We start from the raw sequence: 72089 nt of genomic DNA, 5'->3' as shown, positions 1-72089 counted from the left end.
AAGCAGCTCTTAACTACCTATAGTTCCAGCACCAGGAAATCGAGGACCATCTTCTCAGTTCTGCACCTTCAAGTACCTGCACATACCCACACCTTTATATTTAATCCACATAAATATATATGGATTAAAAATAATAAACACAATAATAAAATGACAATGTGACCAGCTACCTCGATGTCCATTCCCAGTGATTTTCCTGCTATGATGAACTGTTAATTTCAAACTGAGCCAAAATAAACCATTCCTGCCTTGAGTTTGCTTCTGTTCAAGGGTTTTAACACAGCAACAGGAAAAGCAACTAAGACACCTTGGTATCATGTACAGGACAAACTATTTGGCTCCTAAATGTTAATATTGTTCTGTTCATTAATCACAGACATATCAAAATTTCACAGCAACCGCACATAAAATGTTGTTCATTTTCTGGAATTAAATTAATGTAATAAAAATATCTGCAACAGAACAAAAGCTTCATTAAGTTGGCACATGCCAACAAATCTTAAAATATGTCAGCATAGATTGACAATAGGCTTAGAGAAGTTTGGAAAACAGACCAAAGAAAACCCAGCATGGCTTACTCAGTGGATTCTGCATATCACATCTACGGAGATGTAGGACTAGTTACTGTTCTCACTGCAGAGACAACCCTGGAAAGAAGCAACTTAAGAGGAAAGAAGGCTCTTGGTTCTAATTTTAGTCTATTATGGCAGAAAACCCACAGCACAGCTTATGGTGGCAGAAAAGCCCAGTGCAGGCTTCTTATGGGGCAAATCATCTGGTTTATAGATATAGTTTTGAGAGGATTTAATCCATTTCATCTAAGCTGTTTTATTTTATATATAGTTTCTTTCATGTGATCATTAAAATGACTGAAGAATCTCTACAAGTTTGTCTGTATTATTATTATTATTATTATCATTATTATTATTATTACTGATGGTTGTTTTGTTCCGTCTTACTTTCCTTATCTTCCTTCTCTTCCCCATTTGTCTTTTTGCTGTTCTGGCAATTATACCTAAAGCCTCACACATGCTGGACAAGTGTTCTACCACTGAGCTGTATCCCTGATCTTTCTTCTAAAGTTAACATTTTTTATTACAAGTTTGTCAATTTTACTTATCTTTTCAATAAATACACGTTTGTCTTCATACAGTTTCTATTTTTATTTTCACTTATACCTCTCTGACCTACATTATTTTATCCTTCGTTTTGTGCCTATTTTTGTAATTTTTCCCAGTTCCTTCAGTTGGACAATGAGACAACTAATTTGATAATTCTGTCCCTTCCTAATGAAAGCATTGAGAGTTTAAATGCACTTTATAGCACTGCTTTCATGGTTTTGCACAAATTTCCATTTGTTGTTTTGCACTTAAGCCACTTCTCCTTAATTTTTTATTAAACTATTCTATTTATTTATATTCCAAATGTTGCCCCCTTCCAGGTGCTCCCACCCTTTGCCTCTGAGAGGGTTGTCCCCCCTACTGCCTCACAATCCAACCCCCAGCATCCCCCTTCCCTGTGGCATCCAGTCTCTACAGGATTAGGCACATCCTCTCCCACTGAGGCCAGACAAGGCAGTCCTCTCCTACAGACCACCCCATATATGCTTTGATTGGTAGTTCAGTCTCTGGGACCTCTGAGCGGTCTGGGGTAGTTGATACTGTTGGTCTTCCTATGGGGTTGCAATCTCCTTTAGCTCCTTCAGTCCTGCCCCTAACTCTTCCATTTTGGCCCCTGAACTCAGTCAAATGGTTGGCTGTATCTGCATCTGTCTCAGTCAGCTGCTGGTAGAGACTCTCAGAGGACAGCCATGATAAGCTCCTATCTGCAAGTACAAAATTGTTTTGCATATCTGCTTTTTTGCTAGGTTGGCAATGTCAGTTATTTTTTAAATTTTGATCATTTGATGCATACATGCATGCAGTGCCCTATGATTATGTTTTCCCATCCCTGTGCCTTTACCTTACTCACTGCCTCCTGATTGACCATTTGCCTTCCTTCTGTTTTCCTGTCTTATGTGTACTTGCAGGAAATCATAGCTGCCAGGTGACTGTGACCAAAATGATCACGACATAGATAGAAGACAGCATTTTATAGTAATCCTTTCTCCAACCATGTGCTCTCTATTCCACAATGTTCCCTTGGACTTGAAAGACATGATATTGATGTTTTATTTAGGGCAGTGAACTCAACAGTTACTTAATTCTCTGCATTTGGAAAAATTATGACTCATTGCTTCAACTGTCTCTCAAAGGTGTTGTCTCTGGCCATGACTGAGAGGAGCATTATTCTATGGTAGAAACAAACATTTGGAGAGCAGTTTAAATACATGTTCATTTAGTAATGCATGAGTACTATATCCCCATAGGGTCTGTGGTAAGGGTTTTTTTCAAATAGAGTTTACAATACCATGCATGTATTTTCTCTTGCGGAACAGGACTCAAGTTCAATCAGAACCTTGTGGGTTGCCTCTAGAACATTCATGTCAGTGTTGTGCCTAGTGGACATATATTACCCGGTAAGTAGTAAGTAGGCCTTATAGGCTCGTGGTCCACAGCTGGGTAAAACCCATATTGAACATTCATTCGATATAGTTTCAATTACTTCAAATTTGTTGAATCTATTTTTATGGCTTTTTTCCAAATTAGTTGACCTGGAAAGAACATCCAGTAAAATACTGAACAGGAATTGTAAAAATGAATATCCTTTTCCATTTTGAAGATTTATTTTATTCTTAATTTTGTGGATTGGGGTGGGTATATTTGCTTTTCTCAGAAGAGGGGTTGGGATTGCCTGGGTCTGAAGTCAAAAGAGGTTGTAAACTCCCCTGTATGGGTACTAGAAACTGAACCCAGATCTAAGAGCAGTTCACTGAGCAATCTTGTCAGTCCCATCTGGCCTTATTTCTTATTGAAGGGGGAAGAATCCAGTCTTAATTAACAAGTGTGATATTAGCTAAAAGATTCTTTTGGTTACAAAAGAGTATTCCATTTGCTCATACTTGGGTGATTTTTACCATGGAATAGAGTTGGATTTTGCAAGATGCGTTTCTATATCTATTCGGATAACAAAACAACCTTGCCATAATATTCCACATGTAGGCAAGATATGAAACCATTTTTACAGTTGTGTACTTTAGTTTTCTAACATTTTGTTGAGAATTTGGGATGTATATTCACAAAGTAGATATGGACTACTTTCTTCTGATGTCTTTGCATTGTGGAAGGTAACATTTGTTGCATAGAGTAAATGTATTTTCATAGAGACAAGTATTTTTTCTTCCTATTTTTTCAAGAGTTATGAAGGCTTACTATGAAGTTTTAAAAATATTTAGTAAAGGCCAGAAGAAGACATTGGCCCCTCTGGGACTCAAGTTAAAGATGGTTATGAGGCAGGGGGCTAGGGACACAAAACCTCAGACACAAAACCCGCCTGCAGGGAGCTGGCCTGCCAGGAGCACTATCCCTCTTAACCCCAGAGGTATGACCCCACTTTGTCTCTACTGACTGTCCAAAAAGAGAACCACCAGGAGTGCACAGGGCTAGAGGGCCACAGGGTGGCCTGGGACTGAATTGTTCTGGTCTCCAACTGTGCTAAGAGCTGGGGCCGTCCCATAGTCCTTGGACACAAAACCTGCACACAGGGAGCTGGTCTGCCAGGAGTGCACTCACTTCTAGGATCACAGCCCCACAGCCCCACAGGTGGGACACACTCCAGTCAGAGACAGCAAAACCAACTAACATCAGAGATAACCAGATGGCAAGAGGCAAGCACAGGAACCTAAGCAACAGAAACCAAGACTACTTGACATCATCAGAGCCCAGTTCTCCCACCAAAGCAAGTACTGGATATTCCAACACAATGGAAAAAGCTTTCTTTGGATTTTTTTTTTATTACTAATTGTGTATTGAAAGCAGTAAAAGGTTCCACAACACTAAATAAACCAGTTCTGAGATTTCCCCAAGATAAATTTAACAGCTCCAGCTTCTTCAATGTTTATCAAAATACAAAAGAAAAAAGTAGAGGTCGTCTTTCGATGGCAAATCGGACCCTTGCAGGCTGAGGGAGGAAGCTACTTCACACATGGAGATGGGGGTGCTCCAGGATGTGGGTCTGTAATGGACCGACCCTCCCACCTTGCACGCACTCCTGCTGGTGAGACCCAGGCCTCCTGCCAGTGCGTCCAAGTGGGCCCAAGAGTAAGCTGGGTATGTAGGCTGCCATTGGGCCTGGCCACACACCAAGTACAAGCCAGGCCCTGCACCTCAGAATGGCTCCCAGCCCACCCGTAGGTGACCGTGTGAGCGCATGTACAAGCACAATGCTATGGAATGCAGGTGACCCAAAGACAGGCGAGTCACGGGGGCTCTACTGTGACCATGCAGAGGATGGTGGTTTGTTCGTCACCTTCTCTCCTGTTCCCACAGGGAAACAGGTGATCTGATAACTAGCATTCAGGCCATTAACTGCAAAACCTACACTAGGCATAGTCTCTGTTCTGTGTGTTCAAGTGTTCTTGTCCTGTATTTTAAACTATTTTTAAAAGATGAACTGAGTTTGGGTTAAAAACCAACCACCAAATGGATACCGACACCAGTCTACAGTCTAGTGGTTCCCGGAGGCCAGGTGCCCTTACACCCAAATCCCTTTCAGTACTGACAGTGAGCTGATTCTCTTTTTACAATAGAAAAGCTAAGTAATATTGCATAGGAGTACCAGAAACTGCCTCAGTGGGAACAGAAACTGTTTACATTAAATAAACACCTGGCTGCAGGCTGCGTCTGCACATGTACAGCACGGTGCGATGCACACTGTGACCAACCCATGGAGACAGCTTCTGGCACTCAGGACCACAGAGTCGCACATTTGCCACATGAGAGGAAAGCTGAGGGCAGAGAAGAGGAAGTGAGGGGGAAGAAGGGGTCTGGTTCACTTCTGGTTCCGGAGCTGATTAGACAACCGGTCTAGTCCTTCATAGAGCCCGTCTCCGCTGGTGGCACAGGTAGCCTGAATGTACCAGTTTCTGTGGCGTAGAGAGTGCAGCCCCAGCTTGTCTGTGATTTCGGCCGCATTCATGGCATTGGGGAGGTCCTGAAGGAAAGAAGTAATTAGTGGCAGGGACCACAAGCAGCCAGTCACTGTGGGCCCCCTTTTACCCCTCCTCTCTCTTCCCTGATACAGGTTTTCCTTCAGGGAAGGACCTTGCTGGTACCTACCTGCTTGTTGGCAAACACCAAGAGAACGGCATCTCGGAGCTCATCTTCAGCTAGCATCCTCATGAGCTCTTCACGGGCCTCGTTCACACGCTCTCTGTCATTGCTGTCCACTACGAAGATCAAGCCTTGGGTGTTCTGGAAGTAGTGGCGCCACAGCGGCTGAATCTTGTCCTAGCCACCCACATCCCACACGGTGAAGCTGATATTCTTGTATTCAACAGTCTCCATGTTGAAACCAATGGTGGGAATGGTGGTCACAATTTCGCCCAGCTTCAGTTTGTCTTCCCTGCAGCATCCAGGCCCACCAAGAGAATGCACGTTTCTTTTTTGCCAAAAAGTCCCTTGAAGAGGTTTGCAAAGATATTCCCCATGTTTGTGGACAGGTGGAAGCGATACTGGCCAGAGACCTCCAAGGCGGCTGCTCCCACAAGATGGCGGCGCTCTATCTTTCCATTTAAAATCACATCTTGTGATGATCCTAGAGGACTTTAAGAATAAATAACTCCCTTAAAGAAATACAGAAGAACACAGGTAAACAAATAGAAGCCCTAAAAGAAGAAACACAAAAATTCCTTAAAGAATTATAGGAAAACACAAGTAGACTGGTGAAGGAATTGAACAAAACCATTCAGGATCTAAAAATAGAAATAGAAACAATAAAGAAATCACAAAGGGACACAACCCTGGAGATAGAAAACCAATGTATCCTATCAGATCACCATGGTCTAAGGCTGGTCTTCAATAACAACAAAAATGAGAGAAAGCCCACATACACATGGAAGCTGCACAGGGCTCTACTCAGTGATAACTTGGTCAGGAGTCATAGATGCAAGCATCACCAACAGAATACAAGAGATAGAAGAGAGAATCTCATGGGCAGAAGATACCATAGAAAACATCGACACAACTGTTAAAGATAATGTAAAATGCAAAAGCTTCTATGCCAAAGCATTCAGGAAATCCAGGACACAGTGAGAAGATCAAACCTAAGGATAATAGGTATAAAAGAGAGTGAAGATTCTAACTTAAAGGGCCAGTAAATATATTCAACAAAATTATAGAAGAAAATTTCCCTAACCTAAAGAAAGAGATGCCCATAAACATACAAGAAGCCTACAGAATTCCAAATAGATTGGACCAGAAAAGAAATTCCTCCTATTACCTAATAGTCAAAATATCAAATGCACAAAACAAAGAATTTTAAAAGCAGTAAGGGAAAAAGGTCAAGTAACATATAAAGGCAGACCTAACAGAATTACACTAGACTTCTCACCAGAGACTATGAAAGCCAGAAGATCCTGGACAGATGTCATACAAACCCTAAGAGAACACAAATGCCAGACCAGGTTACTGTATCCAGCAAAACTCTCAATTAACATAGATGGAGAAACCAAGATATTCCATGACAAAACCAAATTTACACAATATCTTTCTACAAATCCAGCCCTACAAAGGATAATAAATGGCAAAGCCCAACACAAGGAGGCAAGCTACACCCTAGAAAAAAACAAGAAAAAAATTTTTTTGCAACAAAACCAAAAGAAAAGAAGCACACAAACATACGTCTACTTGTAACAACGAAAATAACAAGAAGCAACAATTACTACTCTTTAATATCTCTTAAAAATCAATGGACTCGGGGTTGGGGATTTAGCTCAGCGGTAGAGTGCTTGCCTAGCAAGCTCAAGGCCCTGGGTTCGATCCCCAGCTCCGAAAAAAAGAAAAGAAAAAAAAATCAATGGACTCAATTCCAAATAAAAAGACATAGACTAACAGACAGGATATGTAAAGAGGACCCAGCATTTTTCTACATACAGGAAACACACCTCAGAGACACAGACAGACACAACCTCAGAGTAGATGGCTGGGAAACAATTTTCCAAGCAATTGGTCCAAAGAAACAAGCTGGAGTAGCCATCCAAAAAAGACAAGAAAGAACACTTCATATTCATCAAAGTAAAAATCCACAAAGATGAAGTCTCAATGTTAAATATCTCTGCTCCAAATGCAAAGGCACCTACATCCATAAAGCTCAAAGCACACATTGCACCTTACATAATAATAGTAGTAGATTTCAAAACCCAACTCTCATCAATGGACAGTTCATGGAAACAGAAATTAAACTGACATAGAGAAACTGACAGAAGTTATGAACCAAATGGATTTAACTGATATTTATAGAATATTTTATCCTAAAAGAAAAAGATATACCTTCTTCACAGCACCTCATGGTACCTTCTCAAAAATTGACCATATACTTGATCACAAAAGAGGCCTCAACAGATACAAGAAGATTGCAAGTGTCCCATGTATCAGATCACCATGGATTAAGGCTGGTCTAAAATAACAACACAAACCACAGAAAGCCCACTTATACATAGAAGTTGACCAACGCTCTACTCAATAACTTGGTCAAGGATGAAATAAAGAAAGAAATTAAAAACTTCTTAGAATTTAATGAAAATGAAGGCACAACATACCCAAACTTTTGGGACACAATGGAAGCCATACTAAGAGAAAAAATCATAGCTCTGAATGCCTGCGAAAAGGAACAGGAGAGAGCATACATCAGTAGCTTGACAGCACACCTAAAAGCTCTAGAACAAAAGGAAACAAATATACAACCAAGAGAAATATAAGGAAGGAAATAATCAAACTCAGGGTTGAAATCAACCAAGTAGAAACAAAAAGGACTATACAAAGAATCAACAAAACCAGGAGGTTTTTTTTTTTTTTTTTTTTTTTTGAGAACATCAAGCAAGATAGATAAACCCTTACCCAGACTAACCAGAGGCCACAGACAGAGTATTCAAATTAACAAAATCAGAAATTAAAACAGAGACATAACAAGAGAATTTGAGGAAATAAAAAAATCATCAGATACTACTACAAAAACCTGTATTCAACAAAACTGGAAAATCTGAAGGAAATTTTCTGAACAATTTTCTAGACAGATACCAGGTACTAAAGTTAAATCAGGAATAGATAAACCATTTAAACAACCCCATAACTCCTAAAGAAATAGAAGCAGTTATTAAAAGTCTCCCAAGCAAAATGAGCCCAGGTCCAGATGTGTTCAGGAAAGAATTCTATCAGACCTTCATAGAAGACCTCATACCAATACTATCTAAACTATTCCGCAAAATAGAAACAGAAGGAGCACTACCAAATTCCTTCTATGAAGCCACAATTACTCTTATACCTAAACCACACAAAGACCCAACAAAGAAAGAGAACTTCAGACCAATTTCTTTTATGAATGTTGATGCAAAAATACTCAAAAAAAAAATTCTCGCAAACGAAATCTAAGAACACATCAAAATGATCATCCATCATGAACAAGGAGGCTTCATCCGAGGGATGCAGGGATGGTTCAATATATGGAAAAACATCAATGTAATCTAATTTATAAACAAACTCAATGAAAAAGGCCACATGATCATTTCATTAGATGCTGAGAAACATTTGCCAAAATTCAACACCCCTTCATGATAAAAATTCTAGAAAGACCAGGAATTCAAGGTTCATACCTAAACATAGTAAAAAACTGCAAACCAGTAGTTAATAATAAACTAAATGGAGAGAAAATTGAAGCAATCTTACTAAAATCAGGGAGTAGACAAGGCTGCCCACTCTTTCCCTACTTATTCAATATAGTACTCAAAGTCCTAGTCAGAGCAATCAGACAATGAAAGGAGATCAAAGGAATACAAACTGGAAATAAAGAAATCAAAATATCACTATTTGCAGATGATATGATAGTATATTTAAGTGACCCCAAAAGTTCCACCAGAGAACTACTAAGCCTGATAAACAACTTCTGCCAAGTGGCTGGGTATAAAATTAACTCAAACAAATCAGTAGCCTTCCTTTATTAAAAGGATATACAGGCTGAAAAAGAAATTAGAAAAATGACACTTTTCACAATAGTCCCAAATAATAAAATACCTCGGTGTGACTTTAACCAAAGAAGTGATAAATCTATATGACAAGAACTTCAAGTCTCTGAAGAAAGAAATTAAAGAAGATCTCAAAAGATGGAACGATCTTCCATTGTCATGGACTATCAGGATTAATATAGTAAAAGTGGCCAAAAGCATTCTATAGATTCAATGCATTCCCCCATCAAATTTCCAACTCAATTCTTCATAAAGTTAGAAAGAGCAATTGGCAAATTCATTTGGAACATCAAAAATCCCAGGGTAGCAGAAACTATCCTCAGCAATAAAAGAACTTATGGGGAATCACCATCCCTGACCTCAAGCAGTATTACAGAGCAATAGTGATAAAAGCTGTATGGTATTGGTACAGAGAAGGGCAGGTAGATGAGTGGAATAGAATTGAAGACCCAAGGGCTGGAGAGATGGCTCAGCCATTAAAGGCTAGGCTCACAACCAAATATATAAGAATTGAAGACCCAAAAATGAACCCACACACCTATGGTCACTCTATTTTTGACAAAGGAGCTAAAACCGTCCAATAGAAAAAAGGTAGCATTTTCAACAAATGGTGCTGGTTCAACTGGAGGTCAGCATGTAGAATGCAGATCTATCCATGCTTATCACCCTGTACAAAGCTTAAGTCCAAGTGGATCAAGGACCTCCACATCAAACCATATACACTCAAACTAATAGAAGAAAAAGGTGGCAGAGTCTCAAACACATGGGCACTGGAGGAAATTTTCCTGACTAAAACACCAATGGCTTATGCTGTAAGATCAAGAATTGACAAATGGGACCTCAAAAAACTGCCAAGCTTCTGTAAGGCAAAGGACACTGACTTTAGGACAAATCGGCAACCAACAGATTGGGGAAAGATCTTTATCAATCCTATATCTTATAGAGGGCTAATATCCAATATATACAAAGAACTTAAAAATTAGACTCCAGAGAATCAAATAACCCTATTAAAAATGGAGTACAGAGCTAAGCAAAGAATTCTCAACTGAGGAATGTTAAATGGCTGAGAAGTACCTAAAGAAATGTTCAACATCCTAAGTCATTAGGGAAATGTAAATCAAAACAATAGTGAGATCCCACCTCACACCAGTCAGAATGGCTAAGATCAAAAACTTAGGTGACAACAGATGCTGGTGAGGATGTGGAGAAAGAGGAACACTCCTCCACTGTAGGTGAGATTTCAAATTGGTACAATCACTCTGGAAATCAGTCTGGAGGTTCCTCAGAAAATTGGACATTGTACAATTGAGGACCCAGCTATACCTCTCCTGGGCATATACCCAAAAGAATGCTCTAACATACAACAAAGACACGTGCTCCACTATGTTCACAGCAGCCTTATTTATAATAGCCAGAAGCTGGAAAGAACCCAGATGCCCTTCAACAGAGGAATGGATATGGAAAATGTGGTACATCTACACAATGGAATATTACTCAGCTATCAAAAACAATGACTTTATGAAATTCATAGGCAAATGGATTGAACTAGAGAATCTCATCCTGTGTGAGGTAACCCAATCACAGAAAAACACACATGATATGCACTCGCTGATAAGTGGGCATTAGCCCAAAGCTTGAATTATCCAAAATACAATCCACAGACCACATGAAGCTCAAGAAGGATGACCAAAGTGCGTATGCTTCAGTCCTTCTTAAAAGGGGGAACAAAAATATTCATAGGAGGGAATATGGAGGCAAAGTTTGGAGCAGATACTGAAGGAACGGTCATTTAGAGCCTGACCCACATGTGGCACATATATACATACACACACACACACACACACACACACACACACACACACACACACACACACACAGCCACCAAAACTAGATAAGATTGATGAAACTAAGAAGTGCATGCTGACAGGAGATGGATATAGATTTCTCCTTAGAGACACAGCCACAGCATGTCAAATACAGATGCAAATGCTAGCAGCAAACCAAGACTGAGAACAGGACTCCTGTTGGAGGAATTAGAGAAAGGATTGAATGAGCTGCAGGGGTTCGCAAGCCCATAAAAACAACAATGCCAAGCAACCAGAGCTCTCAGGGACTAAACCACTATTCAAAGAGTACATATGGACAGACCCTTAGCTCCAGCTGCTTATGTAGCAGAGGATGGCTTTGTTGGGCACCAAAGGTAGGAAAAGCCCTTGGTCCTGCCAAGGTTGGACTCACAGTTAAAGGGAATGTTGGGGGGTGGGAATCGGGGGTGAATTGGGAGGTGAACAACCTTATAAAAGAAGGGGAGAGGGTGAGGGGACAGGATGTTTATGGACAGGAAACGGCGAAAGGGAATAACATTTGAAATGTAAATAAAAAAATCCAATAAAAACATATTCAAAAGACGAGAGAGAGAGAGAGAGAGAGAGAGAGAGAGAGAGAGAGAGAGAGACTGACTGAGAGAGAAAGAAAGAGAGAAAGAAAGAAAGAAGGAAAGAAAGAAAGAAAGAAAGAAAGAAAGAAAGAAAGAAAGAGAAAGTAATTGATGGTGGAAGGGCCCAGCCCACCATAGGTGGCAATATTCCTGGGCTATTGGCCTTGGCTTCTATAAGATAGCAAACTGAGCAATCTATGAAAAGCAAGAAAGTAAGCAACACCCCACCATGACTTCTGTATCAACTCCTGCTTCCACCTTCCTGGTTTGAGTTCCTGTCCTAAACAGTGATGTGGAAGTATAAGCTGAAACCCTTCCTCCCTGTTTGTTTGGTCATTGTGCTTTACCACAGCAACAGTAACCAAAACTGAGACAGAGTGCTTTCTCATTAAAATCAGCATATTAGGTTAGCCTGTCTTACAGCTAAAATGAGCATAGGTTCTAGCATTTTCCTCATAGCCTTTTATAAGTTATGACCACTGGGAAGAGACATCTGTGAATGGGGTGGGTGATAAGGGGTAAATATCTTTAATCCAACATACTTCACCACATTTATCAAACCATAAATTCATCTGTTTTTCTTCATAAACTTTTGATTTTCTAATGTCTTGAAAACAGAGGGAAATTGAGGAGATGAATAAACATACCTTGACAGCCAGAAACATTTTTTTCTGTTTCTTTTCTTTTCTTGAAACTGTCTTATCCAGGAGAATTCTGACTGGAGAGTTACTTCTTAGTAATTATACCACTTTTGACTCCCAAAGTAACTGGTTTGAGCAATAAAATATGTGTCACTTCTGTAAGATCTGTCTTAGTTAGGGTTTCCATTACTATGAAGAGACTCTATGACAAAGGCAACTATTGCAATGAACATTTAATTGGGGCTGGCTTACAGATTCAGAGATTCAGTCCATTATCATCAAGGCAGGAACATGGCAGCTTCCAGGCAGCCATGATGCAGGAGGAGCTGAAATTTCCACATCTTGTTCCAAAGGCAAACAGGACAAGACTGTCTCAAGGGCAGCTAAGGCGGAGGTTCTCGAAGCCCATCCCAACAGTGACACACTTACTCCAAGTCCAGACATCCTAATGCTGCCACTTGCTGGGCCAATCATATTCAAACCACCATAGCATTCAAAGGTCTCATGAGAATATCAGTAGATTAAGGGAAAGGAATCCTGCATGGTACACAGTCACCTTCTGGGGCCTGTGGGTCAAGATGTAGGATTCTCAGTTCCGTCTTCAGCACCGTGTCAGCCTGCAAGCTTCCATGCTTTCCACCATGATGACAACCCTAAAACCGTAAGTCGGCCCCAAGTAAATGTTTTCTTTTATAGGAATTGCTGTGGTCATGACATCTCTTCACAGCAATAAAATCCCAATCAACACACTGACTTTTGTAAACAATGCACTATCATCTGTCTTGTAGGCTTTCTCTCCTTGGTTGTTGCCTTCCGATGCATTAGACAAGCACTCCACAAATCAAGCTGCATCTGAACCCCCGTATATAATTATTTCCTTTCAAACAAGTGTTTTCAAATGAGTCAAGTGTCAGGCACATACCTGAAATCCAGCATACAGGAGACTGAGGCAGGAGGATCATGAATTTGAGCCTATCTTTAGAAACAGTGAAGCCCTCAAAGAAAACAACCAAATCACTATAGTTAGGAAAGTATCACAGGCAGATTGTGAATGCCCCATCCTCAGTATAGAAAGATTTCATATCTTAGTCATCCTCAGTTCACAAGTGGCTGAGAAATGATGGTAGTCAACTGGAACTGATCTATCCATCCTCCATGACCTTGGTGCCCACATCACTAGTGTCTATACAGAGCAGCCAGCTGGGAGATTAGTGCTTCCTGCCAAAACTTGAGAACAACAGGAAGGTGTGGGAACAAGAGCTCACCATTGGTAGGTGTGGGTTACACTGTTTATCTCTCCCCCTAGTTCTACAAAGGAGAATGAAACTTGCTCTTAAGAAAAAAAAAAGAACAGTTTTCATGATAAAACTAGGCTTTTACTGCTTCGCTTTCCAAACAAACAAGCAAATAAACAAAACATAATACACACTCATGACGATAAAATGAAAATACCAAACCATAATCCAAGACTTCCATGCACACTTTTTTTTCTTTAAAATTTTTTTATTTACTTAAAATTTTTATTGTTTTTATTTTATTTATTTATTTTATTAACTTGAGTATTTCTTATTTACATTTCGAGTGTTATTCCCTTTCCCGGTTTCCGGGCAAACATCCCCCTAATCCCTCCCCCTCCCCTTCTTTATGGGTGTTCCCCTCCCCACCCTCCCCCCATTGCCGCCCTCCCCCAACAATCACGTTCACTGGGGGTTCAGTCTTAGCAGGACCAAGGATCTTACTAGAATATTCATTTCTACCTATGAGGTCAGACTCCAGGGTCAGTCCATGTATAGTCTTTAGGTAGTGGCTTAGTCCCTGGAAGCTCTGGTTGCTTGGCATTGTTGTACATATGGGGTCTCGAGCCCCTTCAAGCTCTTCCAGTTCTTTCTCTGATTCCTTCAACGGGGGTCCTGTTCTCAGTTCAGTGGTTTGCTGCTGGCATTCGCCTCTGTATTTGCTGTATTCTGGCTGTGTCTCTCAGGAGCAATCTACATCCGGCTCCTGTCGATCTGCACTTCTTTGCTTCATCCATCTTGTCTAATTGGGTGGCTGTATATGTATGGGCCACATGTGGGGCAGGCTCTGAATGGGTGTTCCTTCAGTCTCTGTTTTAATCTTTGCCTCTCTCTTCCCTGCCAAGGGTATTCTTGTTCCCCTTTTAAAGAAGGAGTGAAGCATTCACATTTTGATCATCCGTCTTGAGTTTCATTTGTTCTAGGCATCTAGGGTAATTCAAGCATTTGGGCTAATAGCCACTTATCAATGAGTGCATACCATGTATGTCTTTCTGTGATTGGGTTAGCTCACTCAGGATGATATTTTCCAGTTCCAACCATTTGCCTACGAATTTCATAAAGTTATTGTTTTGATAGCTGAGTAATATTCCATTGTGTAGATGTACCACATTTTCTGTATCCATTCCTCTGTTGAAGGGCACCTGGGTTCTTTCCAGATTCTGGCTATTATAAATAAGGCTGCGATGAACATAGTGGAGCACGTGTCTTTTTATATGTTGGGGCATCTTTTGGGTATATGCCCAAGAGAGGTATAGCTGGATCCTCAGGCAGTTCAATGTCCAATTTTCTGAGGAACCTCCAGACTGATTTCCAGAATGGTTGTACCAGTCTGCAATCCCACCAACAATGGAGGAGTGTTCCTCTTTCTCCGATCCTTGCCAGCATTTGCTGTCACCTAAGTTTTTGATCTTAGCCATTCTCACTGGTGCCATGCACACTTTTTTACATACTTTATTTTTGCCTCAAAAAACTGGGATAACTGAACTGCTATTTTATATTTCTTGCTCATGTTGTTAAAATGGCTTTTCTAAACCCACTTTCCCAGGTCTACATCATACCTGAATGAAGCAGTAAAGTGAAGTGGTGACAGAACAAAGCTTCAGCATGGCAAGCCTCATGATAACAGTTATCCAGTAAGTTAACCACTAAATCTCCTCAGCCTGTCTTTGAACACAGGCTGTTCTGTACCTCATGGAGTTGTGGACTGGACTGATGATACCTGTGAAGTTCTTTTCAGACAATAGTAGCACAACTATTTACTGTACTGAAAGGGAAAATGTTGGACAGCCCTCACAGAGCAAGCCTAAAATCCCAGCTATTTAATGGCTTAGGCAAAAGGATGATTTAATGCTTACTTGGGTTACAAAGTGAGTTCAAGGCCAGGCTAAGTGACATAATTAGACCTCAACTCAACTCAAAACAAAACAAACAAAAAACCCCAAAAATCAAAAACCAAACCAAAACAAAAAGAACAAAAAAACCCAATAAACCAATAAAACAAAATAGGATTGTTACACAGAGGGAGAGTGTGTACCTAACATGTGTATGACCTTAGCTTCCATCTCCAGTAGTACATTAATAAAAACCCAAGGAAAATCATAGAGGGACTGTGGAAAGGTATTCAGGATAAGAAAATCTACTTCTCAATGCTGACTTAGGTAGAAAGACTGTGATCCTAAGAATTGCTTCCTTCAAATGCATCTTGGTTATATGATATAGAGAAAGTAAACAGGCCATTTTTTCATCTATAGGACTTAGGACGAGCAGAAATACTGGAGCAAATATTCCCAACGCATCATAAACATCACAGCAATAAACTTGTAAAATATGTATGAAAACTGTAGTTTACATATATGAAAACCACCAAATTTGACTAAATTTAATTTCTGTTGCATATTTGCATTTTTAGTTCATAAGTAGTTGATATAATAGTAAGAATCATAAATAAACATAACTAGTAAATTATAAATCAAAATATTTCTTTTCCATATTGTTATCTTTCATGTCTTTCCTTAAGTGCTATCACAGAGGTCACTATAAAAAAGTAAAAAACGAAGAAAGGAAAACATCTCACAAATAACATCTCTCTTGATTACATAGAATACATAGAATAACATCAGAAACAAAAAGGGAGACAGCAGACTGGAAATTAGGTCATAATTTAAAAAAACACTCTACAAAATTGAACAATAAAAATGAAATGGATTTTTTCTCAATAGATACTACTTACCAAAGTTAAATTGCGATAAGATAAATAATTTAAATATAATTCTTAAAAAAATAAAAGCAGTCATTAAAAATCTTCCAACCCAAAACAGCCCAGAGCTACATGGTCTTAACTCAGAATTCTATCAGGCTTTCAAAGAAGAGCTAATACTAATGCTCAAATTATTTCACAAAATACAATGAACATTGCCAAACTCATTTTACGAGGCCACATTCACCCTATACTGAAATCACACAAGTTTCAAAAAAGAAAGAACTACAGAATAATTTTCCTTATGAACATAGATGCAAATATTCAATAAAACACTAACAAACCAACCCAAGAACACATCAAAAAGATCATCTTCCATGACCACATAAGCTTCATGCCAAAGATGCAAGGATGGTTTAACACTCAAAAATCAGTCAGTGTAATCCACCACGTAAACAAACTTAAAGGAAAAAGAAAAATAACATATGATTATCTGCCGCCCCCAACCTCGACCAGCAAGGAAGACACGACCACAGGAGATCTTCTTCAAGCAGTTTTACTCAGGAACCTTGATACAATCTTCTGACCTCTATCTCTTCTGACTCTCTCTCCTCTGACTCTCTTCTGACTCTCTCTCCCTTCTGACTCTCTCTCCTCTGGCGCTCTCTCTCTCTCTCCTCTCTCTCTCTCTCTCTCTCTCTCTCTCTTTCTCTTCCCCGGGGAACACCCTGCACCACACTTAAATAGCTAGCACTGGCCAGTCCTAGCAAGCCACATGGGTCATGTAGATAGGCTGTCACTATGCGGAAGCTAGCAGGCCAGGCAGACATAGCCAAATAAGGACTTGTTTACTGCAAGGAGCGCTCACTGTTGGGAGGGTGGAAGGTGGAAACCAGCGCCATCTTTGAGGCACGGCACGTTGCAGCTCTCTACAGTTCCCCCTTTTTGTTTAATTAATCAAGCAGGCAAAGGCACCGCTGAGCATGGCGACCCCCCCTGTCTTAGGATCATCCCTTCATTAAACCTGTCATAGGACACCTCGTCGCCCACAAGGTTCCATGCCTTAGGAAGAAGGGAAGTTGCCCGTTGCTGGGCAAGGTCACCCACATATACTCAGGGGCGAGGTGCAACTAGGTCTTCTGAATGACCGTAAGCCAGGCTTGAGGGGACTGTTCTGCTTCAATGGCTGTAAATGTCTGTACCACCATAGCCGCGTGCCGCCTCTGAACAAACCTCATTCTACAGAGACACCACAGGCTCACTAGGGAGACCAGCAGCAAGAGTCCAGCTAGGGCTCCCATACCCACCCACTCAATCCCGTAGCCAGTCTAGCATCTGCACATGTGGAGTTCACGGTCAGGATGGCTACACGTAGCTGATCCATTAAGAAATCGAATTCTCCAGTCCAATTACCTAAAAAATAACTTGACAACTGTTTAGACAAATTAGAGGAGTGGGCTTAAAGGTCATGACGTATCAGCATGAGTCTCGGGAACACCGAAAATTGGCAGCAGCCTGTTCATTGGCATATTCAATTAGAAAAGCTCTCCAATCTAGATACTGCCCTGGGCTGAGGCACGCTCGCGCCAGGTTGGTCCAATCATTAGGAGTCATGCAAAATCTGTGCAGAGCCTCTATCTGAGCTATGGTAAATGAGGCCGTAATGCCATATGTCCTGACTGATTCCGCCAGGGACTTGATCACCTTAAAGTCTAAAGGCTCATGATACCTTTGTTGATTAGCATCCACATAAACAGGATAGGCCAGATGTAGTTCTGTGCAGACTGCCTTCCACACTTCTGGGCAGAATGTACTACCCAAAACTCTACTTCCTCCCTCTACAACATTGCAGGGAGGAGGAGCCGAGGGGAACCGCCCAGGAGGTTCCTCCACCATTTTAGGCTTTTTCCTTTTCTTCTTCTGTCTATTCTTCTACGCTGCCATAGCTAAATTCACTGTGCGTCTTGCTAGTTTCGGTTCGCTGCTACCTCGAACTTTGCTTTCTGTTCACTGCTCCTGAATAAATTTTTCAGGCGGTCTACCTCTATCAAATCTGATCAGTATGACTCTGTGAGGTTTCCAGAACCTAATCACACCTTTTAAAAGCACAAAGACAAAATCATTCTCCCAAAATACTGTGTTCCTTAGTCTGACACCAGAAAACCTTGTATCTTGTACTCTCTCCCAGAGTAATAATATAACCATAAAACTCAAAGTGACACCCATCATAATATCTGCTTGTTCCTGGAGCAAATCGACCCTTTGATACAGCAGCAAAATTCCCGCTTTTAACTGACTATTAATATTACCCTGAACATCTAAAGCTTCTGCAACACCTGCGGATAGATTACTTACAGCTGCCGCAGTCTGTACTACGGAGGTACGGGATATGGCCACAGCAATGGCTGCGGCGGCAGAAACTGCTATTAACAGTAACAATGGCTGTAGTAATGCAGAAAACTCTCCAGATTTCCGGGTGTAAGCTATGTCCCTCTTAACTTGTCCCAAAACCGGGAACCTTACAGTCTCCGTCCGAGAGCTTTGCGACTTGTCCCAAAACTGGAAACTTTATTGTCTCAATCTGAGAACTTAACCCTCGTCCCAAAACCTGGGAACTTTATTGTCTCCTTTTGGTTCGCTGCTACCGCGAACTTTACTTTTGGTTTGCTACTACCGTGAACTTTACTTTCGGTTCGCCGTTACCTCGAACTTTACTTGCTCACTACCCTGAGACTTTATACCCGCTTATTTCCCGCGGTCCTTATTGTCCCACCTTACCCTGGGAACTTTCCAGCACTGTCCTGACTGTAAGAAGTTCTGATCTTGGAGAGAGTTGAGTCCCTTTACGGTGGATTTGAGGATTCCCCGTACGGGCCACCACTTGCCGCGCCCAACCTCAACCAGCAAGGAAGACACGACCACAGGAGATCTTCTTCAAGCAGTTTTACTCAGGAACCTTGATACAATCTTCTGACCTCTATCTCTTCTGACTCTCTCTCCTCTGACTCTCTCTGACTCTCCTGACTGTCTCTCTTCTGACTGTCTCTCTTCTGACTCTCTCTCCCTTCTGACTCTCTCTCCTCTGACTCTCTCTCTTTTGACTCTCTCTCTCTCTTCTGACTCTCTCTCCCTTCTGACTCTCTCTCCTCTGACTCTCTTCTGACTGTCTCCGTTCTTACTGTCTCTCTTGGGGAACGCCCTGCACCACACTTAAATAGCTAGCACTGGCCAGTCCTAGCAAGCCACATGGGTCATGTAGATAGGCTGTCACTATGAGGAAGCTAGCAGGCCAGGCAGACATAGCCAAATAAGGACTTGTTTACTGCAAGGAGCGCTCACTGTTGGGAGGGTGGAAGGTGGAAACCAGCGCCATCTTTGAGGCGCGGCACGTCGCAGCTCTCTATGATTATCTTACTAGGTGCAGTAAAAGCCTTTAACAAAATCCTACACACCTGCAGGGTAAAAGTATTGGAGAGAGTAGGTGTACAAGGAACATATATAAACATAATTAAGGTAATTTAGAGCAAACCTCTAGCCAACATCAACTTAAATGGACAGAACCTCAAATCAATTCCACAAAAACCAAGAACAAGACAAGGCTGTCAGCTCTTTTCATATCTATTCAATATAGTAATGGAACTGCTAACTATATGACACCTGAGGGAGATCAAGCAGATACAAGTTGGAAAGGAAGAAGTCAACATGTGCTGTTCACAGTTGATATGAGAGTATATATACATAAGAGACCCAGGAAATTCCACCAGGGAATTCCTACAGCTAATACACAGCTTTGGCAAAATAGCCGGATTAATTAAAAAAATAAAGGGGTTGGGGATTTAGCTCAGTGGTAGACCGCTAGCCTAGCAAGTGCAAGGCCCAGGGTTCGGTCCTCAGGTCTGAAAATAAAATAAAATAAAATAAACGAAAGTCAATAGCCCGCCATAAACAAATGGCAAACAGATGGACAAAGAAATCAGGGAAACAACACTATTCATAATAGGCACAAATAATATAATACATTTTGTTGTAACTCTAACCAAGCAAATGAGGTATTTATATAATAAATATTTCAAGTCTCTACAAAAACAAATTGAAGATATCAGAAGATGCAAAGATCTACCGTGTTCATGGATTGGTGGGATTGACACAGGAAAAGTAGCCATCCTACCAAAAGCAATCTACAATCCCCATCAAATTTCCAACAAAATTCTTTACAGACCTGAAAGGACAATAATTTCACATGGAAAAACACAAATTCAGGATGGCTAAAACAATCCCATACGACAAAAGAATTTCCAGGGATAACACCATTCCTGAGTTCAAGATGTACTACACAGTAATGGTAATAACAACCACAAGGTATTGGCATTAAAAACAACACATCAATCAATGAAGTAAAACCGAAGACCCAGAAGTAAATCCACACACCTATGGGCACCTGTTTGTTTGTTTGTTTGAAATAAGACAGAAATGCACACTGGAAAAAAGAAACCATCTTCTGCAAATGGTGCTGGTTTAACTAGATGTGTGTATGTAGAAGAATGAGACTCTCCATTTATCACCCTACACAGAAGTCAAGTCCAAGAGAATCAAAGACTTTAACATGAAACCAGTCTACATTGTTCTAAAAGCTTTGTTTTTTTGTTTTTTTTTTTTTTCCATATTTGTTTTTTTTTTTTTTTATTAACTTGAGTATTTCTTATGTACATTTGGCAAACATCCCCTTCCCTCCCCCCCCTTCCTTTTGGGTGTTCCCCTCCCCACCCTCCCCCCATTGCCGCCCTCCCCCCGACAGTCTAGTTCACTGGGGGGGTTCAGTCTTAGCAGGACCCAGGGCTTCTCCTTCCACTGGTGCTCTTACTAGGATATTCATTGCTACCTATGAGGTCAGAGTCCAGGGTCAGTCCATGTATAGTCTTTAGGTAGTGGCTTAGTCCCTGGAAGCTCTGGTTGCTTGGCATTGTTGTACATATGGAGTCTCAAGCCCCTTCAAGCTCTTCCAGTTCATTCTCTGATTCCTTCAACGGGGGTCCCGTTCTCAGTTCAGTGGTTTGCTGCTGGCATTCGCCTCTGTATTTGCTGTATTCTGGCTGTGTCTCTCAGGTTCGATCTACATCCGGCTCCTGTCGGTCTGCACTTCTTTGCTTCATCCATCTTGTCTAATTGGGTGGCCCTATATGTATGGGCCACATGTGGGGCAGGCTCTGAATGGGTGTTCCTTCAGTCTCTGTTTTAATCTTTGCCTCTCTCTTCCCTGCCAAGGGTATTCTTGTTCCCCTTTTAAAGAAGGAGTGAAGCCTTCACATTTTGATCATCCGTCTTGAGTTTCATTTGTTCTAGGCCACTAGGGTAATTCAAGCATTTGGGCTAATAGCCACTTATCAGTGAGTGCATACCATGTATGTCTTTCTGTGATTGGGTTAGCTCACTCAGAATGATATTTTCCAGTTCCAACCATTTTGCCTCAATTTCATAAAGTCGTTGTTTTTGATAGCTGAGTAATATTCCATTGTGTAGATGTACCACATTTTCTGTATCCATTCCTCTGTTGAAGGGCATCTGGGTTCTTTCCAGCTTCTGGCTATTATAAATAAGGCTGCGATGAACATAGTGGAGCACGTGTCTTTTTTATATGTTGGGGCATCTTTTGGGTATATGCCCAAGAGAGGTATAGCTGGATCCTCAGGCAGTTCAATGCCCAATTTTCTGAGAAACCTCCAGACTGATTTCCAGAATGGTTGTACCAGTCTGCAACCCCACCAACAATGGAGGAGTGTTCCTCTTTCTCCATCCTCGCCAGCATTTGCTGTCACCTGAGTTTTTGATCTTAGCCATTCTCACTGGTGTGAGGTGAAATCTCAGGGTTGTTTTGATTTGCATTTCCTGATGACTAAAGATGTTGAACATTTCTTTAGGTGTTTCTCAGCCATTAAAGCATTCCTCAGCTGTGAATTCTTTGTTTAGCTCTGAACCCCATTTTTAATAGGGTTATTTGTCTCCCTCGGTCTAACTTTTTTGAGTTCTTTGTATATTTTGGATATAAGGCCTCTATCTGTTGTAGGATTGGTAAAGATCTTTTTCCCAGTCTGTTGGTTGCCGTTTTGTCCTGACCACAGTGTCCTTTGCCTTACAGAAGCTTTGTAGTTTTATGAGATCCCATTTGTCGATTCTTGATCTTAGAGCATAAGCCATTGGTGTTTTGTTCAGGAAATTTTTTCCAGTGCCCATGTGTTCCAGATGCTTCCCTAGTTTTTTCTTCTATTAGTTTGAGTGTGTCTGGTTTGATGTGGAGGTCCTTGATCCACTTGGACTTAAGCTTTGTACAGGGTGATAAGCATGGATCGATCTGCATTCTTCTACATGTTGACCTCCAGTTGAACCAGCACCATTTGCTGAAAATGCTATCTTTTTTCCATTGGATGGATTTGGCTCCTTTGTCAAAAATCAAGTGACCATAGGTGTGTGGGTTCATTTCTGGGTCTTCAATTCTATTCCATTGGTCTATCTGTCTGTCTCTGTACCAATACCATGCAGTTTTTATCACTATTGCTCTGTAATACTGCTTGAGTTCAGGGATAGCGATTCCCCCTGAAGTCCTTTTATTGTTGAGGATAGTTTTAGCTATCCTGGGTTTTTTGTTATTCCAGATGAATTTGCAAATTGTTCTGTCTAACTCTTTGAAGAATTGGATTGGTATTTTGATGGGGATTGCATTGAATCTGTAGATCGCTTTTGGCAGAATGGCCATTTTTACTATATTAATCCTGCCAATCCATGAGCATGGGAGATCTTTCCATCTTCTGAGGTCTTCTTCAATTTCTTTCTTCAGAGTCTTGAAGTTCTTGTTGTACAAATCTTTTACTTGCTTGGTTAAAGTCACACCGAGGTACTTTATATTATTTGGGTCTATTATGAAGGGTGTCGTTTCCTAATTTCTTTCTCGGCTTGTTTCTCTTTTGTGTAGAGGAAGGCTACTGATTTATTTGAGTTAATTTTATACCCAGCCACTTTGCTGAAGTTGTTTATCAGCTTTAGTAGTTCTCTGGTGGAACTTTTGGGATCACTTAAATATACTATCATATCATCTGCAAATAGTGATATTTTGACTTCTTCTTTTCCGATCTGTATCCCCTTGACCTCCTTTTTGTTGTCTGATTGCTCTGGCTAGAACTTCAAGAACTATATTGAATAAGTAGGGAGAGAGTGGGCAGCCTTGTCTAGTCCCTGATTTTAGTGGGATTGCTTCAAGTTTCTCTCCATTTAGTTTAATGTTAGCCACTGGTTTGCTGTATATGGCTTTTACTATGTTTAGGTATGGGCCTTGGATTCCTATTCTTTCCAGGACTTTTTATCATGAAGGGGTGTTGAATTTTGTCAAATGCTTTCTCAGCATCTAATGAAATGATCATGTGGTTTTGTTCTTTCAGTTTGTTTATATAATGGATCACGTTGATGGTTTTCCAGTATATTAAACCATCCCTGCATGCCTGGGATGAAGCCTACTTGATCATGGTGGATGATTGTTTTGATGTGCTCTTGGATTCGGGTTTGCCAGAATTTTGTTGAGTATTTTTTAAGTCGATGTTCATAAGGGAAATTGGTCTGAAGTTCTCTTTCTTTGTTGGGTCTTTGTGTGGTTTAGGTATAAGAGTAATTGTGGCTTCATAGAAGGAGTTGGTAGTGCTCCATCTGTTTCAATTTTGTGGAATAGTTTGGATAATATTGGTATGAGGTCTTCTATGAAGGTCTGATAGAATTCTGCACTAAACCCGTCTGGACCTGGGCTCTTTTTGGTTGGGAGACCTTTAATGACTGCTTCTATTTCCTTAGGAGTTATGGGGTTGTTTAACTGGTTTATCTGTTCCTGATTTAACTTCGGTACCTGGTATCTGTCTAGGAAATTGTCCATTTCCTGCAGATTTTCAAGTTTTGTTGAGTATAGGCTTTTATAGTAAGATCTGATGATATTTTGAATTTCCTCTGAATCCGTAGTTATGTCTCCCTTTTCATTTCTGATTTTGTTAATTTGGACACACTCTCTGTGTCCTCTCGTTAGTCTGGCTAAGGGTTTATCTATCTTGTTGATTTTCTCAAAGAACCAACTTTTGGTTCTGTTGATTCTTTCTATGGTCCTTTTTGTTTCTACTTGGTTGATTTCGGCTCTGAGTTTGATTATTTCCTGCCTTCTACTCCTCCTGGGTGTATTTGCTTCTTTTTGTTCTAGAGCTTTTAGGTGTGCTGTCAAGCTGCTGACATATGCTCTTTCCTGTTTCTTTCTGCAGGCACTCAGCGCTATGAGTTTTCCTCTTAGCACAGCTTTCATCGTGTCCCATAAGTTTGGGTATGTTGTACCTTCATTTTCATTAAATTCTAAAAAGTTTTTAATTTCTTTCTTTATTTCTTCCTTGACCAGGTTATCATTGAGTAGAGCATTGTTCAATTTCCACGTATATGTGGGCATTCTTCCCTTATTGTTATTGAAGACCAGCTTTAGGCCGTGGTGGTCCGATAGCACGCATGGGATTATTTCTATCTTTCTGTACCTGTTGAGGCCCGTTTTTTGACCAATTATATGGTCAATTTTGGAGAAAGTACCATGAGGAGCTGAGAAGAAGGTATATCCTTTTGCATTAGGGTAGAACGTTCTATAAATATCCGTTAAGTCCATTTGGCTCATGACTTCTCTTAGTCTGTCTACGTCTCTGTTTAATTTCTGTTTCCATGATCTGTCCATTGATGAGAGTGGGGTGTTGAAGTCTCCTACTATTATTGTGTGAGGTGCAATGTGTGTTTTGAGCTTTAGTAAGGTTTCTTTTACGTATGTAGGTGCCCTTGTATTTGGGGCATAGATATTTAGGATTGAGAGTTCATCTTGGTGGATTTTTCCTTTGATAAATATAAAGTGTCCTTCCTTATCTTTTTTGATGACTTTTAGTTGAAAATTGACTTTATTTGATATTAGAATGGCTACTCCAGCTTGCTTCTTCCGACCATTTGCCTGGAAAGTTGTTTTCCAGCCTTTCACTCTGAGGTAGTGTCTGTCTTTGTCTCTGAGGTGTGTTTCCTGTAGGCAGCAGAATGCAGGGTCCTCGTTGCGTATCCAGTTTGTTAATCTATGTCTTTTTATTTGGGAGTTGAGGCCATTGATGTTGAGAGATATTAAGGAATAGTGATTATTGCTTCCTGTTATATTCATAATTGGATGTGTTATGTTTGTGTGCTTTTCTTCTCTTTGTTTTGTTGCCAAGACGATTAGTTTCTTGCCTCTTCTTGGGTATAGCTTGCCTCCTTATGTTGGGCTTTACCATTTATTATCCTTTGTAGTGCTGGATTTGTAGAAAGATATTGTGTAAATTTGGTTTTGTCATGGAATATCTTGGTTTCTCCATCTATGTTAATTGAGAGTTTTGCAGGATACAGTAGCCTGGGCTGGCATTTGTGTTCTCTTAGGGTCTGTATGACATCAGTCCAGGATCTTCTGGCCTTCATAGTTTCTGGCGAAAAGTCTGGTGTGATTCTGATAGGTCTGCCTTTATATGTTACTTGACCTTTTCCTTACTGCTTTTAATATTCTTTCCTTATTTTGTGCGTTTGGTGTTTTGACTATTATGTGACGGGAGGTGTTTCTTTTCTGGTCGAATCTATTTGGAGTTCTGTAGGCTTCTTGTATGCCTATGGGTATCTCTTTTTTTAGGTTAGGGAAGTTTTCTTCTATGATTTTGTTGAAGATATGTACTGGTCCTTTGAGCTGGGAGTCTTCACTCTCTTCTATACCTATTATCCTTAGGTTTGATCTTCTCATTGAGTCCTGGATTTCCTGTATGTTTTGGACCAGTAGCTTTTTCCGCTTTACATTATCTTTGACAGTTGAGTCAATGATTTCTATGGAATCTTCTGCTCCTGAGATTCTCTCTTCCATCTCTTGTATTCTGTTGGTAAAGCTTGTATCTACAGCTCCTTGTCTCTTCTTTTGGTTTTCTATATCCAGGGTTGTTTCCATGTGTTCTTTCTTGATTGCTTCTATTTCCATTTTTAATTCCTTCCACTGTTTGATTGTGTTTTCCTTTAATTCTTTCAGGGATTTTTGTGTCTCCTCTGTATGGGCTTCTACTTGTTTATTTATGTTTTCCTGGAATTCTTTCATACATTTTTGCGATTCCTCTCTGTAGGCTTCTACTTGTTCTCTAAGGGAGTTCATCATGTCTTTCTTGAAGTTCTCCAGCATCATGATCAAATATGATTTTGAATCTAGATCTTGCTTTTCTGGTGTGTTTGGATATTCCATGTTTGTTTTGATGGGAGAATTGGGCTCCGATGGTGCCATGTAGTCTTGGTTTCTGTTGCTTGGGTTCCTGTGCTTGCCTCTCGCCATCAAATTATCTCTAGTGTTACTTTGTTCTGCTATTTCTGACAGTGGCTAAACTGTCCTATAGGCCTGTGTGTCAGGAGTGCTGTAGACCTGTTTTCCTCTCTTTCAGTCAGTTATGGGGACAGAGTGTTCTGCTTTCGGGCGTGTAGTTTTTCCTTTCTACAGGTCTTCAGCTGTTCCTGTGGACCTGTGCCTTGAGTTCACCAGGCAAGTCACTTGCAGCAGATAAGTTAGTCTTACCTGTGGCCCCGAGGCTCCAGTTCGCTCGCGGGGTTCTGCCCACGGGCTCTCCGCGGTGGCAGCGACCGGGAAGATCTGTGCCGCCTCTTCCGGGAGCCTCCGTGCACCAGGGTTCCAGATGGCCTCCGGTGTTTTCCTCTGGAATCAGCAATGTGTGTAGAGAGCAGTCTCTTCTGGTTTCGCAGGCGTGTCTGCCTCTCTGAAGGTTTAGCTCTCCCTCCCACGGGATTTGGGTGCAGAGAACTGTTTACCCGGTCTGTTTCCTTCAGGATCCGGCGGTGTCTCAGGCAGGGCTCCTGCTGCTCCTGGGCCCTCCCCCACAGGAACCCAGAGGCCTTGTACAGTTTCCTCTTGGGTCAGGGATGTGGGCAGGGGTGGGCAGTGTTGGTGGTCTCTTCCACTCTGCAGCCTCAGGAGTGCCCGCCTGACCAGGCGGTAAGGTATCTCTCCCACGGGTTCTGGGAGCAGAGAGCTGCTGCGGGCCGGGATCCAAAAGCTTTGTTTTAACTTCCCTATTAGGGCGGCTGTGTCTATTAGAGAAAACAAAACAAATCAAAACAAAACAAAACTACACTTCTGCAAAGAGTGCTTTCCCCAGGAAGCAGCCAGCAAACTGAACTATAGCCTTATTATTGCCTTGTATTCTAGTTGTCCAGAATCATCTCCACCCATAAATCTATGGGTGTGTCAAAAACTTTTCTCAACCCACACTTTATACCAGTTGTGAAACTTTTCCTCTGGAAACATGAAGAAACTTGTATTCGCCCTAGATAGAATATGAACGACAGATTAACAAGCTGAGTGAACCAATGAGCTTGTGGGGGTTGTTAACAGGAATATGGGCATAAGTTGCTTACACGAGCATTGGTGGTTTGAAGGCTGCCCTATCGCGGAAGAGCCACTCCGAGTTACTCAAGCGGTCACTGAAAGGTTGCATCTGTGCAGCTTTCTGCTTGGCTTGAAGGGTGCTCAGCTTGGCTGGTCAAATGTACACGGTGGGTCAGTCTCACAGGCAATTCAGCTACCATCCAGTTTAGGAGCAAAAAGATTAGGGTGGGAAAGGCGCCATGCTTGTCTTCCCATGGAGAAGAATCGGTGGAAGAGAGAACTGTTACTAGTACATCTTTCTAGGGCTTTAACCATCTCTAGGAGACAAAAGACAAAGAGGTTGGACTCTATGGTGCAAAGTTCCTTATTGACAAATCTCGGTTGATGACATTCAGTGCCAAGTCCTGCAGACACGACTATCTCTACCATGAGCCCACATTAGGCAAAATGTTGCCTTAAAAAAAAACTTTCAAAAACATTCACTGGAACAAGAAAAAATATCAACACACACAGTGCCTTTACATGTTTGAATCATCGGACATATATTGGGTGACCTAAGAATGTCTAGAGAAATACATATTGAATCCATAATCACATAAATTGTTATTTAATCATGCTATTTAGTTATATGAAGGAAGGAAAAAATATGGGGTGGTGAGGGTGTATGAAGGGAAATGTTGCCTAATTTGGAGTGTAAGGGAAAGTTCCCCTGAGAAAACATTAGTTGAAAGGTAGTTCTGAAGGAGTGAGATAAGTGCATGCGTGGAGAAATCATCCATTGGTAAGAGGTTACAAGGTCAGCCTCCGTATTGTTTGGTAAACTAAGAACTAAAACTGGGCCAGTGTGACTTGAGGTGATCAAAGCAATAGCTATAGAAAGTAGGGTTAATGGGAGTAAACGCTGCAGGAATTGATCAGTCTGAAATCCTAGTCCATTGCTGACTATCTTGCCTGGAGTCAGGGTCTAATTATTTTATTCCCCAAACTGCCCGCATTTTCCTATAAACTCAGTAAGACTGACGGATATACAAAATTTCACTGTGAGAGGAAGGAAGCTCTTACTGGGTTATGTGACAAAGAGATTAGGTAAAGAAAAGTAGTATTTGCTATGTAAGCTTACAGAGCCACCCATGATGACAGCACAATTTTTCTGGTGACAACTGCAATACACAGAGTGTGTTTCAGCATAGCTAACACCTGTACTGTGAGCGGCAGCATTTGCGCAGACAGACTTTCCAGTTGTTCCTGTCATGTCAGTGATACCAGTTACACATTTTGCATCCATAGCCTTGTCAACATGCCCTAGAAGCTGAAAAATTCTGATCCAATATAATCATCACTGATTTACAATTTCTATTACAGATTTTGGTGTTTAGTCTTTAGTACATATTAAGATACACATACAAGCCATTAAAAAAATCTATATTTTTTTCAACAGCACATTATGAATAATGAGAATTTTAAAGTAAATTTGCAAGTTATGCTTTAAAGGTTAAAAACAAAAATGAAAACAAACAAAAAACCCAGCAAAATCTTTCATATGGCTCCATGGTGACTAGCTTCCTTTGGCTTGGTGTGTGTGGGTCTAGTAAGGGAGCTGAGATAAAAAAAAAATAGCCTTCTAACCCTTTTCAATAGCAAAGCAAATGTCCAGTTACTGTGCAGAAATGAAAGACACATTGAAGGCAATACATAGAAACAGAAAAGTCACAGAAGAGATCTGAAAGCTAATCTCCAGTGGGTGAATAGAAGCAAGTTTAGGAAAAAGAATTTAAAAAAGAAATTTACCAAATGTCAACACTACAAACAAATATTGTCATGTTTTGATATAAATAATTTTGTTGAGAAAGAAAGAAATGTAGAGTGAGGAGGAGTGAGTGTGTGTGTGAGTGTGTGTGTGTGTGTGTGTGTGTGTGTGTGTGTGTGTGTGTGTGTAGAGAGGGGGGGGGGGCAAGACCTGATAACCTTGTTTTAGAAGGTGGAACAGGCCATCAGAGTCCTGCAGGACTATTTCCTAAGAAACAGCACAATTCTTGAGATCAGTTCACAGTGAGCTAGTTTGGACTTGCTACAGTTCTCTTTGCTTTTTCACTACACTGGATTATATACCTAGAAATTGTCTCTCTTCATTCTGTGTGGCATTCCATGGCTTTCAGACAGGTATCAGACTATCTGAAGGTCCTCCTGACACAGAAAATAAATCTCATTTTGGTTAAAGAGAGAAATTATAATTCTTCTAGTACTTCCCCTATATTGTGTTTTTATCTAAATATAAAAAAACTCTGATGACCCTGATTAACTAGTAAGTTGCCAGCTAAAACTAGTAGACTACACGCAAAGACCTTTAAGGTAGTCAGAGTGCTAAGACCTCAAGGTGACAGAGCATAAGTGATAGAGTTAAGGGAAATCCTTCTGATGGCCCCATGCCATGTCTTCATGCCTTGAAACAACGTGGCAGGCAAGGCATAAATGTCCTAGACAGTTCTTCTGTTTCATCATGTCACTTATAACAGACATAAAAATAGAAAAATTGTTTATTAAAATTTTTATAAGCCAGAAACTTTGAATACGAAACCTGAGCCTTCGTCTGAGGAGGACAGGTATGGCTTTGTCATTTGCCCATATGTGAGTAATGTAGTAACATGGTTGGTATATCCAGGAAGTTACAACAAGTAAGCAATTTGAGCTACTACAAATGTTTCACTCAAGTCCTGGATCATATTTAAAGGGAGCTCAAGCATCCAGACATGAAGAGAACTTGGAAGCCAAGCATGGTAAAAGCAAACTATAAAACCAGCACTCCAGTCCAGCTAAGCCTTGCTACATACATTCTAAATCAACCTGGAGTAGAGTGAAGCCTTGTCTCAAAAAAAAAAAAATGATGACGTTTATGTTGATGTTGTTGTTGTTGATGATGATGATGAGGAGGAGGAGGAGGAGGAGAAGGGTGGGGAGGAGGAGAAGGAGGAGGCAGAGGAGGAGGTTGCCTATTATTTATCTACACTGTACACTCTTGATATTTCATAGATAGGGCCCTAGGCTCTGCCAGAGGTGAACACTCATGGGTAATAACATTATATCAAAAAACAAGAACATGAGTGGGTTGTTTGTATCTAGGGTATATTTTTCTTACAATAGTGTTGTGACACTTCTATCTCTTTGGCTTACAGCCACTCAACACAGCACTTAATCTGCCAGTTATTCTGTACACAAGGGTTTCTTGTCCATTATTCTTTTTTCCCCCCTAATTTTATTATTTGTTCATTCATTTTACATCCTGTTCACTGCCCCCTCCAGGTCATCTCCAGCCACAATCCTTCCCACATACCCTCCTCCTCTGAGTGGTGGTGGGGGATAGAGGGGGAGTAAGCCTCTACACTGTTACTTCAAGTCTCTATGATGCTCAGCACTTCCTCTCCCACTGAGGTCAGACAAGGCAACCCAGCCAGAAGAATATATCCCACATACAGACAGCAGCTTTTAGGATCACCCTTATTCCAGCTGTTAGGGGCACACATGAAGACCAAGCTGTCAGATGACTCTTGCTCTGTCAAGTTGACAGCTCAAGCTAACTAGGATAGGTAGCAAGTCACAATTAGCTAATAACAAAAGAGCTTTTGTCATTGTTTAACATTGCAGACTGGTCTACTGTAATGTCAGTCAGTAAACGAGCAGGACACCACCGTTTACATTTGCTCATTTCATTATTTCATTACTCGTCTTCCTCTTCTCCCATCTCGAGTGCTGGGAACCACAACCAGGCTTCAAGCACACTAGTGAGTGGGTGTAGCACCAGACAACTGTGTAGCAGCATCAGTGGTATCCTTAAGCTTTAAAATATTAATGTGATAAAATTACATGTGTTCCTCATCTAAACATTCAGGGATCATTCATGGCTGTAGAGGATTTTGGCCATAGGTAATCTCAGCTTTGCATTGTATAATCATTAAACTACTGCTATTGCTTTAAAGGTCAGTACTGATATTTGACCATTTTGTGTATGTAAAAGTCACAAAATGGAGGGAAGGGAAAAGAACTATATCTTTTATTAAAGGAGATATCTCAGCAGTGTTAGATGTCACTTCCTTTGAAGTTCTAGTGGTTGATATATATTTTACATATAATAATGATAATAGATACATAATAATACAATTATATAACCATATATAATTATATACATTATTGCTATTGTAATATTTATTAATATGTAATATACATGTGCTACACATATTACAAATATATTACATATATTAATATTTGTAATATACTTATAAAAATGTTTACATAAATATGTTTATCAATATATACTATGCACGATATATAATATGTAATATATAATGTATAGGTTATATGTGTAATATGTATGTGTTAACCTATACCATATAGTATATATGTAATATAATATACATTATGTATGTAAATATAATATTTTATATATTGTACATATATGATGTGCATCATATCTACATACTACAAATTCATTATATATAATATAATTTATGTAAACATAATATATGTAATATATAAAATACATATACTATATTGTATTATATTACATGTTATGTTATATATATTATATATGTGACATTATTATATATTATGTATAGAATTGTATGTATATAATTTTATATATTATATTATACTATTTATTTTACTATATATTATACACTATGCTGTCTATAATATATAGCAATATCACATATTATATATTATATAAACATAATGTAATGTAAATGTTTTATATAATAAATATTATATGTCAATATAATATAGTAGATGCAATGCATAAAATATAATAGGATATAGTCTATAAAAATATTGTATATTATTATATTATTATTATTTTGATTAGGGATGTTAGAAATCCAGAAATGTAGGTCAATTAACATTCTTAGAAAATGTATAGATGTTAAAAATTAAATAGGAGCCTTTAAATTTTTTTAATGAATTGGCTTTATTTATTTGCCTGAGAAAATTGATACACGTGAAGTGTTTTACTTGCAACATAAAGGGTTGCCGTAACTTGTTACATGTACTCTACAGTACACTACTAAGCAGGATCGTAAATATCTATGTTTCTATATTTACTTATTCAATATTTTCCATGAATTATGTAAACACATTTTTATGACGGGTAAGCAATCTAATACCATCAATAATGTAATGTGTAACTACAATGTAGACTACAAACCTTCTAGAAAATTTTCTTCATTAACAAAGGTGACAAAACTCTTTCTCTTTAATGCTAATCACCAAGATACATATTTTCTCCATTGGCATTCTGCCTGGAAAATAACATAACTTGCTTATACAGCATGACATAAGAAGGTATCCTGGCTTCCTCCCTCCCTCTCCAATAAAAGCCTGGTCACACCCTTGGTTCCCAGTTTGGCACCATGGCTGTCCTGGCTTCCTGGGGCTGGGTACTGGCTGGCTGCTTCTCTGCAGCTGTAGCAGAGATTTCTAATATCTCATCGCTGTATCCTCCTTTATGGGAAGACAGCCCTGAGCAGATAAGTGACTACAGGATGGAGGATGGGAAGTACGTAATTAACCCTTGGGTATTCACCAACAGGATGGGGATGTACAGAATCCTACTGAACGAGACAGCCACGTATTCTGAAAGATATGGTCTGGAAAATGAACAGAGTTTTCTGTGGGGATTGCCTACGATGCTTGGCTGGCAGTATGAAACAGGTAAGAAAGACACATTCTTCTATATACCAATGTAATCCTGCTGTATTAGGAAAACACGTTTCTCCCTATCTTATACTACTTATTGTTTAGTTTTATGTCAACTTGGCACAGGCAGCTCTCATCTGAGAGGAGGGAATTTCAGTTGAGAAAATGCTTTTCTAAGATCAACCAGTTGGCAATTTTGTAGGTCACTTTTTAATTAGATTGATGTGACCAAGCCCAGCTCACTGTGGATGTGTGTTCCTGATTTCTATAAGAAATAAGGCTGAACAATCAATGAGGAACAAGCCTGCACTCTTCTAAGTTTTCTGTGTCAGCTCCTGCCTCCAGGTTCTAGTCTGATTTGAGCTCCTCTCTTGGTGATCCTCAATGCACTGTGATCAGGGTAAGTAAGCTAAACCTTTCCTTTCCAAGTTGCTTTGATCATGGTGTTTCATCACCCCCCATAGTAACTGTAATAAACTCTAACTATACATTCCTTCCTGTCCCTAGGAACAGACCAGGAATATTCATTAGAAACATGAAGTGATTATGTTGACCTTTCTGACAGTCTTATTTGAAATTGCCTGATCCTAAGCATGAAATTACAAATGAGTTGTTCTTTGTTAATAGTGATCTGAGCCAAGGGTTGCTGCTTCTCGGAAATCCAATCCTTTCCAGTGTATACACATGGGAGACATTTTGGGGGCATCACATTTATGTATGAAAAGATAGTTCCTTCTGGCTAACAGATGCCCAGTCTACTCTTACTAATTACTCAGCAAGTAAGAAAATGGAGGGGAGAGGAGGAGAGTTGTGTCAGGTTTGTAGAAAAATGAAGATCACTTTCTGATGTTCTGATGCTTATGTAATAGTCAATGTGTAAAAATACTTCTGATGATTGCTCTTACATTAGATAGTAGTCTCACATGTACTGAATACTGTTATCTCCACTTAACAAGAGGGTAAAAAGAAAAAAAACCAACCAACCAACCAACCAACCAAACAAACAAACAAACCAAGGCACATGTAATAATGTAACTTAGAAAACGTAGTCCAAGGTTTTAATTTGACTTTTAACCCATTTTTTCTTTGTTCAATTGTTGCTACAATGATTTTTATTAGGAGGCAGAGAAGGCAGTAAAATATAAAGTTATATAACTAAAACAACTTGTAACCTATAAACTAAAAGTCAAAATTTTGATGTTGCTGAAGAATAGAAAATAATTTGATTGTGACTAGAGAAATATAAGAAAATGATGGTAAGTAAAATACAAGTAATTTGGAATATTTTGTACCTATAACTTAAATGCAGGTATGTAGGTTGATGTCATTATGCAGGTGAAGGCAGGTACAAGACAGACAAATGCCTGTTACTGGATGAGAGGAAGGATGGGCGGGAGAAAAGTTTTAGAGGAGGAGGAGACCGAAGGAAGAAGAGAGAGGAGCAGCTGAGAGAACACGGAGGTAGATATTAAGATTTCTCTCTGCACATTTACAGGTTGTTATGAGGTTGGGGATTTAGCTCAGTGGTAGAGCGCTTGCCTAGCAACCACAAGGCCCTGGGTTCGGTCCCCAGCTCCGAAAAAAAGAAAAAAAAAAAAAAAGAAGTTGAATACAGGTTGTTATGAATATTCCTAAGGGATGGATGTGTACAGGATTTTGTGTTTCTAGCTGAGCAAACTGTATGTTATCTAGGTGGGCAAGTATATATTATCAATTGGATTGGAGGTTATTGTGTTGTGTGTTTTTTCATGTGGCGATTTCATTGAATTCAAGAGAGTGTATGGTGGGCTGCCATGGAATTGGGATGTGTATGTCTGGCATGGTGGTACCCTGCCTTGGGAACCAGTTGGGTAGAGATTGTTACCGAGCTCAGCGAGCAGCCATTGTCAGTGTGATATGGGATGGAGCCTAGCTGGTGAGACGCTTTGTTGACTGAGATAAAAATATTCCACAGATGCCCTGTGGCCCTACAGTGCTGGCTCTTGTGAGGGATAAAAGAAGCTTTAATTAACTTTACTCCAACACAGGCATGTAACAATTTTGAAGGTGTATGATAAACAAATACACCTGTGCCTTCTCTGTCCTCTAGGTAGATTAGCTGATCCTACTGGAATGACAGACTTCGGCAACAAACCTGAAGCCAGTCTATGTATCTCTGTGGACAGCTGGTGGGCTGGTAGGTTCATTTTAATAGCAAAATCTTACCTTTACCTCAAAGAATACATTTAGCCTGTGTTTTAGAGGAAGGGACAAAATGAAAACAGCACTGCTCCGTTTTCAAATGAATTCACTTTATCATATACCAGTGGCCTAGATGACATGTGGCAGAGTTGATCAGTCAAATAGAACATAATAATTTTTAAGGATGTAGTCAGACTGTTTCCAGAACTGAATCAAGGAACTGCAGAGGTCAAGGTCTCTAGGGACCAGCATGGTTGGTAGCAATGTAGAAGCTTTGAAACATGATGTAGGTTGACGTCTTTTTGCAGGTGAGGGCTGGCCCAGGATAGGGCAAGGCCCATGACTGAACAGTGAGAAAATGGGTGGGGGTAGAGTTCTTGTAAGGGGAGAGGGAGGAGAAAGAAAGGGAGAAGAACCAAGATGTAGGCAGAGAAGGAAGACCCAGATCTGTGTGGCCTTAAATGGCCATGATTAGTTATGAATATTTCTTAAGGGGTGGATTTTTATAGGTCAATTTATCTTATCTAGGTGGGCGGTTTATATCATTATCAATTGGCTCTGAGTTTATTGTGCAGACATTTTGTGGGGTTTGAATTTACTGTTATAAATCTGATTGCTAAATTACAAGCATCTGGAGTTTTGATTTGGTCGGGCCGATTTGGTTGGGTTATGACAGTGACGGCATGGGGCAGTTGCAGGGAATGTTATCAGAGGAAGCGGCAGTCAGCCAGGTGAGGGCGGCCATGGCATGTAGCTAGAAACAGGGGTGGAGAGACCACTGGGGACAGAGAATAGCTGTGGGTAGCGTGTCCTAGTGCTCCAGAACCGGCTGCCACTGAGATGGATATACCCTGCTAATGCCATATGGCTCAACGATGCCCGGTAGCAAGGCTCGGTGAGTATTTTTAATATTTACCACAACAACGTGATGTAGAGATAACAATGCTTTTCTTTTTAGCTCAGAACAAAGGTTCTGAATACTGAAACTCACAAACATGCCAGACTAACATTAGACTTTGGCCAATCTATAACTAGGGCTTTAGTTATTTATTCAATATTAAAAACAATTTGAATATATTTTCTAATTCATTCTATGTTTTGTTTGAAATTAATGAACACAGAAAGTTATTAGAATAATCTGCAAATGATTATAAAAGACACTGTTCAATTTTAATTTCTTGGAGTGACTCACAAATAGTATGAACCACAGAATATTTTCCCTCACACTAATTTGAGTCATTCTTTTCAAAATGCATAAACAGACTTGCCAACAGCTCTGGACTTTCAATTTAGTTTGATTGGCTTAGTAATTTTAAGTGTTAAGAATCAGTGTAAGTCAATTATCTCTCTAAATTAAGATGCTTAAATCTGCAGCACTTGTGCCTCTATACCTGGGAAGCTCTGAGAAGACTATTCAGTTTCCAGTCAAAAGTTCTTGCTTTAGCAAAACAGAATAAAAGTACTTAGTGATATTATGTATAAAAATTAGACTAAGTTTCAAAACATAAAATATTCATTTTCCAAATTTATAATTGTGTTTGATTATTATAGAAAAATTAATATCAACAATACAATTTCACTAAGAACTTCTGAACCATTCTGTGAACTATTGGATAGTTTTTGTTTATTTAATTAATGCTGTGAAATAAAATTGTTATGCAACCATTAAAATTACCTTTCTCAAAATATGATAATATGATGCTTCAGTATGGATATGTATGTACCCAGGATTATAAGTCTATTAAGCTATAACTTGATTTTCCTCAATAAATTGGAGTTGATAATTTTTATAAGCATTTGGAATCTGTGAGTGATCCTTAATGACTTAATGATTCATCAAAACCTGCTCTGCGTTTTGTCACTGGTTCTGAGTCTAACCAGCGTCTTGTTTTCACAGATGTAAATTACTATCTAAGTGTGTTACCTTTCCTTGCTGCTGTTGATTCTGGAATAACAGGGCTATCACCAAACCAATTCACGATCTTGCCACCACCCAAGGATCAGATGAGGTTTTGTTATAATGTTTCTGGCTGTCGATCTGCCTTCCCTGAAACAATGGACATGTGGAAAGACTTTTTCCAGGTTCTTGGTTTAAGTTTTATACTACACTGCTCAGACACGCCTAGAGAATGCTCTTTGTAAAAGTTCCACGTGATTGTCTTTTATGCATTGTATACGTTCCTTAATATTAAAATGTAAATTGTAAGGGTTTTATTTTTACTCATTAGTGATGTAAAATACAGTATATGCCAGGGAACCCACCCCCATTCTAATACAGTCCTAACACAAAATTTATCTGTTCTTAATGCAAGTAAAAAAAAATACCATAAATGGCAATAGGTCTTTCAAGTAGAAACATGGCACTTTGCAGATACCTCAGGATTATTTCAACTTATTGCTATGCTATACTAGAAAGTACTAGTTTTTTTCCTTTGCTGTTAAGCACTAGATATGACATGTCAAAACATCATTCTCGGTCATGCTGATGATTCCTCATATCTGTGAGTCTGAGAGAATTGCAGGGAGAGTTGCCCACATAGCACTTATTTTCTCTATTTTTCAGTACATGCAGTTGCCTTCTAGTGACTCTGACAGCCTCCTGAAGAAGTTATGGGATGCCCATAACTCATCCTTGGAGTATCCCATCCATGCCTTTGTAGACAGGTAAGAATTTTGTCTCTGCTTTAGTTTGATTTTTTTTCCATTGATTTAATAGAAAATCTCAAGCAAAAGCAACTTAGGAAAGAATGTGTTTGTTTCAGCTTATAAATTATAGTCCACCATCAAGGAAAGGCAGGGCAGGAGCTCAAGCAAGAACCTGGAGGCAGGAACCAGAGCAGAGACAATGGAGGGATACTGTTTAACTGGCTATCTTTTGTTCAGCTAACTTTCTAACACAGCTCAAGGCTACCTGTTTAGGGACAGGACTGCCTACAGTGGATTGGATCCACCTGCATGAATTCACAATCATAGAAACACTTCACAGGCCAATCTGATGGACACAATTCCCAAAGAAAAATTCCATTTTCCCACATTATCTAGGTTGGTTGTCAAGTTGACCAAGCATAGCCTTTCTCTTTTTTATTTTCCTTTGGAACAATCACAGCTTTTAATCTTAATAATAAAGGACAAGTGTAGTCACTGGTGACTAGGATGGTGAAGGAGAGATTTCGAATGTGTTTTTGTTGGGAAGAGGAAAAACACTATTGTGAATACAGGGACTCGGATGTGGTGGGGGAAGCAGAAATGGAGCCTATAAAAATGCTCCAGATTCAGACTCCAGGGACCAGATTAGAGTTCAGATAAAAACTGATTGTTTAGTACATAAGCTTATATGGAGTTATTTTGCCAATTTGGGTATGTTTATGTATTCAAGTGCAGATAAGAGTACAACCTATGTTGTGTAGCAGAATCTGACCAGCCTGTTCAGGAACCTGTAGGGCAAATTCTATGGAGATTTCTGAGAAGGCTGGGAAGCAGCCACTGCCCTGGCCTTGGGTCCTTTATGTTGTCTCACTGTAATGCTGTGATTTATGTTAGATCATAAAAGTAGTTAAACACTCTTCCAGGAGTCGCAGAAGCCTGTGCACCTCGCTTTCCGTCCAACTTCTTCCTCCACCAGGTTTATCTCCACAAACCCCACACAATATCTGAGAAACAGCTGGGGACACAGCTCAGTTAACTCAACTGCTTGAGTCCCTGCCCTGGCTTTCCTTCTATGCAAGCATGGAGACCTGGTTTGGTTTCTAGAACTCATGTGAGAGGCCAGCGTCATGGTATGTATTTATCGTACGCTGTGCTGGGGAGGTAAAAACTAGTGGATCCCTGCAACTCACTGACTAGCCTAGCCTTATGGCGTGTGCACTCACTGGGAGACCCCGTTCAAAGGAAAAACACATGTGGACCACACCTGCATACATATTTCCCACCCACACATGCAGAAACACACACACACACGCACACACACACACACACACACACACACACAGGTGAATGTACTCAAACACATACATAAAGTATGAGATGAGAGAATTAAATTACCTTGTAAATAGTGGTAGACAAATTGCAATTTTTGTTACTGACTACTTTCCCACATTTAGAGAATTTTAACATTTCAAGCAGTGGGTACCTTGTTGACCTGAAATCATGGACAGTCAAGAGTTTAGAGCCTGCTTGTAAATCCCATAATGCATGTGGTATCAGTGGTCTCATCATACCTTATCATGAGTTTTCCTTCCTTATATATGATCCTGACTTTAAAAAAAATCATTTGGTGGTTTGATATGTTCAATAATTTTATATGCCCAGTGTTGTAAAAATATAAAAAGTAAAAAAAAAAAAAAATATTGTTGTCTTTTACCTCACTAGGTCCACACCACAGTGACCCAAGATATCTGCTAGATATCTTGGCAGAAGCACACATTCCAACTCCGCAGCGGTCCAGTGTCTCTTGCCACCACACACTTTCCTACACTCATACTGTCACATAAAAGAACACACAACACAATAACCTTTGACCCAAATGGTAAGATATAATTGCCCACTTAAACATACAAAGCCTAGTACCATCCATCCCTTAGGAACATTAATAACAACCTGTAAATACACAAAATCTTTCTCCCAAAAAACTGTGTTCCTTAGTCTGAAAGCAGAAAAGCTTGTATCTTGCACTCTCTCCCAGAGTAATATAACCATAAAACTCAAAGTCACACCCATCATGAAGACTAAACAATTTTTTAAAAAGGAAGTAAGCTAAACAATGAGCCTGATAGGCTTTTGTACTCTATGATATCAGGAAATGAACCCAAAATTCCCGTGGAGCCCACGTTAAGAGAATCTGAGCTTCCTGTTGTGGTAAATATCAAAAGTAACCACAAACCCTCACTAGCCGGCATCAACAAGCCATATGGCCTTTAGTGGGGTAATTCATAAAACAAACCAAATTCCAATATCAATAAGCAACATATCAAACCAGGACTTTTGCCCAAAATATCTCAATCTGTTAAGCTCTCTACCCGGAGCCACAGATTTTTACTTAACCTTAATAACTTCTATAATATATGTCTGCATTCACTCTCCCTAGTGTTACAGACATTTATCACAACTCTACTTGGAGTTAGTGTCCAATTTTTCCCTATCTAAGTTCTGAACTGTGGATGAAAATCCCCACCTGATTCAGGTAATCTCTTTACTCTCTTCTTTCTAAAAACAAACTTAATTGCCTTTTAATAATACCTGTCATTAAGAAGTAGCTTGTCAGGGTTGGGGATTTAGCTCAGTGGTAGAGCGCTTGTTTAGCGAGCGCAAGGCCCTGGGTTCGGTCAAAAAAAAAAAGAAAAGAAGAAAAGAAGAAGTAACTTGTCTAACTAGGATTTCAACCCAAAATTCCCATGGAGCCCACGTTAAAAAGAATATAAGTATCCAGAAAGACTTTCTAAACAACTTTCTTTAAAAAGCAGCTTTAATCTCTAACTCTCTGATCTGCCATTACTTACCACATAGCAGGGGACCTACAGCCTGCCAGCCCAGGAGGCTTCCCCGTTTCTTAGTTTGAATTCCAGCCCTTGAGATATCACATGACTTAACACGGCGCCGGCCTCCTCTTAACTTAGAAAATGAAAACTTTCTCTCAACTCTTAGAATTACTACTGTATTCTTGCCCATCACATTGGGCGCCATCTATTGTTGTAAAAATATAAAAAATAAAAAACCATATTGTCTTTTGCCTCGCTAGTCCTGGCACCTCAGTGCCCCACGATATCTGCTAGATATCTTGGCGGAAACACAGCCCAGCCGCGCACTTTCCTACACTAAAACCCTCACATAAAAGAACACACAACACAATAATCTTAGATCCAATCAATAAGATATAATTGCCCACTTAAACATACAAAGCCCGGTACCATCCATCCCTAGGGAACATTAATAACAACCTGTAAATACACAGAACAGAATCTTAACATCACCTGCCATGGCTTCTCACCCTCTCCTCTGTCCTGTCTCTTCCTGTTCTAGTCTCCTCCTCTTCCTTCAAACTTCTCTCCCATCCTTCCTTCTCCTCCAATGACAGGCCTCCTTCTATCCTGTACCTGCCCCTCACCTGTACTTTACAAATTCAATGGGGAGGTGGTTCTGGTGAAGTCAGCTGAATTTTGAGTACTTGACTAGGCAGCTGTCCTTGGGGCAGTGGAATTAGCATCAAAATACAGATAACTCCAGGGCAAACCACAACAGCCCAGTGTATCTGATATGGCTTTGAGATACCCCTGTGTCCATGTATTCTTGACCTAGGTTGTAAATCTGTAAGCGGAGATGCTTTATGTACTGCAGATACTGTCAATATGAGTCTCATGATTAGTGCTGGTTGGAGGTGACTGCTGGCTTCAAAGACAGGATCATTCTGCATCATTTTGTACTCAAAATGAAACGTACTGCTGCTTTGGAAGATGAAATCGCCTGAAGCAGGGCAGAGCCTGACAGGCTCCTATCTCATGTAAAGTGCAGTAACTTACACCAATACAGTGCGGGTCGGGATCTGTCTTCATATACCACACCCCTATCAACACTGCTGCTCACTACTTGTGCACACACTGCTTTCTGTCCTGTGTCCCTCCCTCCATCTTTTTTCTCCTCCTTCCTTAAAACTGCTTTCTTGACTTCCCCCTACTGTCTCTTTCTCAGGTCACTTCCTCCCTCTACCACCCCTGATTATTTTGTTCCTCCTTCTAAGTAGGACTAAGCATCCACACTTTGGTCTTCCTTCTTCTTGAGCTTCATAAGGTTTGTGAGTTGTATTATGGGTATTCCCAGGTTTTTGACTAATATTCATTTATTAGTGAGTACTTACCATGTGTGTTCTTCAGTGACTAGGTTACCTCACTCAGGATGATATTTTTCTAGTTCAATCCATTTGCCTGAGAATTTCATGATGTCTTTGTTTTTCATAGCTGAATAGTAGTCCAATGTTGATGGACATCTGGGTTCTTTCCAGCTTCTGGCTGATATAAATAAGGCTGCTGTGAAAATAGTGGAGTATGTATCTTTGTTATATGTTGGAGCATCTTTGGGTATATGCCTAGGAATGGTATAGTTGGGTCCTCAGGTAGAAATATTTCCAACTTTCTGAGGAACTACCACAGTGATTCCCAGAGTGGTTGTACCATCTTACAATCCCACCAACAATGGAGGAGTGTTCCTCTTTCTCCACATCCTCGCCAGCATCTGCTGTCACCTGAGTTTTTGATCTTAGCCATTCTGATGGGTGTGAAGTGGAATCTCAGGGTTGTTTTGATTTACACTTCCCTGATGACTAAGGATGTTGAACATTTCTCTAGGTGCTTCTTAACCATTCAAGATCACCCAGTTGTGAATTCTTTGTTTAGCTCTGTATCCCATTTTTAATAGGATTATTTGATTCTCTGAAGTCTAACTTCTTGAGTTCTTTGTACATACTGGATATTAACACTCTATTGGATGTAGCATTGGTAAAGATCTTTTCCAAATCTGTTGGTTGCAGTTTTGTCCTATTGAAAGTGTCTTTGCTTACAGAAGCTTTTCAATTTTATGAGACCCCATTTGTCAATAGTTGATCTTAGAGAAAATTTTCCCCAGTGCCACTGTCAATGTTTGAGTCTTTTTTATACTTTCTCTTCCATTAGATTCAGTGTATCTGGGTTTATGTGGAGGTCCCTGATACACTTGAATTTGAGCTTTGTACAAGTAGATAAGAATGGATCTATTTGCATTCTTGAACACCCTTAGATAAGCAGAAAGGAGGGGAAACTGGAAAGGGGGTCAACATTTGAAATGAAAAAAAAACAATAAAAAATAAAAAAAACAAATAATATAAAAATAAAAATGCTTTGCTGCTATTTTATGGTGCTTGCATTGAAGCAACCCAGAGCCTATGCGTCCATGGCAAGTCCTACCTGGAGAGGGTGGAGGGGTTTACACTATCCCATAGCCTCTATTTAAATTTTTATGTTGAGATAGTGTCTCACTGGCTGGTCTTGATGTCCACCACAGTGTAGACTTGAAGTGTTTATCATCCTATAATGCATGTGGTATCATGCTTTAATTTGGCTTCTGGAGTAGCTGAGATTATATTCTGCGAAGAAGACCTTCTACGGTCAGTATTCTTTAAACACACTTATATAGATAGCACTTAGTATTTTATGCAGTTTTTGGTAGCAGCCTTTGAAACCTCACCATAGGAAGATGTGGTTTAGTTTCTGTGTTCCTCGCACTATGTGTAACCAGCGTGCTCTGGATAGAGTTGTTCAATGCTGCTCTTTGTATTGATATTTGGAGCTTACATTTTTGTGGTTGAAATCACTACTTACATTTTTGCTAGCTTCTTAAATCTATCAAATTTCAAGGGAAATGTAGAGACACAATTATTAGAGAGCGTGAGTTTCTGTTCACTTTGGCTAAATAGGAAGTGAAAGTCTCCTTTCTTTTATTTTAAGTGAAGCTGTCTTGCCGCTCTGTAGGAAGAATGAAGGAAAGCCAGGAAATACCACTAAGTTAGCTCAACTGAGAGGTAGATACACTTTCAGAACTGCATGAAATGTCTTCATGCCAGGTGAGCTTTTCATGTTGGCCCAGGGCTTTATTTACAGCCTGTATTCCCTCAGCATGAGATAGAGTATGGGTAGAGTATGTCTCTGGGGTTCATTAGCTTATGGTTTCTGTTTGAACATCTTTGCTGTTGATACATCCTCTCAGGATCTTATTCTCCTTTGAGTTCATCCTCATCTTTGATTTCTATTTCCTAACAAATGTCTAGAACATTGCTGGTCATGGAACAGACAAGCTAGAACAACCTTCCAAAGTTGGTCAAAGCTTCACAAATTCTGTCCATAGAATATCCTTCTAACAAGGTCTGCTTCTCGGTAACGTACTGGCCCCAGTCCAGATGTCCGTGCTGACCTGGTAATCTACTCTCATCTCTCAGTGCTCCGCCTCTTCGCTGTGTAATGGCTTCCCCTGCGTTTCACCTCTTTTTCTCTCTTGGCATGCTTTGCCTGCTAGGGCTCAGGTTCTGGACAACTGAAGATGGGTGTAGAGTAGATGGAAACATTTGAGAGACTTGACATATGCATAAACTTTATTATTTGTTATCTGAGGATTTAATTGAATACATGATTATGTGAGGTAATTTTCATACTCTTGGTCATTTCCCCCTAACTTTCAGTTTTTAACTTTTGCTTTTAACTCCTCTCCAGTCAGACTCCTCTTCGTATAGCTGCTCTTGGGTTTGGTTTATTCTCTGCTTCACTCTCCCTTCTTGTGTCTCTTACAACTTAGTGACTCCCCACAGTATCTGACTCACTCAGTTGCCTATTAAATTTAAAGACCAGCATTCAGAAAACTAGAGGGCTTGTGGACATTTTGTACACTGAACATAACTCTAGTCTGAGGAAATCTTTTAGTTTATTGGCTAAGTGATTGACTACTGACAGCCTGTGGCCAACACTTTATCTTTCCACTTGAGCTCAGAAGTCCTGGAGAACATACATTTCTTTTTAACCCCCAGTTCAAAACTGAAATCAAGACCTGGTCACTCAAGTCTCAAACGTGGTTGCTACTATTTGTCTTCCTATTGGAGAGACAAAGACACCTGTGTTTATATCAAGTCAACGCTTATCTTAGAAACTATTGTCTCATGTTGTATTTTATGAACTTAGTACACTTGACATGTAATAGAGCACACAGATTTAGCTATTTATTCATTTGAATGAGTGCTGGCAACTGCAAGCACTTGTGGAACCACCACCTAAGACAAAATGCATGCCTAGGACTGTTTCTAGAATGTTCCTCATGACTCTTTCAGTTTTTGCTTTGTTTAAGAATTTTCTTTTTCTTTTTTCGTCTATTTTCATTTCTCTCTCTCCCTCTCCTTCTCCCTCCCCCCGCCTCTCTCTTTGGATTAAAGGACTGCACCATGATACCCAGCTCTTAACTTCCTTTAAGAACAAAACAAAACAAAACAAAACAAACAAACAAAAACCCAAATCATATACAGGTTAAAACTCTCAGGTTGCAGAAATTACTTTTGGTACATTTGTCTCTTCACCCAAGGTTAACAAGCAGTAAATAGAATAATACATTCATCTGTTAACAAATTAATTAAATCATTAATTATCCCAAACTAACAACTGAAAAGCCCTTGACCCTCTGATCTTCCTGCTTTGCATGGCAATTCTGAATTGCTAGCTTGTGCACTGGACCTTGTTCAGATTTGTTGTTGCACAGGTAGACTGTTGTATTTAAACATGTTTTTAACATATTTACTCCATGGGTTTCACAAACAGTGTGCCTAAGGACTATTATAAATGGAAAGCAAAATATTAAAAAAGGAGTGGCTAATTGTATCAAACTTTATAGATTTATATTTTATTTAGCTAGCTTCATAACTCCCAAAAGACAAGCCAAATTCATTGTATTCTCAACCTTCCTTTCAAAATAATGTATGTGTTTTATTTTTTGGTAACAGATGATTTCTGCCAAGTGAGATGTAAATTTAAGGAAATAAATTCTAATTGATGTTTTTGTCTATTTGTCTTTTAGATATCACTACTATTCTGATAAAGAAAAAAAATTTGTGCAAAACTGGGTTAATGCTATATACTACTTAACTGCTGTCCGTCTTCCTACAACCCTGAATAGATCACACAGCTTTCAGAGTTGTCTGCCCCCACGGATCCTTATTGATGCTGACATAGCCCCTTTTATTCCTGACTTCACTCCTGTTCAGAACAAAGTCCAGATAGCACTCAAACTTCTTGCGTATATTGACAGAATTTCAGGTAAAAAATTTAAAGGGTACTGAAATGAATCATAACTATATAGATTGGAAGAGTGTAGAAAATATTCTAAGTAAAGATATATCATCACACCAGCATGCATTAAAATACTTTGAGTTCCTATGAATATATTTTGGATTTCCTTAGCAGTAAGTATTCTTGAGGGATGGTAAAACCATTACTCAACCACAGTTTTTAAAATTTATGACCTGTCCCTTCATTTGGATGCCACATTGAACCTTGACATCTCTAATATGAAATGAAATATACAACATAACCCACATGTTGGTGAACAGTCACTATTTCACCCACAGAAACTTTTATTATTTTAATCTCTTCTATTTTACTCTAAAGAAGATAGAAGAATTTCTAAAGAAAATTTGCCATCATTAATGAAATCATTGTCCATCTGCCTCACCAGATGCTTTTAACATAAAATTACTAGTCAACGAAGAAGTCCTTTGCCCCATGATGGCAAAAGCCAAGTGAAAAATTGGCTTCATGAACCAAGCATTTGAAAATTATGATGTCATTCTTGGTTTACACTTGTGCCCTGGGACTTGAGATAAACTAAACATATAGGCTATTTCTATTTTGTAAAGGGAAATGAGTATCTAAGTTATAAATAAAACAAATTGCATATGACTGAATTGTTTCCAAATTTGTGGAAAACCTTTGTAACTGAAAACCAGATCTACCAAATACATTGGTGCCCCAGTGCACATGAGGTCTCTTCTCACATCAGCCTTGGTTATAGTGTAATACTGTCAGCAGGGCACTTTCCCTCATTCAATGAACAGTAGTAGCCCAGCTGTCAGCTGGTGGATAACATTTGGGGGATTTGTATTAGAATCACCTCACTTTCTCATAGACAATGCAGTATTTTCTTTAATGAATTTGTTATGATTATGTACATTTTTATTATAAGCTTTGACTGACAATACATGGTCAGTCCATGTATACATTTTTTAAATCATTTACATCTCTGCCACTTAGAAAGCATGATGTTCAGTTTAGGTATTACAAAATGATAATAGTATCAATGAATCAAACATTCTTTGTGTACTAATGATTTTGTTAATTGATAGAAAGCAAATGACAGAAAGCAAGATAAATTTGATCAATTTTATATTTTTGCCTAATGGAACTAATACATGTTTTCAGGAGTTGACATGCACTTATATTTCTTTTTAATCTTTTCTAGGATCATTATCTTTGACTCTATGGGAAAGTCTCATGAATATAAATCTTGCAAGGGAACTATTTTTAAAAGTTTTTGAATGGTTCCTGGGATCCTTAAAGCATAACATGTTTAGTGAACTGTGAAAACTGTCTTTGACCACAAGAAATTAAAAATATTGAATATGATCACAATCATGTAGCATTATGATTTGGGGTTTTTCTGATACTCATTTTTCAGGATTTTCCCCCATGTATTTCTAGTATAAAATTTAAAGTAATTTTGCACAATAACTCATAAATTTTAAATTCTTTGTCAATTAATATTAAGATATAAAGATACTGGTCAAAGACAACCAAATCACCAAGAAATAATTCAACTCATATAAAGCCTGTATGGTTGGCTATTTTGATGCTAACTGATGTGATATATTTTTTGAAATATAGAACATTATATTTTACTAATGTTTAACTAAAATTCAGGACACATTGAAAGCCAATATTGACATTAAACTTAAATATTTAAACTGCATAAAACTTAATTTCAAATGGAATTCAACTTAATCAGGTGTGAATTATGATTTGCTAAAGTTTCCATTATTGACCCATATTTGTCAAGAATCCTTCAGTGTCAAATTTCTCATAGTTGTACCCTTTAAGAGAGAGAATAAAACCCTAATTAACTGAGGCAGGGGGAGGAAATGAGAATATACACTGGATAGACTTGACCATTTCCCTAGGTCTCTGTCTCACTGCTTCAGGCCCCTCAAGGGTCTGTACACAAACCAGAGCCAACAGTTGACAAACTATGTCATCATATTTATCATATTTCTTACTGCAACTACTTCATTTCTCTGTATCAGTTTTCTAGATTAGCTGCTTTTCTTCTTAATACAACATTAGACAGCAGAGGCAACCTAAGGCAGAGGAGATTTATTTGGGTTCACAGTTTCAGAGCACATAGTACAATATGAGATGGCATCTCATGGCACGTGAATGAGTGTCTGATGCCTCTGACATGGAACTATGTGTGAGAATCAAAGAACATGAGACTCAAGCAGGGAAAGGTTATAACTAATAAAGTTCTGTTTCTAGTGATTCAACTGAACCAGCTAGGCCACATGGACTTCAAAAGTTTCAGCATTAGAGACTACATGTTCAAATATATGAGCCTGTGCAGGAAATTTCACATTCAAACTATAACAAAACCACAAGAAGGACTATGCAGAAAACCAATCATTCTGTCAAAAAATAAAATAAAAACCCAGCATCCAGGAGGTTGAAGGAAACTGCTCTCTAGGGAGGACAATAAGAAGATACATGCCATCTGCAAACCAAAGACATAGATTTTTCTGCCTGTTGACTCATGTGCCCATCTCTTCCCCATGAATGCTTGTCACGACTCTAATCTCCTCTAAGACAGAAAACATCCTTATCCTCTGCCAACACTTGACTCCTGACATTTTGACAATACTACTACGCTTGGATGTTGTCTTAGGGTTTCATTGCTGTGAAGAGACACCATGAGCAAGGGAACTCTTATACAGGCTATCATTTAACTGGGATTGACTTAGTCTCAGAGGTTTAGCCCATTTTCATGGTAGTGGGAAGCATGGCAGTGTGCAGGCAGACTTGGTGCTGAAGGGGCCAAACGTTTTGCATCTTGATCATAAGGAAGATAGGAGACTGTGTTCTGCAGTCAGCCATCAGTAGGCTGATTCCATTCTTTAGCGCAGGAAACCTCAAAGCATACCCCCACAGTGATATACTTCCTTCAATAATGCCACACATTTTCTAACCAGGCCATATCTCCTAATATTGCAAGTAGCTATGGGCCAAGCATTCAGACACATGGGTCTATGGAGGCCAAACCTATTCAAACTGCCACATACATCACTGGGGAAAGACCTCTCCCACATGATCGGAAGCTGGTATAACCTAAAACTGAAACTATAAGATTCTGATGACTGAACATGGGATCTGAATCCTATCTTCTGTCCAGGCAAAAGTATGGCATTCCATTCTTTCTGAAGGTCATGGTATCATTAAATTAATAGAGGTTTTTTCTTTTTCTTTTCATGTCTTTTCTCCCCTCTCCTCCTTTTTTTTTTTTTTTTTTTTTTTTTTTTTTTTCACAAGTACATCCCAGTGTCTTCTACCAATTTTTAAGTTCAAATTTTCCTAAGTGAGGATTTCAAGGATGAGGGAGGTAAGACAAGTTTGGGGTCAGAGCCACTTCTAAATCTCTCTGTTTTTAAAAAAGGCTAACATATTTTATTTTTACATTGGCTCTGAAATGCTTATCATTTCCAAAAGGGTCCACATCATACCAGTGATGATGACTAGTCCATTCTGGCAATGAGGGAAATCAATGCCAAGCCACAGATTAGTTAATGTCCTTGATGTCTTTAGAAAATAAAAATTCTCAGAAAAGAGAAAATTTTAATAACCAAAATTATGATTTGTATCAGCCTTGAGAAAATAAGGCAACGACAAGGGCTTATAGTAAAGGGACTCTTGTGCATATTTTCCTAACACCAACATCCAAAGCTCTTCAAATTTGATAAGGATTTTACAAACAATAAAACTAAATAAAATAGGCTATGCTTATGGAGCCATTTTAAAAGCCAGAGGACACCTTCCATAATTTATTTAGTTGGTTATCATCTAACTTTTGTACTTTCTTGAATGCTTCAGAAACTATGATAGCACTACCACAGGGTGTTAGACATTACTAGCATCTTCCTCTAGCAGGTAAAATGACCACACATCTATGACATGCTTCTGAAGAACAAAACCTTCATATTACATGTAGATAGTGATATAAGCAAATAGCAAATGACTCAGATGAGAAAGACGAAGTCCCTGGCCCTAAGAAGAGGCAATAAACACTTATGCCACTGTTGTCTAGGCTTCAACCTCACTCACAAGACAGCAATAAGCATAGAAAACAAAACATTAGCAAAAGGAGCCTGAATGGCTAGGAGAAGTAACCAGAAAGATTAAGTCCAAATGGTTAGTCACACATACCTGCAATTGGAACACAGGCACTCCTCACAGCACAGAGGTATAGATTTAGTGAGTCTTCAAGGGAACGGCCTTTGATATATAGAGACTGTCTTTATAGGAAAATATTCATTTACATAGACTGGCAATTTTAAGTGATATTTGTTTTAACAACATAATTTCTGGTGACTAAAAGCCAGAATGAATGGATCTGATGGTAGGAGCAGACAAAGAGAAACATGATGAAAGGAACAGAAACATAAGTGAGTTACTAGTCATCATTTTCCATGCACAATCTTTGTATGTATGTGTGTGATATATGTGTGTGTTCATGATGTGTGTGCATATAAGCATGCATATGTGTATGCATGTGGAAGCCAGGGCAAATTGGGTGTCATTCTTCAGAAGCTGTTCATTCTATGTTTTGAGAAAGAGTCCTGAAGCTCAATGATTAGGGTAGGCTGGATAGCTAGCAAGCACCATGCACTTGCCTGGCTCTGCCTCTCTAGCACTGGGATTACATGTGCTTGTCACAGCTGATGTGGTGCTATGCTACTTTGGATATGGGTGCTAGGGATTGGACCTTTCACCTTGGTCTTTCTTTAAGGTAAGCACTTCACTGATTGGACTATTTCACAGAACCTAGTATAGATTTTTTTTTACATGTCAAATCTATGGGTTAAAAAAAGTAATTTGCATCTGCCACTTCAGCTTCCCAGGCAAGCCCTGTGTCCACCAGAGCATCTTCCTCTGCTGAGCAGGAGCCGGATGGTCAGAGCAGCCCAGCAGTCCAAGAGGCCACAGAGTTGCCTTGTCCCCTGACTGTCTAGCACAGTGGAGAAACCACCTTGAAAACTGAAAGCAGGTTGCTATCCTTATTCTGAAAAAAAAAAAAAAAAAAAAAAAAAAAAAAAAAAAAAAAAAAAAAAAAAAAAAAAAAAAAAAAAAAAAAAAAAAAAAAAAAAAAAAAAAAAAAAAAAAAAAAAAAAAAAAAAAAAAAAAAAAAAAAAAAAAAAAAAAAAAAAAAAAAAAAAAAAAAAAAAAAAAAAAAAAAAAAAAAAAAAAAAAAAAAAAAAAAAAAAAAAAAAAAAAAAAAAAAAAAAAAAAAAAAAAAAAAAAAAAAAAAAAAAAAAAAAAAAAAAAAAAAAAAAAAAAAAAAAAAAAAAAAAAAAAAAAAAAAAAAAAAAAAAAAAAAAAAAAAAAAAAAAAAAAAAAAAAAAAAAAAAAAAAAAAAAAAAAAAAAAAAAAAAAAAAAAAAAAAAAAAAAAAAAAAAAAAAAAAAAAAAAAAAAAAAAAAAAAAAAAAAATATCCTGTCTCAGTGTTGTGGTATTACCCAGATCTACATGGTCCAAAATACTCAAAATGATGTTCATATTCCTATTAGAAGAGGGAAAATGCAGAGAAAGAAGAGAGAAGAAAGAAGAGAGAAGGACATATTGGGGTTTCTGCCTGCTCCCCAAGCTGACCCAGTGCCACAGGTCTCTGTACCTGGATCCAACTGGGAGAAAGCCGGTCTCCAGAAGTTCTGACACACCTGAGAGCACAGGTAAGACCACCACTTTTGCTCCGAGGGACCTACCCAGAGCCCTAAGGATGCAGGAACTGAGGAGAAGTCTGGGACAGGATCCTTCTGGTTTCCTCCTTCACCTGGAGCTAACCCTGTGCCACATCTCTCTGTACCCAAATCCCATTGGGAAAAAGCCAGTCTCCAAGAGTTCTGACACACAGGGTTATAGAATGGTCAGGCCACTGTCAGAGAGAGCAAGACCAGCCAACATGAGAGACAACCAGATGGCAAGAGGCAATGGAAGGAACGTAGCAACAGAAATCAAGGTCACATGGCATCATCAGAACCCAGTTCCCTCACAACCAGCAAGCCCTGGGTACCCCAACACAATGGAAAAGCAAGATTTTTATTTGCTTTTTAACTCATGATGATGTTAGAGGACTTTAAGAAGGACATAAATAACTCTCTTAAAGAAATTCAGGACAACGCACGTAAACAGGTAGAAGCCCTTAAAGAAGAAACACAAAAATCACTTAAAGGACTAAAGGAAAACGCAAACAGGTAAAGGAATTGAACAAAACCATGTAGGATCTAAAAATAAAAATAGAAACATTAAAGAAATCACAAAGGGAGACAGCCCTGGAGATAAAGAACCTAAGAAAAAGATTGGGAGTCATAGACACAAGCATTACCAACAGAATACAAGAGATAGAAGAGAGAATCTCAGGGCAGAAGGTAAGATAGAAGATATTGACACAACCAACAAAGAAAATGCAAACTGCAAAAAGCTCCTGACCAAATATTCAGGAAATCCAGGTAACAAAGAGAAGATGAAACCTAAGGATAATAGATATAGAAGAGAGTGAAGACTCCCAACTTAAAGGGACAGTAAATATCCTCAACAAAATTGCAGAAGAAAAATTCCCTAACCTAAAGAAAGAGATGCACATAAACAAGAAGCATACAGAACTTCAAATAGATTGGACCAGAATCCAATCACATAATAGTCAAAACACCAAATGCACAAACAAAGAGAGAATATTAAAAGCAGTAAGGGGAAAATGTCAAGTAACATATAAAGGCATAACTATCAGAATTACACCAGACTTCTCACCAGAGACTATGAAAGCCAGAAGATCCTGGGCAAATGTCATACAGATCCTAAGAGAACACAAATGCCAACCCAGGATACTATATCCAGCAAAACTTTCAATTACCATAGATGGAGAAACCAAGATATTCCATGACAAAACCAAATTTATACAATGTCTTTCCACAAATTCAGACCTACAAAAGATAAGAGATGGAAAACTCCAATACAAGGAGAAAAACTACACCCTAGAAAAAGCAAGAAAGTAATCTAATTTCAACTACCCAAAAGAAGATGGCCACACAAATATAATTCCACCTCTAACAACAAAAACAACTGGAAACAACAATCATTGGTCCCTAACATCTCTTAAAATCAATGGACTCCATTCGCCAATAAAAAGACATAAATTAACAGACTGGATACATGAAGAGGACCCAGCATTTTCCTGCATACAGGAAACACACCTCAGAGAAAAAGACAGACACTACCTCAGGGTAAAAGCCTGGGAAAATAACTTTCCAACCAAATGGTCCTAAGAAATAAACTAGAGTAGCCATTCTAATATAGAATAAAATCGACTTTCAACCAAGAGTAATCAAAAAAGTTAAGGAAAGACAGTTTGTATTCATTAAAGGAAAAATCCAACGAGATGAACTCTCAATCTTGAATGTCTATGCTCCAAATGCAAGGGAATCTACATTCATAAGAGAAACCTTGCTAAAGCTCAAAGCACACAGCAAATATCACACAATAATAGTGGGAGACTTCAACACCCCACTCTCATCAATGGATAGATCATAGAAACAGAATCTAAACATAGACACAGAGAAACTAAGGGAAGTTATGAACCAAATGGATTTAACCATTCTATAGATATCTATAGAACATTTCATACTAAAACTAAAGAATATACCTTCTTTTCAGCATCTCATGGTACCTTCTCCAAAACTGACCATATAATTGGTCACAAAACAGGTGTCAATAGATACAAGAAGATTGAAATAATCCCATGTGTCCTATCAGATCACCACGGAATAAGGACGGTCTTCAATAATACCAAAAACCACAGAAAGCCCACATACAAATGAAAGCTGAACAACCCTCTACTCAATGATAATTTGGTCAAGAAAGCAATAGAGACATTAAAGAATTTTTTAGAATTTAGTGAAAATGAAGGCACAACATATCCAAACTCATGTGCCACAATGAAAGGAGTGCTGAGAGGAAAACTCATAGCTTTGAGTGCCTCCAAAAAGAAATAGGAGAGAGCATGCACTAGCAGCTTGACAGCACACCTAAAAGATCTAGAACAAAAAGAAGCAAATACACGCAGTAGTAGTAGAGTAGACAACAGGAAATAATCAAACTCAGGACTGAAATAAACCAACTAGAAACAAAAAGGACTATACAAAGAATCGACAAAACCAGAAGCTGGTTCTTTGGGAAAATCAACGGGATAGATAAACCCTTAGCCAGACTAACCAGAGGGCATAGAGACAGTATCCAAATTAACAAAATCAGGAATGAAAAGAAACACATAACAACAGACACTGAGGAAATTCAAAAATTCATCAGATCCTACTACAAAAGGCTATATTCAAGAAAACTGGAAAATTTCAATGAAGTGGACAATTTTCTAGACAGATACCAGGCACCAAAGTTAAATCAGGATCAGATAAACCGTCCAAACAGTCCCATAATTCCTAAAGATATAGAAGTCATTAAAAGTCTCCCAACCAAAAAAAAAAAAAAATTGCCCAGGACCAGATGAGTTTAGTGGCAAATTCTATCAGACCTTCATAGAAGACCTGATAACAATACTGTTCAAACTATTCCACAAAATAGAAACAGAAGGAGCAATACCCAATTCCTTCTATGAAGCCACAATTTCACTTATACCTAAGCCTCACAAAGACCCCAACACAGAAAGAGAACTTAAGACCAATAAAATTCTTGCAAACTGAATCCAAGAACACATCAAAAAATCATCCATCATGATCACGGATGATTTACCAGGAAAGAAAAGATGATTCAATACATGGAAATCCATCAACATACTCCACTATATAAACAAACTCAAAAGAAAAAAAAACCACATGATCATATCATTAGATGCTGAGAAAGCATTTGACAAAATTCAACACCCCTTCATAATAAAAGTCCAGGAAAGATCAGGAATTCAAGGCCCATACCTAAACATAGTAAAAGCCATATACAACAAACCAGTAGCTAACATTAAACTAAATGGAGAGAAACTTGAAGCAATCCCACCAAAATCGGACTAGACAACGCTGCCCCATCTCTCCCTACCTATTCAACATAGTACTCGAAGTCCTAGCCAGATCGACCAGACAACAAAAGGAGTTCAAAGGGATACAATTGGAAAAGAAGAAGTCAAATTATCATATTTGCAGATGATATGATAGTATACTAAAGTGACTCCAAACATTCCACCAGAGAACCCTTAAACCTGATAAACAACTTCAGCAAAGTGGCTGAATACAAAATTAAATCAAACAAATAAGTGGCCTTCCTCTACTCAAAGGACCAACAGGCTGAGAAAGAAATTAAGGAAATGACACCCTTCACAATTGTCATAAATATTATGAAATCCCTCTGTATGACTCTAACCAAGCAAGTGAAAGATCTATATGATGAGTATTTCAAGTCTCTGAAGAAAGAAATTGAATAAGATCTCAGAAAGTGGAAAGGCCTCCACTGCTCATCGATTGGCAGGGGTTAATACTGTGAAAATGTGTCGATGCCCGCACTGACAAGGCACCATGATCTGGGCATACGCCTGTGGGATTAAAAAACACGCATATGCAGATCATTTGTGTTAAGAAAGAATGCCAATTCTGTAGCTTTATTCACCGAATATATACCCCAAGTTGACCAGGTGGAAAAATCTAGGAAGCACAGTGGGAAACCCTGGCTTAAGGCTTCAGTAAGAAAAGACCGAATACATGCCAAACTTACTGGGGAGAAATCCAGGAAGACCAGTCTAAATCCCAGGAACAAAGACTGAGAACAAAAGACAGGAAAGAATGGATCATCGCTCAGGTGTATGCCCAGGTGTGTAGCTACTGGGCCAGGGTGCTCCTTCGTTAGGAACAAAAGGCTTCCACATGCATCAGCAGGGCTCAGCATGGATCAAACCCTGCAGGGGACCCAGAAGGGTCTGACAAGGGGGTGAAACACTGCAGGGGACCCAGGAGCTCTGACAAGTCCCCCTATTTTATTTTTTATTAAGCAGCTCCTGTCTTAGGACATTTTGGAGTGGCAACCTCTTTCCTGTCTCTGGAAAAACTCTGGCAGTCTCAGAGTTTCCTGTCTTAGGCGAGGATTAGACCCAAAGAGTTGTCCATCTTTGGCTAACTGCTTCTCGTGAAGGCTGAGCCCAATTTTGGCAGAGGGATTGTCTCCTACCAAGGAGAGCAACACCTGCTTAGTCACTACCCAGGACTGGGAGTGCTGTTTGTGCATGTGATAAGCACAAAGCTGACTACTGTGGCGCCCTAGGGCCAAAACACGGAGGGCCATAACACCAAGGGCCATTTTCAAACTGTTCCTGTATTTAAATTTAGAATTCCCAATCATCAGGAACTACTCCTGAAAGTTTACCCACTGTGCTTGCCTTAACATCAGATTGGGGGAGGGCAATTCCAGACACTGCAGACACAGTGGCTGCAGCAGCAATGGCTACTATGATAGCAGCAAAGATGCCAAAGTCTTTCCCATGACAGTTCAGGATCGGCCATCCTTCTCCTGAACAACCAGCAGGCAATGGAACCATGCCTGAGATCCACATAACCAGGGCAGAGTTTCCCGGTCTCCAGCAGCTTCATGCAGATGGCATTCCTGTGAAGGTAGAGACTGTGAAATGGCAACACCAGTCATGGCAGCAACAGCGGCGGAGGAATGGAGAAGGGCCAGGGGTAACGACTGAGTCGGGTCTTCTCTTCCAGCTTGCAGCAGTGGACAGAGGGTCAGAGCGCAGGCCGTGGTGGAACAGGGCATGCAGAGCTGAATCTTTATGTTAGCATCAGCATGCCTCACCAGCCACTCTGGCAGCTGGCACACTCCTGCAGCATCCTGAAGAAAAAACACAAACATGCCATCTTCCCCATGTTAATACCTGAACTGGATCATGTCACATGTCAATATGTGGATCCTTACATTTCACCTAGGTGTCTGGGACCGGCCTGCCGACCTGGGCAAAGCTAGAGCCCTGCCCTGAGCAGATTTCCAGGAAAGGCTTGACCTTTCCATAAGAACATGTTCCCGGAAGACTGTTGCCTCATTGTCTAAGGAGGATATCTTGCAGTTTAATGATTCACCTTATGTCCTTGTGCACTTCCCAGTACTCCCCCGCCCTAAGCTTCAGTTCCTGCTTCAGAGCTTTAAATGCTGTACACTCCTCTCAATAAACAGACCTTGACAGGGACAATGCTTGGTCTTGCTCCTCTTTCTCACCAGTTCTTCCACAGGTACGGGTCCCCTTTGACCCCCACAAATAACTGAGTCCCTGCTGGCGGGGGCAAGTGGTGCCCAATGTGGGGCTCGAGGTACGGACCTTAACCAGATAGAAAACGAAGTTGAGGACCCCGGGTGTTTGTCCAGAAACCGACGCAGATAAAGTGAGAGTAGCTGCGCCGATCTGCTGTTCATTGCCATGAGCTCTCATCACTCACGAGAGAAAGACATAGCAGGTAAGAGTTTTCTGTCTCATTGAGAATGGGCCAAAAATTATCTAAGGAATCGGTCTTTGTTAAAGACTTATAGGCTTCCCTCAAGGAAAGGGGAGTAAGAGTTAAGAAAAAGGATCTTGTTAAATTTTTTGTCTTTGTGTCTGAGGTTTGTCCTTGGTTCATCATTGAGGGACCAGATATTAGTCCCTACAGTTGCGATAAATTTGGTAGATGTTTAAATGATCTACTAAAAGAAAAAGGATCTGATGCAATTCCTTTCAGACTTTTAGTTATTGGACGCTCATTAGAGACATACTTAAGTCCTCCTCAGGAGAGAAATGAAAAATTATCTCCTTAGCAGAGGACTTTATCAAACCTCTTTCTCGGCAGGGTTCCCTTTCCTCCATTAATTCCTGAGAGGAGACCGGGATAAAGAATAGAGAAGGCCCCCTTTGTCCCTCGGTCACCATAGATATTCCGACTTCGGGTCCTCCCAGGGCATCAATGGCCCTTTACCCACCCCTGCCGCTGCCAACGGAAAGATAGGACACCCCGGGGCTTGCCTTCCCAGTGTTACAAAAGCCTTCCTTTCCTCCCGATAAATTAACCCCCTCTGAGGAAAGTGATCTTGAAGAAGAGGCCGCTTGCTATCACAACCCTGACTGGCCTCCTCTAGTCTCGGCAATGGTACCACCACCCCCTCACCCCCAACCTTTTGCGCCCCCGTTATCCTCACTCCTTCAGCCCCCCATTGACCTCTTGTTGAAAACCAAAGATGATTTGACTAAACAGGTTGTCGCTCTGAGAGATGTACTGCCATTACAAAAAGAGTTTGCCAAACTCAACTCAGAGCTCTCCTCCCTGCAGAAAACCGTTGCCGATACTGTCTTTTCCAATTCCCCATCCCGACCTACTAAAACTCCTGGTCAACGGGCCAAACACAAAACAGTGGTCCTCAAGGTACTGGCTTTCCCCGTCATTACTAGGCAAAAGGCCAGAGAAACCCAGTCCTCTGATGAAGAATCAGGAAGTGATAGAGAAGAGGGAAAAAAAAAAAACAGAGGTCGAGGGAGAAGAAGAAGTGGGGAAGGGTGATGAGGAACCACAAGGCCTACCACATGAAACTGTGGAATTTAAAAGACTTAAATTTAAGCCCCTTAAAGAACTCAACAATGCTGTTAAGACTTACAGCCCCAATGCCCCTTTTATACAATCTATGCTTGAAGCCCTCTCGGGAGGCAGATACCTCACCCGGGGAGAGTGGTCAGAGTAATCTTCTCTCCTGGGCAATTTCTGTCATTGAAAGCTGACTTTTTCGACTGCTGCCAGACGTGAGCAGGGAGAAACCAGAAAGATCTCTGGGCCCCAGAGGCAGCTTGGACCTTTGACAAACTTACTGGGCAAGGGAGATACGTGTCGGAGGGCTGTCACCTCAGGCTACCTGTAGGCCTCTTGGCTCAAGTTAAGGCAGCCACCCTGGGGTCCTGGAAGGCTGTCCCCTCTAAAGAGGCCCTTACAATGCCCCTTACTAAAGTCATCCAGGCCTTCAAGAACCATTTAGTGAATTTGTTGCTAGACTACAATAGGTTGCAGAAAGGGTTTTGGGTCCTGGAGAAGAATATAATAGTCTCCTTAAACAAACTGCTTATGAAAATGCTAATTCAGCTTGCAATTACATGATAGTATATTTAAGTGATCCCAAAAGTTCCACCAAAGAACTACTAAAGCTGATAAACAACTTCAGCAAAGTGGCTAAGTATAAAATTAACTCAAATAAATCAGTAGCCTTCCTCTCCACAAAAGAGAAACAAGCTGAGAAAGAAATTAGGGAAACGACACCCTTCATAATAGTCCCAAATAATATAAAATACCTCGGTGTGACTTTAACCAAGCAAATAAAAGATCTGTATGATAAGAACTTCAAGCCTCTGAAGAAATAAATTGAAGAAGACCTCAGAAGCTGGAAAGATCTCCCATGCTCATGGATTGGCAGGATTAATATAGTAAGAATGGCCATTTTATCAAAAGCTATCTACAGATTCAGTGCAATCCCCATCAAAATACCAATCCAATTCTTCAAAGAGTTAGACAGAACAATTTGCAAATTCATCTGGAATAACAAAAAACCCAGGATAGCTAAAACTATCCTCAACAATAAAAGGACTTCAGGGGGAATCACTATCCCTGAACTCAAGCAGTATTACAGAGCAATAGTGATAAAAACTGCATGGTATTGGTACAGAGACAGACAGATAGACCAATGGAACAGAATTGAAGACCCAGAAATGAACCCACACACCTATGGTCACTTGATTTTTGACAAAGGAGCCAAATCCATCCAATGGAAAAAAGATAGCATTTTCAGCAAATGGTGCTGGTTCAACTGGAGGTCAACATGTAGAAGAATGCAGATCGATCCATGCTTATCACCCTGTACAAAGCTTAAGTCCAAATGGATCAAGGACCTCCACATCAAACCAGACACACTCAAACTAATAGAAGAAAAACTAGGGAAGCATCTGGAACATATGGGCACTGGAAAAAATTTCCTGAACAAAATACCAATGGCTTATGCTCCAAGATCAAGAATGGACAAATGGGATCTCATAAAACTGCAAAGCTTCTGTAAGGCAAAGGACACTGTGGTTAGGACAAAACAGCAACCAACAAATTGGGAAAAGATCTTTACCAATCCTACAACTGATAGAGGGCTTATGTCCAAAATATACAAAGAACTCAAGAAGGTAGACCGCAGGGAGTCAAATAACCCTATTAAAAAATGGGGTTCAGAGCTAAACAAAGAATTCACAGCTCAGGAATGCCGAATGGCTTAGAAACACCTAAAGAAATGTTCAACATCTTTAGTCATAAGGGAAATGCAAATCAAAACAACCCTGAGATTTCACCTCACAGTAGTGAGAATGGCTAAGATCAAAAGCTCAGGTGATAGCAAATGCTGGTGAGGATGTGGAGAAAGAGGAACACTCCTCTATTGTTGGTGGGATTGTGTACTGGTACAACCATTCTGGAAATCAGTCTGGAGGTTCCTCAGAAAATTGGACATTGAACTACCTGAGGACCCAGCTATACCTCTCTTGGGCATATACCCAAAAGATGCCCCAACATATAAAAAAGACATGTGCTCCACTATGTTCATAGCAGCCTTATTTATAATAGCCAGAAGCTGGAAAGAACCCAGATGCCCTTCAACAGAGAAATGGATACAGAAAATGTGGTACATCTACACAATGGAATATTAGTCAGCTATCAAAAACAATGACTTTATGAAATTCGTAGGCAAACGTTTGGAACTGGAAAATATCATCCTGAGTGAGGTAACCCAATCACAGAGAAACACACATGGTATGCACTCATTTATAAGTGGCTATTAGCCCAAATGCTTGAATTACCCTAGATGCCTAGAACAAATGAAACTCAAGACGGATGATCAAAATGTGAATGTTTCACTCCTTCTTTAAAAGGGCAACAAGAATACCCTTGGCAGGGAAGAGAGAGGCAAAGATTAAAACAGAGACTGAAGGAACACCCATTCAGAGCCTGCCCCACATGTGGCCCATACATATACAGCCACCCAATTAGACAAGATGGATGAAGCAAAGAAATGCAGGCTGACAGGAGCCTGATGTAGATCTCTCCTGAGAGACACAGCCAGAATACAGCAAATACAGAGGCGAATGCCAGCAGCAAACCACTGAACTGAGAACAGGGCCCCCGTTGAAGGAATCAGAGAAAGGACTGGAAGAGCTTGAAGGGGCTTGAGACCCCATATGAACAACAATGCCAAGCAACCAGAGCTTCCAGGGACTAAGCCACTACCCAAAGACTATACATGGACTGACCCTGGACTCTGTTCTCATAGGTAGCAATGAATATCCTAGTAAGAGCACCAGGAAAGGGAAGCCCTGGTCCTGCTAAGACTGAACCCCAGTGAACTAGATTGTTGGGGGAGGGCGGCAATGGGGAGGTTGGGAGGGAACACCCATAAAGAAGGGGAGGGGGAGGGGGATGTTTGCCTGGAAACCTGGAAAGGTAATAACAATTGAAATGTAAATAAGAAATACTCAATTAATAAAAAAAAATGTAAAACTAGGAAAAAAAAGGAATATTGACTCTTTTCTTGAGCAACAGCTATTCCCCAAAATTTAAAGCTCATTGTGAGAGTAAAGGTTTGTAGTAAAAATTTCCATATACATTGAAAGATTCAAAGTCCTAACTTCTTACATTGAAGCAGTGATAAAATTACATCATATAGGGCTATTAGTCATTCTTTTGTAAAACTTTCTAATGATAACATCTCATGGCTTCTCTAAAATTTTAAGCAAGCTCACAAAATGAAAACCTTTCACAATCACCAGGGCGTAAAGAAATGACATAAAAACAATCCTCTAAATCCACCTTGAAATGCCAGTTGGAAAGCAAACAGGCTGTAATGCTCTCACAAGTTCCATAACAATCTCTATCTGTTGATTTTTTTCTTAATTACAAATAAGCGTGAGTTAGCCAATGTAACATTGGCAATCCTTAACCACAATCTTTAACTTTTCCTTGTCACACCAGACCACAACCACAAGTTTGGAAAGCAAAACTCAACCTCTAACAAACAATCTTAGTCTCCAAAAATCCAGTCTCTCCAAAATGCTGAGTCTATCCCTCACGCTATAAGTTTGACTGCCAATTCCTGTATATGAATTCACAATGGTGCGGCCTTCAATACCTCAACAAAGAGACAATGCAATTCTCATCAAAATTCTAACTCAATTATTCATAGAGTTAGAGCAATTTTCAAATCCCTTTGGAATAGCAAAAAAGCCTGGATATCGAAAACTATTCTCAACAATAAAAGAACTTCTGAGGGAATCACCATCCCTGACCTCAAGTTGTATTACAGAAAATCATGATTTAAAAACTGCATGGTATTGGTACAGGAAGATCAATGGAATAGAATTGAAGACCCAGAAATGAACCCACACACCTATGGTCATTTGATCTTTGACAAAGTAGCTAAAAACATTCAATGGAGAAAAAGAGCATTTTCAACAAATGGTGCTGGTTCAATTGGAGGTCAGCATGTAGAAGAATGAAAGCTGACACATTCTTATCTCCTAATACAAAGCTCAAGCCCAAGTGGATTAAAGACCTCCACATAAAACTAGATATACTCAAATAGAAGAAAAAGTGGGGAAGAGCCTTGAACACATGGGCACTGGGGAAAATTTCCTGAACAGAACACCAATGACTTATGCTCTAAGATCAAAAATCAACAAATGGGACCTCATAAAATTTCAAAGCTTCTGTAAGGCAAAGACACTGTCAATAGGACAAAAAGACAATCAACAGATTGGGAAAAGATCTTTACCAATCCTACATCTGATGGAGGGCTAATATTCAATATATACAAAGAACTCAAGAAGTTAGACTCTATAGAATCAAATAAGCCTATTAAAAATGGGGTACAGCAGTGGAAGGGGAAGCCCTGGGTCCTGCTAAGACTGAACCCCCAGTGAACTAGATTGTTGGGGGGAGGGCGGCAATGGGGGGAGGATGGGGAGGAGAACACCCATAAAGAAGGGGAGGGGTGAGGGGGATGTTTGCCTGGAAACCGGGAAAGGGAATAACACTCGAAATGTATATAAGAAATATTCAAGTTAAAAAAAAAAAGAAAGAAAATAAATCCTATTTTTAAAGCTTTCTGTGAATTAAAAAAATGGGGTACAGACCTAATCAAATAATTCTCAAATGAGGAATACCTAATGGCTGAGAAGCACGTAAAGAAATGTTCAACATCCTTAGTCACCAGGAAAATGCAAATCAAAACAACCCTGAGTTTCCACTTCACACCAATGAAAATGGCTAAGATAAAAAACTCAGGTGACAACAGATGTTGGTGAGTATGTGGAGAAAAAGGAACACTCCTCCATTGTTGATGGGATTGCAAGCTGGTACAACCATCCTGGAAATTAGTCTGGAGGTTCCTCAAAGAATTAGACATAGTACTACCTGAGGACCCAGCTATACCACTCCTGGACATATACCCAAAAGATGCTCCAACATCTAACAAAGACAAATGCTCCACTATGTTCATAGCAGTCTTATTTATAATAGCCAGAAACTGGAAAGAACCTAGATGCCCCTCAACAGTGGAGTGAGTACAGAAAATGTGGTACATTTAAACAATGGAGTATTACACAGTTATTAAAAATAACTTCATGAACTTCATAGGAACTAGAAAATATCATCCTGAGTGTGGTAACCCAAACACAAGAAAACACACATGGTATGCACTCACTGATAAGTGGATATTAGCCCAAGATCTCGGCTTATCCTAGATACAATCCACAGACCACATGAAGCTCAAGAAGGACAACCAAAATGCGAATGCTTCAGTCCTACTCAGAAGGGGGATCAAAAGTATTCATAGGAGGAAATATAGAGAGAAAGTTTGGAGCAGAGAATGAAGGAAAGGCCATCCAGAGACTGCCCCACCTGGGGATTCAACCCATATACATACAGCCACCAAACCAAGACAATATTCCTAATGCTGCATGGTGACAGGAACCTGATATAGCTGTCTCCTGAGAGGGTCTGCCAGAGCATGAGAAATAGAGGCAAATGCTAGCAGGCAACCACTGAACTGAGAATGAGGTCTGCATTGGAGGAGTTACAGAAAGGATCAAAGGAGCTGAAGGGGATTGCAAACCCATAAGAAAAATAATGCCAATCAACCAGAGCTCCCAGGGACTAAACCAACATCCAAAGGTACACATGGATAGTTTCATAGCTCCAGCTGCATATGTAGCAGAGGATGACCTTGTTGGTCACCAGTGGGACGAGAAGCCCTTGGTCTTGCCAAGGTTCAACTCACCACCCCGCCACAGTGTAGGAGAATGTCAGGGTGGGGAGGATAGGTGGGGGAACACCCTTATAGAAAGGGAAGGGTGATAGGATAGGGGGTTTATGGATGGGAAACCTGAAAAAGGAATAAGATTTGGAATATAAATAAAAAATATCTAATAAAAAAAGGCACACCCACACAAAAAGTAATTTGCTTGATCTCCTAACAACTGAAATTTCCTTAGGGCAAAACTAGGGTTACTCCATTTAGTTAAAAAAAAACTATTAAAATTTTCAGTTGTGTTTGGTGCCAAGTATAAATAATCTGTACAAAATAAAGGTAGAACTCCTGTTTTGTTTGTTTGTTTTGTTTATATGTAATTACCTTGTGGCACCAAGTGGTGAGACAATGATTTTAAAAAAAAATCAGTTTCCAATTCCCTTTGCAGGTCAGAGTGCTTTTCTTCAGTTGAAATATATATATATGTATATGTATATGCATATGTATATGTATATGTATATATGTATAGGACTTGCACGTATATTAAGCAATGAAAAGTGGATTGTTTTATGAGGACATATTTGTTATTCAGCATGTTGTTCATAGGTAAATGAGACATATTTGCATACAATGATGTATATATGATGAAGATTAGCAATGTCAGAACATGGTCCATGAATGAAGCTGTGTAAGGGGAATTCTGAAAGTTTGTGAGAAATCTCCAAGTAAACAAGACAAAAGTTTTGTTATTTCTTTTCCTCCATAACAGCCTTGTGGTTGATATCCAGGATATCAATCAAGTTTTTATTGGTTTGACATGGGTTTATCAGCATAAAGGCATATCCTTATCCTCAAAACCCAGCCTTTGTACTTGAAGGTAACCACGGAAGAAATAATGAAGTACATGTTAATGCCATTGATTTCAATCTTGTTGTCAGGAAATATCTAGGAAAGGTTAGGCTAGCAGATGACTTCTGGAGAGCCCATTGTATTGCATGGTCTGCGATGGGTGAGCTCTAAGAGGAAAAGCCCAAAGAGGCTTCATCTCAGGTTGCTTCTTGCAGCTGATAGACCTTTCCTGTGACTACTAAATCAATATAATAATCCCTGGGCATTAGTCCACCCATTAGTAGTGGGCAGATTTTCTGAAGATCAATGTACTCTCTGGTAGCAATGCTATGTAGCCAAATTGATGATTTCCTAATTCCTCATAATGATTCTATAGAATTCCTAAATTTATACAGGTAATTTTGAGTCTTCTGTAGTAAGAATACCCAAGGGTTAATTACGTACTTCCCATCCTCCATCCTGTAGTCACTTATCTGCTCAGGGCTGTCTTCCCATAAAGGAGGATACAGCGATGAGATATTAGAAATCTCTGCTACAGCTGCAGAGAAGCAGCCAGCCAGTACCCAGCCCCAGGAAGCCAGGACAGCCATGGTGCCAAACTGGGAACCAAGGGTGTGACCAGGCTTTTATTGGAGAGGGAGGGAGGAAGCCAGGATACCTTCTTATGTCATGCTGTATAAGCAAGTTATGTTATTTTCCAGGCAGAATGCCCATAGAGAAGAAATGTATATCTCGGTGATTACAATAAAGACACAACAGTAAATTGTATCAGAACCTGAACACAAGGCAAAGCTTGTCAGATATTGGATAAATGTCATTTGTTAATGAAGAAACTCTTTTAGAACTTTTACAGTGTACATTGTAATTACAATTACATTATCAATGGCATGCTTTCCCCTCATAAAAATGTGTTTCCATCATTCATGGAAAATACTGACTATGGAAATACTGATATTTATAATAATGTCTAGAGATATACTAAAAAGTACATGTGATACAGTTATGATACACCTCTCTGTTTCAAGTAAAATACTTAAAGTATATCAACTTATCCCAATTTTTAAAAGCCACGTTGTTAAAAAATAAGGGCAGCTAATTAATTTTCAACATTTATTCATATTTTTCAGAATGTTATCTAATAACCTAAGTTGCTGGATTTATAATTCCATTGCCAAAATAATTTTTATAGTAGTAATAATAATAAATATAAAATAATAATAATACGTAAATAAGATTCAACTATTTTGCCCTTCAGCCCAACACTTAGAACTAAATGTCCTTAAAGTGTGTAAGTCTTTTTAGTTTCCGCCACATTGCAACTTTTGTTATACACACAATGGCCAAAATTCATTATTCGCCTTTAAACCCACAGCACTAGTTTAAAGATTAAAAAATGCAAAGATGAGTATACCTGAGGCCATAACACTCTAGAACCATGAGTAACCTCTGAATTTCTAGATCAGGAATACATGTAAAATTAATATTTTCAAACGTAAGGATACCACTGATGCTGCTACACAGTTGTCTGGTGCTACACCCACTCACTGGTGTATGCTTGAAGCCTGGTTTGTTTCCCCTTTCGAGATAGGAGAAGAGGAAAGGCAGATAATGAAATAATGAAATGAAGCAAATGTGAATGGTGGCGTCCGCTTTCGTTTACTGGTTGACATTTCAGTAGACCAGTCTGCAATGTTAAACAATGGCAAAAGCTCTTGTGTTATTAATTGTGACTTGCTACCTATCCTAGTTAGCTTGAGCTGTCAACTTGACAGAGCCTGAAGTCATCTGACTAGATATTGAAGAAAGCATATACTTCGGTGTTCATCAGAATTTGATTCTTTACCAGTTTTGAGCTCCAGTGGGATTATCTTATATTTGTTTTACAATCTCCATGTATTTTGACACTAACTGTGATGTCTATTTTGCTCTTCAGTCCAAACGTAGGGGACCAGATGCTTTCTTCAATATCCAGTGACTTGACTACTTCAATGTTACAAGGTGGACGTCTGTTACAGCCATCAAATGCAGTGAGAGCTGCATTTGAAGGAATTCAGCAGAAGGGCCCTTATGCATGAAGTCCTCCATCCACTTAGAGAAAGAGAAGAGATATTCCTCAGCTTCATCTTGACTTAGATTTAAGCGATACATTTCCTTCAAATGCCTTACTTCTTGTAGAGTTTAAAGAGCAAGCTCTTGTAGCTTTTCTGGAGCAAAGCTCTCACTTACTGCTTTTTGAAAGACTCTGTGAAGAACTGTACCAATCAGCATTTGGTGAATGGCTGGATCAGAGACCCTGAAGGTCTCAGGACAGATCTTCTCAGGATAGTGAACCGAATACTGCTAGTGATGCTTGGGTCAGAGATCAGCATGTCTGGGTACATGATCAAATATCCAAAGTCACTGTCTATTATCCATGGCTCGGATGTGCAGTCTCCCACTAAGTGAACAATGAATGTCCTCTGGCTCAACTGGTACCACAGTGCCCAAGGAGGCCAGAAGAGGGTCTCGGATCCCCTGGGACTAGAGTTACACAAAGTTGTGAGCCACTTTTCGGGTGCAGGGAACCACACTTAGGACCTTACCCATTCCTCAGGATACACAGAACTTCATGCTCTTGGTCCTGGGACTCACTGATGAGCAAGCGCCTCTCCTCAGCTCTTCCTTCATTCTGCATGGTCTCAATAGCTAGGATCACGCATCCACTCAGAACTGCTTCAGGAAAGAAAGTGTCCACCTTCCTCTGAGGTCTGGCTGCTTTTCACTACCCACATTCCACTCTTAATCTAATCGACAATCTGTGATAGTCATCTCATTTTGAGTAGTAATGACAGTTGAAAAATTAATGCTAAATATTTATGTCAGAGTACTTTCTATAATGCTACTTCAGACACAGCAGGATATGAGTATCTGAACACTACCCCTGGGCATACAGGAATTTCCTGAGATACAACTATAAGCCAAGGCAAAATACAATGGGCTACTGTTGCATGGATAGTACTATCTGGGGCTACAACACGATGCTTCAAATGTAGCACATTGACAACAATACAAGCTGCACATAGAAAGGTCACTCACGTCCAGAGATTCTCTGTGAGAGCTGGCCAAGAAAGGATCATCTGACGTACCTCACCTGAAAGGAAGTCAGAAGGTCCCCCATAACTCAGGGGGAGCTATGCACTGTACATGGAAGAAAGGAAAGCCACAGAGTGAACACAACAAAAACGTGTAAAGAGACCCTGTGAATTCCTCCACTACTCACCAACTTTATTATGCCACAGGTCTTTAGTTCCACTCGCATTTCTAAATAACTATCCTTCCTTCCGTGCACTCTGGTGCTTTTACTTTTGAAGCAATTTATGGGATAACATTTGCTTTACTAGATTTTGTTAGTTGGTGAAGTTACCTCTGGACCACTGTAACCATGAACACCTGAGGGGAAGAAAACTTAATTTTCAGTAACTTGTTCTGAGATAGCAGTCCATGGTGCTTAGACTCACTGATTCTGGATCAATAATTAGACTATTGTGGCAGTGGAGTATGTGGAGTAGGAAGCTACTCAATTGATAGCGAAAAGAATACAAAGACAAGAACAGAGAGAGGCTGGGGACAAGTTGCCTGGAGGACACAGTCGCACCTCTGAAAGCATGACACTGACTCCCACAAGTGCTCCATTACATGAACAAACAGCTTCAAAACAACAGCAAACCCCGTCTGGCTGCTTCAGAGAGTGCACGAGCTGCAAAAAGGGGTTAGGTTTTGTAGTGGTTCATGGGGGTGGAGACCTCAGAAGTGGAAACAGCAGATGGTAAGTGTGTTGGAGTCTGCCAGAGAAAGTGCTGGAAGCTTCAGTCAGAAGCATTCACCTGCTATGGGCTGCCCATACTCCATCTTTGGAGTATCCCACCAGTGTCTTTGTAAACAGGTAAGAAATATTTTTTGTCTCTATTTAGCTTGAGTTTTTCATTGATTTAAAAAAAATCATGTCCAAAAGCAACTTGGGAAAGAAAGCATTTGTTTCAAGTCCATCATCAAGGAAAGGCAGGCAGGAGCTCAAGCAAGAACCTGGGGGCAGGAACCAGAGCAGAGACAAGGGAAGAATACTGTTTAACTGGCGTTCTTCCTTTGGTTAGCCTAACTTTCTTGTATAGCACAAGGCTACCTGCTTAGGGATGGTACTATCTATAGAGGGTTGTGTCCACACATGAAGTGGCAATCATAAAATTTTTCACAGGCCAATCTCATGGACACAATTCCTTAATTAAAATTCTTCTTAGCACACACATCTAGACTTGTTGGGAAGTTGACTAAACTAGCCAGCATAGCCTTATTCATTTTCTTTTAGAATAATCATGGTTTTTAATCTTAATAATAAAAGGCAAGTGTAATTTCTGTTGATTATGACAGTGAAGGACAAATTGAGAATATATTTTGAGTGGAAGAGGAAAAACAATATCTGAGAAACAGCTGGGGACATAGCTCAGTTGACTCAACTGCTTGAGCCCCTGCCCTGGCTTTCCTTCTATGCAAGCATGGAGACCTGGTTTGGTTTCCAGAACTCATGTTAGAGGCCAGCATCATGGTATGTATTTATCTACGCTGTGCTGGGGAGGTAAAAACTAGTGGATCCCTGCAACTCACTGCCAGCCTAGCCTTATGGTGTGTGCAGTCACTGGGAGACCCCGTTCAAAGGAAAAACACATGTGGACTACACCTGAGGTTGTACTCTTGCCTCCACATGCATTCACACTCCTCTACACACACACACACACACACACACACACACACACACACACACACACACATATACCTAGGCATGAATACACATAAAGTCTGAAAAGTGATTTAAATTACCTTGTGAAGAGTGGTGGTCAATTTACAGTATTTGTTATAACAAGTCGATTCTGGAAATCAAATCCAGGTCCTCTGGCAATCAAACCTGGGTTCCCTGACAGAGCAGTTATGCTCTTAATCACTGAGCCATCTCTCTGGGCCCCAGAACAATACAACTCAAAGCACAGCAATCATTGAGTATTTAAAACATTTATAATTTATAGTGATTATAGAGGTTTTCCTTCCTAGCTTATTTCCTTTCTCTTATGGTTTTATATGTCCAAATTCTTTGCATTTAGAACAGGCCAAATTTGTTTAAAAGTTGCTCTGGAATGGAACATCATGACATTTTTAGTTATTAAGTGATGTAAATAGCAGGATCATATCTTCACTAATTATAGCAAAATGTTATTTTGGTCGTTCATCCTTGAACTTCAGGCTTTCCTCCTTGGCCTCTCCTATAGTGTCTTTAAAGACAATTATTAAAATATCAAACATTAAAGTGTACACTTTACTATTAAGACTTGTAAAAGAAATCATTACATTTATCAATATAACATAGTATCAACCTTATTCTATTTTATCGGTATAAAGTCTGGGTCTTATCTGTTCAGTTGGCCCTTAATACAGTATAACTAGTGGATAGAAAGTCTAACGTTCAAATTCCTTGTGAATCCAGATCATCCTTTTCCATGCAGGCTCTGCTGCGTCTAGTTCATGGGGCTTTCAAGCTAGATTTAAAAGATCAATTCTACTCAGAGTTTTCTCATATGCTTGAACTGCTACAGTATATTGATAAGTGTAAATAAATTAAACAGAATATAAACTGTAGGTTCACTTTCTTTAATGAGGACACTATCTTCAGGAGATGTAAACCATAGCTACAGCCAGTAAACCAAGCAAAAGCTCTATTGCTTGTCTACTTTCACTCACCTATAGTAAAGGAGGGCTGAATCCAAGCAAGGCCTCTGGCCCCTCCAGTACACACACACACACACACACACACACACACACGCACACACACACATGCATTCTCTCTCTCTCAGCAAAAAAAAAAAAAAAGCCATGAATTTGGAAGAGAGATGGAGTGGGGGGTGGGTTATAGGAACGCATGGAGGGAAAAAAGGAGGGAGTAGAAAGAATGTAATTATATCTCATTTTCAGAAAATAGAAGAAATAATTTTAAAAAATGAAGAAAACTAATCTCTATTCAAACTATTTTGAAAATGCTATGTCAGAAATGTAAACAAATATATTTGTATTTTTGCACATCAGAATGTATTGAATAACAACAAATTTATAAGAGTTTAGAGCCTGCGTGTAAATCCCATAATGCATGTGGTATCAGCGGTCTCACCATACCTTATCATGAGTTTTCCTTCCTTATCTATGTTCCTGATGTGACATGAAGTTTTATTTTTTATCATTTGGTGGTTTGATGTGTTCAATAATTTTGTATGCCCAGTGTTTCTGACATGGCTTTGAGATACCCCTGTGTCCATGTATTCTTGACCTAAGTTGTAAATCTGTAAGCGGAGATGCTTTATGTACTGCAGATACTGTCAATCTGAGTCTCTTGATTAGTGCTGGTTGGAGGTGACTGCTGGCTTCAAAGACAGGATCATTCTGCATCATTTTGTACTCAAAATGAAACGTACTGCTGCTTTGGAAGATGAAATCGCCTGAAGCAGGGCAGAGCCTGACAGGCTCCTGTCTCATGTAAAGTGCAGTAACTTACACCAATACAGTGCGGGTCAGGATCTGTCTTCACACACCCCACCCCTAT

The 72089-nt window shown here is 39.7% G+C and overlaps 1 protein-coding gene and 2 pseudogenes across 2 annotated transcripts; 1 reads left to right on the top strand and 2 right to left on the bottom strand.

Annotated features, from left to right (window-relative positions):
* Nucleotides 1-3892: 3892 nt before the first annotated feature.
* On the bottom strand, nt 3893-5641 carry LOC116892918 (annotated as a pseudogene). The gene is made up of 2 exons (XR_004386985.1): nt 5217-5641; nt 3893-5091 (listed from the first exon to the last, which is right to left on the bottom strand). The product of XR_004386985.1 is annotated as an ADP-ribosylation factor 1-like (transcript).
* A 27378-nt stretch (nt 5642-33019) lies between these two features.
* On the top strand, nt 33020-47620 carry LOC116893539 (protein LEG1 homolog). Its single transcript, XM_032895259.1, has 6 exons — nt 33020-33320; nt 35395-35481; nt 37384-37568; nt 38050-38150; nt 46059-46297; nt 47499-47620. The coding sequence occupies exons 1-6, from the start codon at nt 33020-33022 to the stop codon at nt 47618-47620; spliced, it is 1035 nt and encodes a 344-aa protein (XP_032751150.1).
* A 19634-nt stretch (nt 47621-67254) lies between these two features.
* Nucleotides 67255-68771, bottom strand: LOC116893538 (annotated as a pseudogene).
* Between the last annotated feature and the right edge of the window lie 3318 nt (nt 68772-72089).

The sequence above is a fragment of the Rattus rattus genome, chromosome 2 (genome assembly GCF_011064425.1).
Source record: "Rattus rattus isolate New Zealand chromosome 2, Rrattus_CSIRO_v1, whole genome shotgun sequence".
NCBI lineage: Eukaryota > Metazoa > Chordata > Mammalia > Rodentia > Muridae > Rattus > Rattus rattus.
Note: the sequence above shows the minus strand (reverse complement) of the source record. Positions and strands in the feature narration are given on the sequence as shown.

Bases quoted from the DNA above. Each gene is read 5' to 3' on its own strand.
- LOC116893539 (XM_032895259.1), top strand. From the start codon at position 33,020: ATGGCTGTCCTGGCTTCCTGGGGCTGGGTACTGGCTGGCTGCTTCTCT. The intron at 37,569-38,049 runs GTTCTTGGTTTA...TCTATTTTTCAG, and splicing joins TGTGGAAAGACTTTTTCCAG to TACATGCAGTTGCCTTCTAG. The intron at 38,151-46,058 runs GTAAGAATTTTG...TTTGTCTTTTAG, and splicing joins ATCCATGCCTTTGTAGACAG to ATATCACTACTATTCTGATA.